At 41.4% G+C, this 72,089-nt stretch overlaps 1 protein-coding gene and 1 long non-coding RNA gene across 4 annotated transcripts; both read left to right on the top strand.

The window, feature by feature from the left end:
• The first annotated feature begins 29,137 nt into the window (after nt 1–29,137).
• On the top strand, nt 29,138–37,507 carry LOC6504554 (zyxin). Of its 3 annotated transcripts, none has more exons than XM_044718012.1 (7): nt 29,138–29,443; nt 34,098–34,530; nt 34,644–34,792; nt 36,373–36,646; nt 36,702–37,050; nt 37,107–37,227; nt 37,309–37,507. In XM_044718012.1, exons 1-7 carry the CDS (start codon nt 29,264–29,266, stop codon nt 37,324–37,326), a joined length of 1,524 nt encoding a protein of 507 aa, XP_044573947.1. In that variant the 5' UTR covers nt 29,138–29,263; the 3' UTR covers nt 37,327–37,507. The 3 variants fall into 3 exon arrangements, with proteins under 3 accessions (XP_044573947.1, XP_044573946.1, XP_032312053.1); XM_044718011.1 differs by having other exon boundaries at nt 29,139–29,443; nt 34,098–34,470; nt 37,330–37,507; XM_032456162.2 differs by having other exon boundaries at nt 29,139–29,443; nt 37,330–37,507.
• A 1,658-nt stretch (nt 37,508–39,165) lies between these two features.
• Nucleotides 39,166–40,246, top strand: LOC116656533. Its single transcript, XR_004311454.2, has 2 exons — nt 39,166–39,787; nt 39,854–40,246. It is a non-coding gene; the product is annotated as an uncharacterized LOC116656533 (long non-coding RNA).
• Nucleotides 40,247–72,089: the final 31,843 nt, after the last annotated feature.

Raw genomic sequence — 72,089 nt, 5'->3', positions numbered from 1 at the left:
GAGAGACCGCCATCATGGAGCGGATCTCAAACGGTACCATGTTCGCAGAACTGTATCACGAGGATTAATCACGCATCGCCATTTTGCGCTACCGGCACTACGGTTTCAGCGCATGGTTTCGGGCTACACAATGAAGTGGCCGGCGGAACATCGGTACGAGCGGCTTCTCCTGGAGACGGTGCTTGGGCGACGAGTATTGGAGTAAATGCACGCTGGGCGCCACGAAAACTTCCCGAACTGCCTACGTTCAGAGGGAAGCCAGACGACTGGCCCATTTTCTATTGCGCGTTTACGGAAACGACGCAAGCGTATGGTTGTACGGACTTGGAGAACAACCAAAGGCTACTGAAGGCGGTAAAGGACGTCGCGAGTGAGACGGTGAAGTCGTTGTTGATTCACCCCAGCAATGCGAATGCAGCGGTGGAGCAGCTGCGTTTCATATACGGCCGACCGGAGCAACTAATACGCAGCTAGCTCAACAGCATTCGAGATGTGCCTGCAATTACGGAGCACAATCTAGGAAAGCTCGTCGCATTCGCCACACATGTCAGCAACCTCAAGGCTTTCCTACAGTCAGCGAAGGCAGAGCAGCACCTGGGTAACCCTATGCTGATGGAAGACCTTGTGGCCAAGCTCCCAATAAGCAAACGAGTGGACTGGGCAAGGCACGATGCAACTATTCAGCCCTATCCGATTATTGTGGACGTTAGTTCGTGGTTGACGGAACTAGCCAAAGTGGTCTGCGTGGTGGCGGACATTGATAGAAAGGAGCCAAGGCGTCGATTGCTTCATGCCAGCATCGACCGAGAGCGGGACGAGCAACAGGAAAGCTGCCGCAGGAATTGTCCAATATGTGAAGGCCTTGGACAACATGCAGTTCGGGACTGCCAACGATTTATTGGAGCCACACCTACAAAGAGGTGGAGACTCGCAAGAAGACATCGCCTATGCTTCATGTGCTTGCAAAGCGGGCATATGACTAGATCCTGCGCTGCGTCAGGAGAGTGCCCCGTGAATGGATGCAGGAGGAAGCACCACCGTCTTCTTCATGAGGCAAACAATGAAGGCTTCAGGAGACCGCCACAGCGAGGCTGCAATTGGAGAAGCTACAACCGGCAGGCAGTCGGACCGAGGGAAGGCGTCCGAGTAAATGAAGGAGCAGCCTCATCCGTGGATGCTTCTGCTACGCCGGAGAGAAATTGGAGCTGTGTCGACGAGGACCGAGAACGACTTCTGTTCCGTGTCATCAGCTGAATGTTCAATGGTTCGGAGGCAGGGCCACAAGAGAGCCTACTAACGTGGTACGTCTGCACATTAGTGGAGCAGGCAAGTCCTCCTCCTACGTTTATGTCATTTCGAACTTGAGTCTGCCGATGCAGAGCCTGCACAGAAGGGACGTTAGGAGCGTGAACAAGGACGCTCGATTACCAATGAAGCCCTACGAAAATTCAGTGCCGAAGCTGCTTATTGGATTGGACCATGGGCATCTAGGACTGCCATTGAGAACGAGACGGTTTGCCAGCGAGGGACCGTACGCGGCCGCAACCGAATTAGGATGGGTTGTTTTTGGGCCTGTAGAAGGACGACGAGACACGCCATCCCCGAGGTCTTGTCTGCTAGCCACGTCGTTGGATGATAACGTGGAACGGATCGTCGAGGACTACTTCGAGATCGAGAACTTCGAGAGACGACGTGAGGGCCCAGAAGATCTTGGAGGATACTACGGTGCGAGTTGGCCGCCGATACCAGACGGGGTTATTGTGGAAAACGGATAACTTTGTGCTGCCACGTAGTTATGATATGGATACAATAGATTGATCAACATCGAGAAGAAAATAAAGCGAGATGGGCAGTTCGCACAAGAATATTCACGGATTATCAATGATTATGTCGACAAGGGTTACGCTCGGCATCTGGAACGACAGGAGATCGCTACGGGAAGCGATAGAACATGGTACTTGCCACATTTTGGAGTGGAGAATCCCAACAAGCCAGGGAAGATCCGATTAGTATTCGACGCAGCGGCACGAGTTGGAGGAGTATCGCTGAAATCTGCGCTGAGCAAGGGGCCGCAACACAGTAAGGCCTTGGCATCTATCCTCTTCCATTTTAGGGAAGGTGCCGTCGGAGTCTGCAGCGACATTAAAGAGATGTTTCACCAGGTGCTGATCCGACCCGAAGATAGATGTGCGCAACGATTTCTGTGGAGAGATGGGAATGACCAACGGGACTCCGACGTCTACGAGATGTGCGTGATGACCTTTGGAGCTGCATGCTCACCGAGTGCGGCGCATCATGTGAAGACAGTCAATGCCAAGCGATTCCTGGATTCGGATCCCAGAGCAGTCAAACCCATCGTGGACTACCACTACGTGGATGACTATGTGGAGAGTGAAGAAGATACATGCAGAAGGCGGTTTTGAGCTTGCAAGTTTTCGTCCAGTTCGCCTACAGTGGAGAGGATGCTTGGACCCAGTGATCACGCCCAGAGTATTGGATGGGGTGAGGCCGAGCAAAAGATTTTGGGAATGCGGTGGCAGTCAGCCACGGACGACTTTAGGTTTCGAGTGAAGTACCACAAAGTCGCCCCCGTCGTGTCCGATGGGAAGAGAATTGCCACAAAAAGGGAATTCTTGAGTATGGTCATGTCAACGTTCGACCCCTTGGGATTTTCTGTGTTGCCTAATGATAACAGCGAAGTTGTTGTTGCGAGAGGTCTAGAAAAGGAAGGTCTCATAGGATGAACCACTACCGGCTGAAATGTACAACGCCTTTCTGGATTGGCGTAAAGAGATGGAGAAAGTGGAACGTTTTCGGAGCCCACGTCACTACTTTGGATCCGGGCTGGTGAAGACTGTCGAGATGCACGTATTTGTGGATGCGAGTCAGTCGGCATTCGCATCAGTGGTCTACTGGAGGATCACGTACGAGGACGGCGATGTGCAAGTGAGGTTCGTGTGCGCAAAGACGAAGTGTGCACCGATGCGAACGATGACGATTCCACGGTTGGAGCTGCAGGCAGCAGTTCTAGGAACGAGGTTGATAGACACAGTCAGACAGGACCATAGTGTGGCCATTGCAAAGACTGTGCTATGAACGGATTCGAAGACAATGCTGTGTTGGATTGGCAGCACACACAGGCGCTACAAGCAGTTCGTAGGGAACAGAGTAGCCAAGATTCTGGAGTCAACGAAGGTGGCCCAATGGAGATAGCTACCATCCGCCGACAACGTGGCAGATGAGGCAACTCGGGCGCAACGCAGCGTGGACCTAAGCGAGGAGTCACGCTGGTTAAGAGGACCGGCATTCCTGAGGAGACCAGCGGACAGCTGGCCAGGAACTGCACCCACCGACGAAGCGGATGCAGAAGACGAAGAGAAGATACCGAGTGAGTTCGTGCTTGTTGGCGCGAGCGACCCGTTTATATCGCTGGAGAGATTCCCAAGCTACAGGCGATTGCTGAGGACTACGGCCTGGGTCCTAAGGTTCATACGTCGATGCCGTGGACAACGAGATGAGCTGGAGAACTACGGCATCAATGTAGCTGAGTGTGAAGCAGCTGAGGACTTGTTATTCCGTAGAGCACAACGTGAGGCGTTTCCCGATGAGATGCAGGCCGCAGAGAAGGGCTTGGAAGGAACATATGTGGACTGGCGCCATACCTAGATGGCAATGGAGTCCTGCGAGCGTATGGCAGGATCGATGCGGCGCTATGTATACCGTACAGCGCCAGGAGGCCAGTGATCCTCTCCCACCGGTATGGTCTCACGGAGATGATTGTACGCGACGCCCATGTGAGGATGAAGCATCAAAACGTGGATGCTACGATGGCGGAGATCCGGTCTGGATTACGAGACTGCGGAGAGTGCTTCGTAGTGTGATCTCGGGATGCAGCGAGTGTAAGCTGCACAGAGCACGGCCGATGCCGCCGATTATGGGACGCCTGCCAGATGATCGTTGCCGTTGCTCGGCACCAAGAGAAACGGTGGGTGGCCTTTACGTGCCTGACGACCAGGGCGATTCATCTGGAACTGGCACATGACTTGTCGACTGATTCCTGCATACTTTCAATCAGGAATTTCATCTGCCGTCGAGGGCCTGTACATAGACTGCGCAGCGACCATGGCAGGAACTTCGTTGGAGCAGACAGAGAGGCCAAGAGATTTGCGGAGATCTTCGAACCCGAGAGGATCCAGTCGGAGCTGTCAAGCAAGGGAATTGAATGGATCTTCAACTGCCCAGCGAACCCGTCAGAAGGTGGAGTCTGGGACCGAATGGTGCAGTGCATGAAGAGGGTGCTACGCCACACAGTGAAGGAAGTGGCGCCGAAGGAGCACGTCCAGGAGAGTTCCCTGATAGAGGCGGAGAATGTCGTTAATTATCGTCCGCTCGATAATGCCAGTGAGTGCGGACCAGGAAGCCCCTCTTACGCCCAATGATCTCCTCAAGGGAGCAGCTTGCCCACCGGATACCCCCGGCCTGGATGGAGGCCTCGTCAAGGAAGGAGCTACGCGGAAGCAGTGGCGCGTGGCAAGGATGTTGAGGAACCGATTCTGGAAGAGGTGGGTCTTGGAGTACCTACCCACACTGACACGGAAAGAGAAGTGGTGCCGCAGAGAGAAGCCGATTCAACGAGGAGACATCGTCTTCGTTTGCGATCCAGCCGTTCCGCGTCGAGACTGGCGAAAAGGCGTCGTGGAGGAGACCTTTGCTGGAACGGATGGTGAGGTCAGACGAGCCCGCGTTAGGATCATGGATGGAGATCGGACCCGCTGGATAATGCGCCCCGCTTCAAAGTTGGCGGCTTTGGATTTGAGTGAAGAAGTTATTCACGGAGGTGGGGATGTCGCGGATCGATTATCGATATTTAGTGTTTAATTAGAATTTTGTTATTGTGTACTCATGAAGAGATTGAAGAGAAAATAATGGCGCGTGTGGTGAATTTTTCGTCGATGCCATAGAGTGTGGGAGGTTAAACTGCGGTAAGATTTTGTAATTTTATCACCCTTTCTTACTCTAACATGTAATCCCCACCAGAATAAAACATACGTTTATACGCACACACACTGGCTTGTGTTTTAGCGGCCCCATCGCCGCCGTAGGTTGAAGGCAACTCCCACCCGAGAGACGACAAGAAGAAATGACCTTCCAACCCGTTGACATCGGAGGCCCCATAGTATAGATGTATCCAAAGATAAACTATTTATGTATTACATTAAGATTTTTAAAATTGTCGATAGTCTCTTAATAAGAGAAGATCCAACAAATAAAAAATAAAAGTATGTAAAAAAAAAAAAAATCATCAAAAACAAAGAAAATTAAGCAGAAAAAAAATGTCCAATCGAAACCACCAACAAAATTTTCCTATAATGTTTGAAAGTACCCTCACCAAACTATTATTTACTGACCTCACCAAACCAAGCTTATTGATATATTCCAATTAGAAGTGGAACCCATTTCAGCACACAATTTTTACAAACAAAAGCTGAGATCAAAAGATAATACACCAGTTTATATTAAAAACTATAGAACTCCCCATAGCCAAAAAGAAGAAATAGATAAACAAGTAAAAAAACTAATATAAGATGACATAGTAGAACCCTCAGTATCAGAATACAACAGGCCATTGCTGTTAGAACCCAAAAACGTCACTTCCAGGCTCAGAGGAGATTAGTTATTGACTACATTGAAATAAATAAAATGCTACTGGTCTATAAATTCCCAATATTAGTCCCAATATTATTCCAAATATCGAAGAACAGGCCATTTCGAACACGCCAACAGCAAAAAAATCTCCATCCATAATTTCACCTGCTCTAAAACCTTTATACTTCCCTGAACCAAAGTCCAGAACAAACATAGGTTTCATCACCCACAGTTTTCGCGGTACACCTAAGAAAATAAATTGATAAAATTTTACCATATATTTAATTATGTAGGTCATGTTGCAATGCGTTGACCATCATTGTTTTTAGTACATACCATTTTTTAATGCATGTGTACTAGAGGTGGAGAACTATCGATGGCGCTATCGACACTATCGATGGTTGGCCGCTATCGAGCCGCAATCAATAGTCTCAGACCCAATGCAGACCCAATGCAATGCCATTGCAATGGCCCAACCACTATCGATGGTGCCTTCGATAGCTTGCGTCTCACATCGCTAAAATAATTTAAAAATTCGCTTGTGTAAAAATTAAAAAAATTTTGTGTAAGATTGACGGAATTTAAAAAGAACCTAATAAATTTGGATCGTTTTTTAAAAAAAGCTATGTTTAATGTATTCTACATAAGTATTTTGAGGGATAAAATGGCGAATTTAAGGAGGTTTAAGGTACACGTCGGAGGTCCGCAACGCCTACTGCGCCAAGTCCAGAAAAGCAAGACTGCGATTGCACCAGCGCAGACTCTGAAAAAGATTTTGTACCCAATAAGCAGAGTAACTCAAAAAAGGGTAAGGGGAGTAAGGAGGAAAATATTAACATACTCCTATTATACCCTTGCAGAGGGTATTATAATTTTGGTCAAAAGTGTGAAACGCAGTGAAGGAGACATCTCCGACCCTATAAAGTATATATATTCTTGATCAGGATCACCTCCTGAGTCGATATGAGCATGTCCGTCTGTCCGTCTGTCCGTTTCTACGCAAACTTGTCTCTCAGTTTTAAAGGTATCGAGTTGAAACTTTGCACACACCCTTCTTTCCTTTGCAGGCAGTATATAAGTCGGAACGGCCGGGATCGGTCGACTATATCCTATAGCTGCCATATAACTGATTGATCGGAAATGCCATAACTTTGGTGTTTTTTAAGTTAGAGGGTTGGGATTTTCCACACATGTTATATTTAACCAAAGTATCTTCTGTACAAAATTTCATAAGGATCGGCCGACTATTCCTATAGCTGTCATAGAACGATCGAAATTGGCATAACTTTGGTGTTTTTTAAGTTAGAAAGATGGGATTTGGTACAGATTCTATTTTGGGGAAAACAATCTGATCTGCCAATTTTCACAAGGATCGGCCGACTATAAACGATCCGCTATATATCTAATAAAATAAGATGGGTGGTATATCAACTTCGGCTCCGCCCGAAGTTAGCTTTCCTTTCTTGTTTTTTTATACCCTTGCAGAGGGTATTATAATTTTGGTCAAAAGTGTGCAACGCAGTGAAGGAGACCTCTCCGACCCTATAAAGTATATATGTTCTTGATCAGGATCACCTCCTGAGTCGATATGAGCATGTCCGTCTGTCCGTCGGTCCGTCTGTCTGTTTCTACGCAAACTAGTCTCTCAGTTTTAAAGCTATCGAGTTGAAACTTTGCACACATCCTTCTTTCCTTTGCAGGCAGTATATAAGTCGGAACGGCCGGGATCGGTCGACTATATCCTATAGCTGCCATATAACTGATTGATCGGAAATGCCATAACTTTGGTGTTTTTTAAGTTAGAGGGTTGGGAGTTTCTACACATGTTATATTTGACCAAAATATCTTATGTGCAAAATTTTGTAAGGATTGGCCGACTATATCCTATAGCTGTCATAGAACGATCGAAATTGGCATAACTTTGGTGTTTTTTAAGTTAGAAAGATGGGATTTGGTAGAGATTCTATTTTGGGAAAAACTATCTGTCGAACAACAAATTGTCGAATTTCATAAAGATCGGCCGACTATATCCTACAGCTGCCATATAACTGATTGCTCGGAAATGCCATAACTTGGTTTTTTTTTCAAGTTAGAAGGATGGGAGTTTCAATGGATTCCTCTTTTGGCAAAATAATTCGATTTTCCAAATTTCATAAGGATCGGCCAACTATATACGATCCGCTATATATCTAATAATATAAGATGCGTGGCGCTACCTAGCGGACTGCGACTCAACTGCAAGGGTATATAAACTTCGGTTCCGCACGAAGTTAGCTTTCCTTTCTTGTTTTTAAATCAAAACTTTTGGTTAAAATAAAAAAATTTTCTTGAAAACTTAAAAAAAAAATTTTAATGTCGGACGATATTATCGGTGACTATCGATGGCACTATCAACACTGTCGAGGGTTTGAAAAAAAAAATCGCCGGCTATCGATGGCGCCGACTATCGATAGTTCTCCACCACTAATGTGTACCAACTAAAATAAAAAAATTATAACTAGTTATTAAAAAAATATTATAACTAGCAGTTACCATATCTTTGGAGTACTCATCCAAAGTTGAAACCTCCGATTTTCTTCATTTATTTTTGTACTCATCTTTGAACCCGGACGAAATACTCTCGCGTGGTGCTCTTAACAAGGAGTTAGTTAATGATAATATGTAGTCTCATGGTGCTGCGTATCTTCTTAGACCTCAAGATCAGTGGCCACCAGCGGTGCCATCTGAGAGACCCACTGTGAAGCTCAGAGCAAGGGTTCTGCTAATCCAATCACCGACGTGACAGCTGGTTCCAATACGCTAATTCGTTTCCAGCACTACAGCGGGTATTCGCTTATGTGCATAAGTTCTCATATCGAGTTCGCCACAAGGATGTCACTGCTAACATCAAGTTTGGAACCCAATTACTATTGCGTCTAGTGCGGCGTGTGCATTTTTATGATGACACAAAGGCGCTTCAGAATGGAAGGAAGATCTCGTCATCCAGCATACTTTCCTCACCCCCTCCTTTACACGGAATATACGCGTAGCCAATCGGTGGGAGGAAATCGGTAATGGAAGCATTGTTTATATGCACCACCCGAAAGCCACAGGACATTTGGTCTGACAACGTAACCAATTTTGTTGGAGCTAAAAACAAGCTAAAGAAGCTGCTCCAACTCTTCATAAGCGATGAGCATTAAAGAGCCCCGCTAGAATTAGGCGATACAGTCCAACGAGCGGCATTTTATTCCTTCTCGATCTCCGCTTTTCGGGGGACTCTGATGCTTTGTCACATTGGTGCTGTCATGAATTCACGGATGTTTGTTGTCTCATTCAGAATATCCTGCAGACCGTGATGACCCAGCGCCAGCCCATTTTTTGACTGGTGGTCCTTCAGTCAGTTTTATCGAGCCTGATGTTACAATGCTTTCTAGGCCCGATGAAGAAGGAGTATTAAAGCCTTCTTAACCTACGCTTTGCCAATTGTTGAAGCTTTGATCAAACAAAACAAGATCATAAAGAAACATACGTTAAGAAATCCAACCGCCTCAGTTTCTGCTGCCACTTCACGTAGGTTTGGTCCACTTTTGCTGTGACGGCTGTCGTGCTGTTCAGGGCGAAATGAGGTCGATCATTAGACGGACTAAAAGTCGATTTAAAGAGCTGATTAGAGGTTTTCGCAAAATGCAATCAATGACCATGTTCGTCCGTAAAGCGTTGTGCAGCCACTACGTCGAATTCGAACTCGCGGGCATAACGGTAGGTCCCGGAGTCGTAGCCAAAGAACGTACAAAGGTTCTGACTAAATTTACCTGGATTCTGCAAGGGACTGATCGGGATGACCAGGCGCTTGCTGTGAGATACTTGAAGTCCTGGATTGGTTCTCCTCAAGTACAGATGGTAAAGGGTTTCGGCTGATTCCGTATCGACCGATCCTACTTGTGGTCCGTTTCACGGGAGCAACACTCGAAGTAGGTTGGGTAACGCGGGTTCTACTTGTGGTCCGTTTCACGGGAGCAACACAAGAAGTAGATTAGATACCGAAGGTCTTCACGTGGTCCGTTTTACAAAGGAGCCCCTCGAAGCAGATAGTTTTAAGAGAGTCCTAATTGTGGTCCGTTTTACACAGGATTACTCGAAATATGTTGGTTTTAAGTGCCGTACCTTAACACTGAGTAACGAACCGATCTACTCTATATTCGCAATTACCTTTATCTCAGAAGAACAATTCGGTCATTCTTCCCGATGATACTGCTGATTTCTGCTTCTGGCGCCGTCTAATAGTGCTGGGTTATTAGGTTGTATATTGTTTCAGGCTTATTGCTAATTATTACTAGGTGTGCCAATAGGTAAGTGGGTCTGATTATTGTGTATTGCGACATGTTGATGACCATTGATTAGATCAGATTACTAAGTGAATATAGAGTAGTAGGTCTTAGCACTAAGTGCCAACAGACCAACTCTGTGCGCTTGATTCGCAGTTTAGTAATCTTCCGCTGCCAAACGAGTCTCCAAAGCGTAAGAAATCCGCCGTTAGTGTTATGATGTGGGACAATTATGCTGCCGCTCAAATCTCTGGCTGGACCTGAGAAAAATTTGGCTTGGGAATATCTCAGTATAAATGGACAATTGCCCGATATGTCCTCTGTGGCACCGCTTCAAGTGATACCACCAGACCCATTAATAAACCGTACGGACATCCGGTACCAACTGATGCTACACTTCTGTCACTTCTGTTATTGATATCTCAGTTACATAAAAGCCAAAACTAAAGCTGACATATTATTATCTTTCAAATTTCATGTGCCTGTGCAGATGTTCAATACTATTGGTTCTCCCAGTTTTTGGCCAGAGAACATTTTCATCAAAGAACATCAGCCAAGTACGGTGAAGAAAAAAAGTACTAATCCTGGTAAGGTAAAGCTTCCACATGTTAGAGCCCCTGACTAACCTTCCACCTCGTCTTTCTCATTTAAAAAAAACTAACTTCTTTACTAACTCTTACCTATCAAAATACTAGAAGGATACGAAGCGAACTTCCCAAACTGTATTCTGATAGTTCTTCCTTTCTTAACTTGGTAAAAGCTCGAGACCTTAACCCCCCAAGTTTTTCCAAGTAGATACACCACTTTTAGACGTGATAGAACACTTCAAATGGGAGGAGGGGTACTCATTTCCGTTAACTCAAATTCATTGGTGACATAGAATTCAATTGAAAAAAAAAATTTGTCAAGTCAATCTTTATATGTTACCTGTTCTTACATACAACCTTCGTCCGAACCGCCTATATACTGACATCATTTGTCCGCTATTGGATCCGTTTTTAATCTTCTATCTTATTGTGACCAGCTGGTAGCCCTGGGTGACTTTAATAAATGTTGATAATTCACCGTAACCATAATTCACTTAAGGGTTTAATCGAAACCTACACTTCAATTGACCTTGGTTCGTTTCTTTCGTAAGGCTGACTTTCTAAAACTGAATAAATTTAATTTGAATTTTGACTGGTCCGATCTACGGGCAGGTGAATATATAAAAATATCCTTACATAAATTTGATTACGCTTTGAATATATTTTTCGACGCTTGTGTGAAATGGAATTATCCGTCCGCTTCAACTAATCCGCCTTGGAATACAAAGCACCTAGGGACTTTAAAGAACGTCATGAATAGATATTTAAATAAAAATAAATTATCCGGCTGAACAGTTAGTTATTCAATTCAGCAGTCCAGCAATTCAGCAGTCCAGCTCAGCGTTGCACTTATAATATCCAATCAGCCAACCTTATATTTTACTCATCTATGGATCAAAGTAGTGCGTTATCGGATCTTCTTAAGGTCAAGCCCATGTATTCGCCAGGCCCTGATGTAGTACCAGCCTGTGTTCTGAAGAACTGCGCCGCGGTTCTGGGCAAACCGCTCCATAAACTCTTTAATCTATCGCTTATTCCCCTGCATAAAAAAGGGTAAATTACGAAGCAGCAAATCATAGAAGTATCTCTAAATTGTCAGCAATTCCAAAGCTTTTTGAAAAACGAATCACTCCATATTTGCAACACCTGTTGCAGTTCAATAATATGTAGTTCAATATATGTAGATGTAGTTCAATAATATCTCCGTGTCAGAATGGCTTCATGAAGCACCGCTCCACCACTACCAACTTATTGGAGCTAACATCTTTTGTCATCTGGATGTCCCGGAATGGCTTACAAACAGACGTCATTTACACTGACTTTAGTAAAGCATTTGACTCTTGTAACCATTCGGTTCTTATAAGTAAACTCAGATTTTTGGGATTCCCAACTGATCTCCTTATCTGGATTTCAAGCAACTTATCTGGAAGGACCCGATGTATTTTCTTTAAAGCTGTTACCTCTCGTTTAGTCCGTGCCACATCTGGGGTGCCCCAAGGAAGCCATCTTACCCTTACTTTTTACACTGTTTATTAACAAATTGTCCCTTGCTTTTACAGATTCACTTCTACTTATGTAAGTTGATGATGTTAAGTTTTGTCTTCAGTATAAATTCACTAGCGCCCAATCTAGACTTAAATCCGATTTGGATAAATTTCAAAATTGGTGTTTAGCAAATAACCTAGGGCTTAAATGATCGACATGTAAACTCATGTCATTTTATCGATTTAGTCCTCACCAGGCTATGTACTTTCTCTATGGGAACGCCGTATAACGATTAACTCAGGTTAACGATCTCGGTGTCCTATTAGATTTAAAACTTAAATTTATCGACCGTATACATATTCACCATGGTTAATAAAGCTATGGGTGCTTGGTTTTATTACAAGATTTTCAAAAAATTTATGAAATCCTACATAATAAAAACTTTCTACACTGGAGTCCTCAATATGGAGTACCTCAAAACATTTGCAAAATTCATATTGATTTTTGAAATTGTGAGTACTTGGTGTCTCTTGCTCATAACTTTTTTGTTTTTTAAACTTTGCTTTTATTTCTTGAATCTTCTTTTTCTTGAATCTTGAATTTCTTGAATCTTTGGGATACTAACAAGAGGTGTAACAAATCGTATATTTTAAACTTAACTAACAGTCTAGTTGACTGATACAGAGTTAGACGGGCCGTCGAAAAATCGATTGCTGGGTTGGAAGGTCGTTGCGTCGCAGGCGGGATCTGCTAGAAACCCGAGTCAATCCCCGAGCGTGGAGATTTGACTCGGTCGTGATTTTATGATTCAGTGGAGGCTGCTGGCTTTCAGTTTTAGGTGTACCTTCTTGCATTCGATGTGCTTACGCCAGGTTACGCCTGTGAATACCCTATTGTAGAGGTATGATACGCAAATACATTTTAATTTTGTGCATGAGTCCATTTAGCCCAACTCGGTCGAAAGCTTGAGATACGTCTAGAAAAATAGAGCTACACAATTCTCGCTGTTCGAAGGCTGAGCGTATTTCGGTTGTTAATGAGTTCACTTGCTCGATGGTCCCGTGGTTTCTTCGGAAGCCAAATTGGTGTGTCGGGATAATTTTGCAAGCTTTCAGATGTGGTATTATGCGAGGTGGCAAGCATTTTTCAAACAATTTAGACAAACAAGATAGAAGGCTTATTGGTCTGTACGATGACGGAGTTGGGAAATATTTTATTGGGAAATAGCCAAGATTAATGATATCATTAAATAGTTTGCAGACGACCTCTATAGCGCATTTTGGAAGTTCGATCAGCATCTTTGGAGTCAGTAGGTCTCCACCGGGAGCCTTTTTTTGTTTATATAACATAACTTTTATAACTTTTCCGATTTCGTTCGGCCGCAATGAAGGTGCAGTTGACTGAGGGGTGAATGACTGGCAGGAGGAATGAATTTGAGATAGGGTTTGGCTGGAATACACTTTGAAGATGTGTAGCGAATGTTTCAGCTCGGTCTTCATCGTTGCGAGCCCAGCATCCCGAAGAGTTTCTTATCGGGGTCGTTTTGATTGGGGCGGATACTTTGTGCTTGTTGGTAAAAGATTCTGGATAAACGATCCCCAAGTGAATTGTAGAAGTCCATAAATTGTCCTTCCGAGATTGAGAAACAAGGAGGGCAGTAAGCGGACGCTATTTAAAGGCTTCCATTTCTTGACTGAATTTGTATCGATGTGGCCTGCAAGAAGTTTGTTGCAAACCTTTTGTGAAAATGGTGTTTTAAACGTTCTCTGATTAGAACTCCAGTTCCGCCGTGGGATTTTCCATCTGGATGATCTGTGCGTTAGATTGTATAGCCTCTTATATGAAATTTTTATTTTCTTGCAAGATGCGTTTCCACCAGTACCATAACGTCAATATGGTTATCGATCAAGAATCGTGACAATTCTAGTTTATGCCATGAGACACCATTGGCGTTCCACATTGATACTCGTAGAGTATGCATAGATTATTTAGACTTTTGTGCTACGAGCAGCTGTATTACCATTTTCTGGTTTTAAACAAGTGTTTGCATGGTCGTTTTCATGAATGTCATAAGCTTCATCATATTTTGATGAAGGGTAAGCATCATAGTTTCCGTTTTGCTATGTGGCTGTTCTGGGGCCTGTTGAGCGCATTGTGAGTTAGGCTGATTTAGATTTTCCATTCCAGATCGTAGAGCATCGGCATAGGAGAAGCCGTTTGTTCAAGCATTGAACACGATAAGAATTCCAAACATAGAATGTAGGAGATCGGACCCATGTGAATAAGTGATTAACAGCATGGTTTGAAAGACGATCTCCTGCAGTCTAACCAAATGTTTATGTGGTGCACTTGAGGCACTTAAGAAAGGGTCACATAGCATGTTAGCGAGCAGTCCGTTGATAAGTAGTTTTAAATAGATTTAAGATTTTCATGTATCTTTCTTGTAAGAGAAGTGTGTGAAATAAAAACAGTTTTAAAACAGAACTCATTGGAGTATCACGAATATTTACGGGGCTCCTCTTAACACCGTTGGTGGTGTTTAGGGGACCGAATGAGGACCGAATGAGCTTTGGCGAAGAAGACGTCTGGCATAGCTTTTGATGCAATGTACAAGTTAACAATAGTCAACCGGCTATTATTCACTGACTTCTTAAAGTAGACCCATTTTGAGTTATGCGTAGATGCTGATCTGGCGAATTAGAGCATCATCGCTACGAATCATACGATTGAAAGTTTTTTGCCTAGGCTAGCGGTCTTACTTGCCGATAAGCTCCAACGGCACCCGAGCTGAAGTTCAAAAGAGAATTGGTTTTTTTGCCTGAAGCGTGGACCAAGGGTACAGTAGGATAGTTTTTTAGTTAGAGATAAGCGGTCAATCGAGACGCATTAAAATAAAGAAGCATCCGACTATATTGTCTGACTTCTAATCCACGTGGGATAAGTTTCGAGTGGAAAACTTCCTGGCTATTGATCGAGACTCCGTCGAGTCTCCTCAAGCGACTATACGCAGATTGCCGCTGGCCTTCGCCACAGCACGCGTGAAAGGGGTGCAACCGGGATCCCGGTAGTCTGCATCTTTGGAAGCCTCGTCCACTACGCTGGAACCCGCAGGAATCCTAATTGGCGCCCAACTAGATCTAGGAGCCTTACTGGTTACTGAAACAATACAAGCCCGAGGTCTCAACATTGAACATAAAATTATCATCACATCAGAGTGGAACGCTCTGGGCAGCGAAGGAACGCATTTACCCTAGTAAAAAAGACAGTGGCACCCGGGAGGGATTAAACCTAAGAAAACTAAAAATAAAGCATGTAAGTGGAAGTTTTTTCAATATCGCCAAATTGAACTGAAAACTAAAAAGTGGGAATACGGCAATAACCCAAGTGTACAGCATAATAGATTGAGTTGACAGTTTCGCTTTTGATTAGTTAACTTTTGACTGACGACTTTATTGATACTCTAAGACTCTAATATCTGGAGTTGATACTCTAATGTCCGGAGCTGATTTGGACGATTTAATTGAGCGATTAAACAGACTAGTGCTAGAGAAGAAGAGGGCTGACCGTGAGCGACTAGGCGTCAGTACGATGGACCCACAACATTTACAAGCAATTATAAGTACTGCGGTCACGGCTGCACTGCAAGCACAGAAGGAAGATTTCGAAGAGAAGCTGAAACAGGCCACAGACTAACCGCACGATCCAGTAAAGATCGAAAGCGGGGTGGAGTGTAATGAGGGTCTAGATGCCGTAAAGTCTCTGCCAGATTTTCTTGATTCGGAAGAAGAATATGTCTCCTGGCGGCAAGCAGCACTGGCTGCGTATGAAACATTCTGACCCTACGACGGCAGCTCAAGGCACCACCAAGCCGTTTTAATAATTCCAAATCGTATTAAGGGAGCTGCGAACCGTGCCTTATCTTCCTTTAATACTGTTCTAAATTTTGATGCGATCATTAGCCGCCTTGATTTTATATATTCAGATAAGCGCCCTTTGCACCTTCTTGAAAGGGAGTTATCCACATTAAGACAGCGCCCAATGTCAATTGTCCAGTTCTACGAGGAGGTGGAAAAAAACTAACCCTTATTATCAATAAAACGACCATGACACATGAGCCTCAGCAGGCTTGCCTTATGAACGACACACATAGGGAAAATGCGCTGCGCGTATTCATTTCCGGCTTAAAGAAAAACCTCACAGACATTCTATTTGCAACCAAACCCAGAGATTTACCATCAGCACTTGAGTTGGCGCAGGAACTCGAGTCCAACCATGAACGGTATGCGTTCGCGTCGCAATACGCTAAGTCCGTTGAGGAAAGAAGCTTCAGGCAGCCCTATCAACAAGGGCGTGTTGGCCAGGGGTGGTCTGAATGCAATTCTGATCAACCCTGATCAACCTTCTGACATCGTCAAATCAGGTGCACGTGACCCTGTTGAAAGTATGGATGTAGATCCATCGTCTTCAAGACTGAGACAGCCTACCAACTTTCGGCATCCGACAAGCCAAGAAACGCTTCCTCAGGATTCATCTATGCCTCAGGCGTTTGGAAGTAGTCGACATCAGGGGAACTATAAGAGGGGCAGCAAAAAGCTATATTAAGGACAATATTGAAGTTCCAAAAACAGTTCCTGTGCAATCTCCCTTTAATGTAAACTCTATTCATGGCTATAAAAAAATTAAGAAAAAATGCTACCTGAATATTTTTGGAGTAAGTAGCCCATTTTTTCTTCTACCCGGACTTACTATTTTTAATGGAATAATAGGACTTGACCTACTCGCAAAGGTAGGCGCATATATTGACCTCGATAGAAAGCTTATAATTATTAATGGGGGCTCTGAGAAACTTCAGTTTCACAGGTGCGCTCAAGTTAATTTCACAGATGTCAATGTCATAATTGTCCCACCTGAGGTACAGGCGGAGTTTAGGCATATGATATCTTCAAATTTAAATGCCTTTGCTTACCCGAATAAACTTCTGCCGTTTAATACGGAAGTGGTGGCGTATATCCGGACAGAAGACAATGAACCAGTTTATACAAAAATGTATCCATTTCTCATGGAAGCTGCTGAGTTCCTAAATAGAGAGATCAGCGATATGCTCAAGAACGGTATTATTAGACCATCGAGCTCCCCCCATAACAATCCTATATGGGTTGTGGGAAAGAAGGGTACCGATATTTCAGGGTCGCCTATTTAAAGATTAGTTATTGACTTTAGAAAATTAAATTCGAAAACCATACCCGAAAAATACCCATTGCCGAGTATTTCCATGATACTTTCAAATCTAGGAAAGGCAAGTTTTTTCACAACTCCTGACCTAAAGTCTGGGTACCACCAGATTAATCTCGCAGAAGTCGATAGAGAGAAGACATCTTTTTCCGTAAACGGTGGAAAATATGAGTTTTGCCGTCTGCCATTTGGTCTGAAAAACGCATCCAGCATCTTCCAAAGGGCCATAGATGATGTACTTCGGGAAAAAATTGGACGTTTCTGCTACGTATACGTAGACGTTGTTATCGTCTTCTCAAGAACAAAAGAAGAACATGTATCTCATGTGGGCGAAGTTCTTAGAAGTCTGCACGATGCTAACAGGAGAGTGTCAAGGGAAAAGTCTCATTTTTTATGGCAAGTGTCGATTATCTTGGTTTTGTAGTCTCCAAAGAGAGTATTAGAACAAGCTTGGAAAAGGTGAGGGCCATTAAAGAATTCAAAAATCCCAGTAACGTTTATGAGCTAAGGTCTTTCTTGGGGCTTGCGAGCTATTACCGATGCTTTATCAAGGATTTCGCAACGATAGCGAGGCCCTTGACTAATATCCTTAAAGGAGAAGCTGACAAAGTTAGCAAGTTTCGGTCAAAGAATATGCCTGTTGATTTTGATGATGCCCAAGTCAATGCGTTTTGACCTTTTGACCTAACTACGGACGCTTCATCTACGGGTATAGGTGCGGTTTTGTCACAAAATAAAGAGAGAGGTGCTAAGGTTCTTTATAAGCCGGGAATGTTGTCGCGCCAGAATGTTCTTTGCAGAATGAGCCAGAGTCTGATGTCGCGACGGTACACAGCGAAGAGTCGTTAACTTATGTTATCGAAGCTAGTGAAAAACCGGTCAACTGCTACCAGAACCAGATAATTCTGGAAGAAACAGCCACCCCGAATCGCAGGACATTTATACTGTTCGGATCAAAGACACGGCACCTTATTTCGTTTAGCAGTAAGGAGAGTCCGATAGATCAGATAAAGGATGTTGTAACTCCTAACGTGGTAAATGCAATACACTGCGAGCTTCCAACTCTGGCCTATATTCAGGATAAATTGGTGAGGCTATTTCCCGCTACCAAATTATTGGATGACCCACATTGCTAAAAGGGTCGAGCAAATGGAAATAATGGTCACACAGCATAATTGGGCTCATAGAGCTGCCCAAGAAAATGTTAAGTCAGTTTTACTCGACAATTATTTTCCAAAGATGGGTAAGATAGCATCCAAAATGGTTCTGAATTGTAGGGTTTGCGAGAAGGGAAAGTTCGCAAGGCATCCAATAAAACAAGAGCTTGGAGTGACTCCAATACCCACTCGCGTGGGAGAAATTTTACATATTGATATTTTCTCAACAGCCGGGAAATATTTCCTCACGGCAGTTGACAAGTTTTCTAAGTTCTCCTTGGTGCAGCCCATTTCCTCGCGGACCATTGAAGATGTTAAGTCTCCCATTTTGCACTTGGTAAATGTTTTTCCTAGGATTAGGACCATATACTGCAATAATGTGCCTGCCTTTGCTTCTGCTACGATTCGATCTTTGCTGAAAGCACAATACGGGATAGATATGGTTAGCGCGCCTCCATTGCATACCACTTCAAACGGCCAGGTGGAAAGATTTTACAGCACTCTATCAGAGATAGCCAGTTGCTTGAAGCTACAGCGGAAGATGATATTGTCCAACTGTTTCTCCAAGCAGCCATAGAATATAATAGAACATATCACTCTGTAACGAATAAACTTCATCCGTTTAATACGGAAGTGGTGGCGTATATCCGGACAGAAGACAATGAACCAGTTTATACAAAAATGTATCCATTTCTCATGGAAGCTGCTGAGTTCCTAAATAGAGAGATCAGCGATATGCTCAAGAACGGTATTATTAGACCATCGAGCTCCCCCTATAACAATCCTATATGGGTTGTGGGAAAGAAGGGTACCGATATTTCAGGTTCGCCTATTTAAAGGTTAGTTATTGACTTTAGAAAATTAAATTCGAAAACCATACCCGACAAATACACAATGCCGAGTATTTCCATGATACTTTCAAATCTAGGAAAGGCAAGTTTTTTCACAACTCCCGTTTATGAGCTAAGTTAACGTTTACCGATGCTTTATTAAGGATTTCGCAACGATAGCGAGGCCCTTGACTAATATCCTTAAAGGAGAAGCTGGCAAAGTTAGCAAGTTTCGGTCAAAGAATATGCCTGTTGATTTTTATGATGATTTTCTTGCTTCTGAAGATGTAATTCTACACTACCCAGATTTTTCGCGGCCTTTTGACCTAACTACGGACGCTTCATCTACGGGTATAGGTGCGGTTTTGTCACAAAATAAACGATAACCATGATTTCGAGAACGCTGAAGGACAGGGATGTAAACTACGCCACAAATGAGAGGGAGCTTTTGGCGATTGTGTGGGCCTTGGACTCCCTCCGCCATTAGCTGTACGGAAAGAACGACATTACTTTCTACACTGACCATCAGCCGCTCACATTAGCAGTCTCGGATAAAAACCCGAGCTCTAAGATTAAGCGCTAGAAAGCGCGTATCAAAGAGAGCGGTGCTAAGGTTCTTTATAAGCCGGGAATGTTGTCGCGCCAGAATGTTCTTTGCAGAATGAGCCAGAGTCTGATGTCGCGACGGTACACAGCGAAGAGTCGTTAACTTATGTTATCGAAGCTAGTGAAAAACCGGTCAACTGCTACCAGAACCAGATAATTCTGGAAGAAACAGCCACCCCGAATCGCAGGACATTTATACTGTTCGGATCAAAGACACGGCACCTTATTTCGTTTAGCAGTAAGAAGAGTCCGATAGATCAGATAAAGGATGTTGTAACTCCTAACGTGGTAAATGCAATACACTGCGAGGCTTCAACTCTGGCCTATATTCAGGATAAATTGGTGAGGCTATTTCCCGCTACCAAATTATTGGGTGACCCACATTGCTAAAGGGTCGAGCAAATGGATTATTATTTTCCAAAGATGGGTAAGATAGCATCCAAAATGGTTCTGAATTGTAGGGTTTGCGAGAAGGGAAAGCTCGCAAGGCATCCAATAAAACAGGAGTGACTCCAATACCACCTCGCGTGGGAGAAATTTTACATATTGATATTTTCTCAACAGCCAGGAAATATTTCCTCACGGCAGTTGACAAGTTTTCTAAGTTCTCTTTGGTGCAGCCCATTTCCTCGCGGACCATTGAAGATGTTAAGTCTCCCATTTTGCAGTTGGTAAATGTTTTTCCTAGGATTAGGACCATATAATGCAATAATGAGCCTGCCTTTGCTTCTGCTACGATTCGATCTTTGCTGAAAGGACAATACGGGATAGATATGGTTAGCGCGCCTCCATTGCATACCACTTCAAACGGCCAGGTGGAAAGATTTCACAGCACTCTATCAGAGATAGCCAGGTGTTTAAAGCTACAGCGGAAGATAGATAATATTGTCCAACTGTTTCTCCAAGCAGCCATAGAATATAATAGAACATATCACTCTGTAACGAAGAAAAAGCCAATTGAAGCTGTCTATGCCAGCCTTGACCTTGCTCCGGATATAGTTGAAAAGCTTACGAAAGCACAGCAGGAGCAGCTAGGCAAAAATAATCCGTTTCGGCAAAATAGGGTTTTTGAGGTAGGCGATACGATCCTGGTAAAATTAAACAGACGTTTAGGAGACAAAACTACCCCACTATACGTAGAGAACGTAGTTGAAGCGGATCTGGGGACCACGGTTCTTGTAAAGGGGAGATGAATTTCTTTCTATGAATTTAAAAATTGCCCTAGCCTGATATAATAAGATAATAATAATAACTTTCTAGCATAAAACTTTTGTTTGTTTTGTTAAAGGCGATATTGAAGAGGTTTCTGCAAAGTTTATATAATGACAAAAAGGTCAAATTAATGTCCTAAAATATGTAAACTTCTACACTTTGTAATTAATTTAAAATTTAAGAAAATCAATAGTTCGTTGGTCCACGCAGCTAGCTAGTTTAGTAAAGGAGCTTCCTTTCGCAATGGCCCACCGATTGCATAATTTACCAAAGAGACGCTGGCGAAACCTGCATACCATACGTACACTTGAAACCATGGAAAAATGAGGATCGGCCTATCAACAGGCCGGGATTGGCAGCCGATAAGGAAGCATCGGACGAACTTCGAATACACGAGGGTTCAATATTTTTGTTTGCGTCACTGATATTTCTCAGTGTAACATGACACCACTCGTTATCCGGAATGCATCAAGCCCTCAAGCTGGAATGAAGAAACCTTGCTGGTCATAGATGACCTCCACACTTAAAAACGTCATTGAACCTTTAATGTTCATTTATTCACTATATATTTGCTTAAAACTAATGAAAATTAACGAAAGCGTTGCTAGCTGCGCATGAGGCTGTCGATGTTGTGAGGCACAGAAAAAGTTGTGTTTCTAGAGAAGGCCTCCAGCGATATCGATACTCTCCTAAGATATCGAGTTCGATTGTGTTATGGTAAGCACTTAGGGTTGCCACAGTACCCCCTCCTAGAGTTCATGTTAGGAAAGATACTTTGCTGGGAATCTGACTCGTCGTCCTGATCTTGATAACTTATCGGTTGGCTGGGCAGTTGGCGCTGTCGTTTTCTAATGAGTCGAGGGAGATTCGTTTTGGAAGATGTATGCCGGTTTAAGTCTGTCGATAGACACCTTGTTGTCTTTTGTATGTCCTTTGAGCGTAAAGTACTTGTCGTGCTTTGCTAGCACTTCGAACGGACCCTCGTAGTTTGCTTCTAGAGGAGTTTTGACTCGGTCCACTCTGACGAAGACGTGGGTACAATGGTTTAAGTCCGGGTGCACAAATTCCTGCGGTGTATGATGGTGCACTGGCTTAGTGGTTGGTAGCTGAGATATGGTTTTTTGAAGAGCCTCGGCGAACTCAGACTCGGTATGTTTTTGTGTGTTTGGTGTAAAAAATCCGCCAGGGACACGTAGAGCGGTGCCGTAAACCATTTCAGCTGGGCTCAACCCGATGTCGCTTTTAACTGTTGTACGTACGCCTAGGAGGATTAAGTGCAGGGAACTGCTCCAGTTAATAGGATCGGCGCATTTCAAGGCAGCTTTTAATGTTCTGTGCCAGCGTTCGATCATCCCGTTGGCTTGTGGGTGGTACGCCGTCGTGCGCATCCCTTGCAATTCTGGCGAGCTCTTGGAAAAGTGTGGACTCAAATTGTCGGCCTAAATCTGTTGTGATGTGGAGAGGGATTCCGTACAGAGCGAACCAGCCCGAAATCAGAGCGTTGGCCACCGATTGTGCTGTGATGTCGACTAAAGGGATTGCTGCGGGCCATCTTGAGAAGGGATCGATACACGTGAGGCAGTATCGGTATCCGTTCGATGATGGCAGTGGGACAACGATGTCGATATTGATGTGCTCGAAACGGGCGTCGCTGGCGGCATACTCTCCCAGTGGCGATTTTGTATGTCGTTGGATTTTAGCTTTTTGACACGGGATGCAAGAGCGTACGATTTTGGCCACATCCTTCGCCATATGGGGCCAAACATAGTGTTTGCCGACCAATTTATTCGTCGCCTTAACTCCTGGATGGCTCAGCGAATGCAGGGCTTAAACCACGGTTTGGCGTAGACATCTGGGCACGAACGGGCGTATCTGGTTATTGGCGACGTGTCAGTACAATTGTTTGTTTGAGCCTGAAAGAGATTATTTGGTTAGTGAGATGGTATTTTCTGGATCAGAATTGAGAAGCGATTGTAGTTCATCGTCGTTTTCCTGTTCTAGTGCCATCTCGTCGAAGTCGATGTGTTTGATGGCTTCGATGCGTGAGAGAAGATCAGCCACGTTGTTTTCCTCTCCTGTGATGTGCCGGATATCGGCACTGAATTGGCTGATGAAATCTAGATGGCGCGCGCGTCGCGGTGATGCTTTCTCGCTGTTTTGATTGAAAGCGTACATCAGCGGCTTGTGGTCGGTGAAAATTATGAAGTTTCTGCCCTCCAATGAGAACTTGAAGTGCAAAATGGCCTGATAGATGGCAGTCAGTTCTCTATCGTAGGTGCTGTACTTCTTTTGCGTCGGTGTGAATTTCTTGGAGAAGAAACCCAGTGGTTGCGTCTGCTCGTTGACAATCTGATGTAACACGGCACCCATGGCGTCATCGGAGGCATCGGTGGTTAGTGTTATTTGCGAGTTAGGTGCTATGTAGTTCAGCAACGTTGCGTTTGCATGCTCGTTCTTGCAGGCGTCGAATGCGTGGTCGGCTTCTGTAGACCAGAGTATCGGGGTCTTGTCGTTCTTTTTATTGCCTTGGATTAGAGTCTGGAGTATGTGTTGGTTATCAGCAGCACGTGGGATAAAAGGCCGATAGAAGTTGATCATACCCAGAAACTTTTTTAAATCTTTAGCTATAAGCGGTTTTTTAAAGTGGCGAATGGCTTCCACTTTTGCTTCGGATGGTTTCAAACCGTGCTGGCTGATGTCATGTCCCAGGAACGTGAGTTGTGATTTACCGAATTGGCACTTCTCGAAGTTCACGGTGAGGTGTGCCTTTCGAAGGCGGTCGAGGGTCGTACGGAGGTGTGTCTCGCGCTGCTCCGCGGATTCTGAAGCGATCAGAATGTCGTCGATGTATGCGAAAACAAAGTCGAGATCCTGTATTACGTTGTTTATGTGACGCTGAAAAGTTTGCGCTGCGTTGCGTAAGCCGAATGTCATGAACAAGAATTCGAATAGCCCAAAAGGCGTGATAATTGCTGTTTTGGGAATATCTTGCGGTTCGACAGGGATCTGGTGATATGGTTTTTGCAGGTCGATTTTTGAAAATATCTTTTTGCCGTGTAGGATGCTTGTTACATCCAGTATGTACGGAATAGGGTATCGATCCGGCACTGTTACGTTGTTTAGTGCTCTGTAGTCGCCGCATGGTCGCCACTCTCCGTTTGCTTTCTTTACCAGGTGTAATGGACTGGACCAGTGGCTTTTTGAGGGGCGACATATTCCTTTTTCGATGAGGTAGGAGAACTCAGTCTGTGCGGCTTTGAGTTTGTCGGGCGCTAGTCGTCGGGCGCGGGCGTGAGTAGGCGGGCCGTTGGTCGAGATGAAGTGCGTTACTTCGGACTCTGCTGGCAGCCGGTTCGAGTTGATCATTGCGAGATCGCGGTATTCGTGAAGCAACCTAGCGTATTGGTTGCTCGTGTCGTAGGATAAAATCGCGTTGATTTTACGTTGAGGCGCGTGACATGTTGATTCGTGCAGCGTAGCTCGATCGATGAGTTGCACGACAAAGTGCACGACTTTAAGTTTTCGTACTTGCCTGTGCCTGGTTGGTTAACGATGGCGTCGGCAATTCGGGCCAGTACCGGTGCTTCGATTGACGCCAGGATCGTGTTGAATTTCGTGTCGTCTGTAGTTATTCCTGCCAGAACGAATTGGGCTTCGATTTGCGACAGCCATAATTCTGGGTGCTCGGTCCAAAAGGGCGGAATTTTAACCGCCACGCGGTTAATAACTACGTCGGAACCGCGAGTAACGGTATCGTGAAAGACGTCGGCGTCGTCTTGTGTGGTGTCGTTGTTTGCCATTGTAAGCACCGGTACTTGCGTCTATATAGTGATCGCGTCGGGGTCACCACTTTAATGTTCATTTATTCACTATATATTTGCTTAAAACTAATGAAAATTAACAAAAGCGTTGCTAGCTGCGGATGAGGCTGTCGATGTTGTGAGGCACAGAAAAAGTTGTGTTTCTAGAGAAGGCCTCCAGCGATATCGATACTCTCCTAAAATATCGAGTTCGATTGTGTTATGGTAAGCACTTAGGGTTGCCACAAACCATTCTCTTGCTGGCGCAGCGGAATCTAAGACGAGACTTAATTCCTGTCAAACAAGCTCTCGCAGATATGGAAATAGCCGAAGACGTCCGTATTTTAAAAGGAGGGAGTAGTTAGCAATAGTCAACCGGCTATTATTCACTGACTTCTTAAAGTAGACCCATTTTGCCTAGGCCAGCGGTCTTACTTGCCGATAAGCTCCAACGGCACCCGAGCTGAAGTACGCAGATTGCCGCTGGCCTTCGCCAAAGCACGCGTGAAAGGGGTGCAACCGGGATCCCGGTAGTCTGCATCTTTGGAAGCCTCGTCCACTACGCTGGAACCCGCAGGAATCCTAATTTACACATTCTATGAATTTTCTTTGCGCGTTGCGGTCGCTTGACGCATGCGACTCTTCATCTCCTTGTACACCATACATCCTCTATAGTTTGCCGTATGGTTGTCTCCGCAGTTTCCACATTTCTTCGCGGTACTGTCCTTGTTTGTAGTGCAGTAAGTGGAGTTGTGGGTGTCCCCACAGACTACACAGACAGCCCGAAGTGTGCAGTATGACCAAGTGTGTCCGTACTCTAGGCAGTTAGTGCATTGCACTGCACCGTTGTGTTCAACTGTGATTCTCCGATGTTGACTTCGTTCTTCTTCAGCGACCTGCTTTCTGACTCGAGCTCGACCTTGAAGAGGGGTTGTGGCTTTTTATCTTTATTTAGAATGTTAATATCGTTCTTGGTGGCGAAGCCCTTTTCTTTAAGTTCGGTTTTGTTTTCCGCGGCGGTAACATCGGGTTCGATTCCCTTTACTACCACCTGTATGCACTTGCTGCTTTTCAGCTGCTACGTGTAGTAGTTTTTCCGAGCATTGTCCAGATATTTGGACACAATACGGAAGTGCTCTTCAGTCTTGGCTTGCACCTTTGTTTTGTGGATATTCCCTTTGATAAGCGGGGCAACATGAAATTTGTCACCGTTACCGATCAACGCCGCAATTCGTTTGACCAGAGCACTCGAGTTTTTCTCCCTGATATAGATTGGAGGGGGCTTGGGCTTTTTTTTTTTTAGTAGTAGTAGGGCAAATCTGTAACTACTGGATTTGACTGGTTCTTTATCGATCTTCTGGACGCGGTTAGTTATTATTTTATTGTCTGCCGGATTACTCTGCGGGCTGAGCTTGCGCTTAAATTGGATGTAGCGATCCATTTCAGTCTGTAATCGATAATGTCGCGGTATTTTGAGTTGCAGTGGTTGTCGTTGTGGTTGCAGAAATTGCAGCACTGCTTGTTGTTGGTGCAAAATTTGGTTCCGCCATTGTAGGGGGGGTTTTACACTACGAACTCCATGACTCGCGAGTCGGAGTGAGCAAGACCGTGCCCTTCGGCTTTCAGCGGTAAGTAGAGCCGGGTTGCTCTTAATCGCTGATTTTTCCATTTCGATATCGCGGGTTGAAAAGTAAGAGTAGAAGCCGTTTCTTTGGCTTCTACGCTCAGTCTTTTGATCGTTGCTAAATGAGCTCATTGGGTGGCACTTATTTAATTAAAACAATGCACTAGTTTCTGTTTTAGCACATCACAACTGTTAAAAAAAGCTTTTCTAATGCTTTTCATACCCTAGATTTTCTGCAACTATTATGTTCCGGAGCTCGGGCAAAGCACGTCCGCTCAGGCGAATACTGACTCACTCAAAAAGTTATATTTGAGATTGGATATTTTTAATTTTAAAATTCGGTTATTTTTTTAATATAAAATAAAATATTGCGTTTTTCCTTAGACCGAGTATACGCGTACAAATTAACATAATGACTTTTCCGCGATTGCCCCGTCCGTACCATTAAAAGTTATATAAAAATATATTGTATTGTATATTTTGGTCACTAACCATATGGTTTTATGTTTAGTGATAAAACTCAGAAACAATGGTCAGAAAATAATGACTAAAAAAATAAAGATTCTTGATTTTTATTTTTTCGCTCAGAAAATAATGATTATTTTGTGATTTTTTAAATAAAACACAAAATAGTTAAGGTCCCTGCTTAAAACAATTCGATCCCAATTTTATTAAAAAAACAAGATAGAAAATGTTGTGGCCGATAAAAGTAATCGGGTAAAGGGATTTTTTTTCTGAAAAACAAAGGAGAAGTCCCTATCGAACAGTGCGGGCGCCAAAAAATTTTAAAGTTTCAAAAAAAAAAAAAAGCAATATAAAGGAAATATATAGAGCCAACATCAAAGGAGACGGAGGCGGGAAGCGGTATCGGCAGAAATTAAAAGGTAAGAGGTCGGTCCAGGAAAGAGAGCCGTCCCAGTCGGACTTTTCGGTGCTAGGATCGTTTCGCTGGCATCCGGCAGGCATCTTTCGTTGTTTGTTCTCTCCCACCCCGAGTTGAGAGAGGAAATTTCTTCTCTCAACATAGATTTTGCTCTCAAAAAACTGGATTTTCATCTCTCAAAAATTTCATCTCGCTTGGGTCTTTGGGCGTGGGACTTTTAACATAGAAAAAATTATTTCATGAACAATTCAACGTGTATTATTTAAGTTTACCAATTTATGTTCTATAATAATTTTATTGCAGTACAAAATTTAAACAAAGCTCAATATTTAATGAAAAATGGCAGCTAATGCAAATATCTCGCGTAATGTGTGTGCTTTTATGCATAGTTTTTCACATTTTGTTGTTAATAGTGCGTCGTATTGGTTTATTATTGTGAAATGGTAAGTTTACTGCTGTGTTCATTGAATTATTCCTATTTTAAGAATTTAATACTGATAAATAAACATTATTTTATTAAACAAATATTTTTAGTTCTGGCTGTACTGTCTAATTATCTTCATTTGTATATATCTTAAATAATTTGTTTTTCTGTTTAATTTATTTTCAGCTTTTTGTTATTTTTTTTTTTATATTTTCAGTTTTATTTATAGCTTTTAAAGTTAAGTTATTTATTTAAAACAAGAAAGGAAAGCTAACTTCGGGCGGAGCCGAAGTTGTTATACCCTTGCAGTTAAGATTGTGCCATTTCCGATTGTTCAGTTATATGGCGGCTATCGGATATAGTCGGCCGATCCTAATAAAATGAAGAACAAATTGCCCAAAATGGAATCCGTAGAAAGTTCCATCATTCTAGCTTCAAAGACACAAAAGTTATGCCAATTTCGATCTATCAGTTAAATGGCAGCTAAAGGATATAGTCGGCTGATCCTTATGAAATTCGGCAAATCAAATTATTTTTCCAAAATAGAATATGTACCAAGTCTCATCTTTCTAACTTAAAAAACAACAAAGTTATGCCAATTCCGATCGTTCTATGATACCTATAGGATATAGTCGGCCGATCCCTATGAAATTATATACATAAGATATTTTGCCCAATGTGTGGAAAGTCCCAACCCCAACGACTTAAAAAAACCAAAGGTATGGCATTTCTGATCAATCAGTAATATTGGTCCTATAGGATATAATCGACCGATCCCGGCAGTTCCGACTTATATACTACCTGCAAGGAAAAAAAGGATGTGAGCAAAGTTTCAACTCGATAGCTTTAAAACTGAGAGACTAGTTTTCGTAGAAACAGACAGACGGACATGCTTATATCGACTCAGGAGGTGATCCTAATGAAGAATATATTGTATACTTCATAGGGTCGGAGATGTCTCCTTCACTGCGTTGCACACTTTTGTCCAAAATTACCCTCTGCAAGAGGTTAAAGATGCTTTTATAGAGAAGGGATTTTATTGTAAAATTCTCATATGGATCAGTGAACTATATACGAGATATTTCTAGTAATGTAATCTGCTACTTAACTGAAAGGGTATATCAAAAGGTATAAGGAATCTGCTACTTAACTGAAAGGTACTTAACTGATATAGTCGGCCGATCCTTATAAATTTGTATATTGCACCTTTAAACTTTTTTCAAATTTAAATCAATTTTTGAACAAACAACTGACAGTTGAACCGACAGTGCAACAAATAATTCGTTCACACTGGAAAGAATAAACTGTGTTTAGTGGGTTTTCATGTATTGCCGATAACATTTGGCAAATTATATTCGACATCTGGCTACACTGGTTAATTTTTATGTATTTAGACACGGGACACCTATCTTGAAATAAAGGTTGTGGATACCTAAAGCGTGGTGGTAACTTAAAACTTACAACTTTTCAATGGATACCTTAGAGCAAAGGTTTAAAAAAGTAACATTAGCCTCAACTTCCAATTGTTTTGAAAATGAAGCAATTTCTAAGGGGCTGGAAAACTTACGCCAGATTCAATTGATATCTTGCAAAAGAGGAGCGCCAACCATTCCACCGAAACCGCAAAAAAATCTAAATAAATTGCCACAGGTAAATACAAACATATTACAATTTAACCGTTTTTATAGCCTTGGAAAATATAAATATATATATATATAAATGTAAATTGTATTTGTACATTTGTATTTAAAAACATACAACATTTACAGTCAGGAATTAAATTTCACAGCGTTCTTCATGAACTCTTAGGCTTGGTTTCTTCCTTTAAGATCTAGATATTTAAATTAAACAAATTTTATTAAAATAGTATTATAAATGAATGTATCAACATTTAAGCATCCCTGACTTTTGACAAAAATACCTTATACCCTTGAAGAGGGTATTGTAATTTTGGTCAAAAGTGTGCCACGTAATAAAGGGGACGTAATAAAATATATATATTCTTGATCAGGATCACCTCCTGAGTTGATATAAGCATGTCCGTCTGTCTGTCTGTTTCTACGCATGCTAGTCTTTCAGTTTTAAAGCTATCGTCTTGAATATACTTCTTTCCTCTGTACGCAGTATATAATTGGAACTGCCGTGATCGGGCATCTATATCCTATAGCTACTGTATAACTAATAGATCGGGAATGCCATCGATGGTAACATTAGATGACAGCACGCATTTATGAATGTGACGATTTTTTTTTTGTTTGTATTTTTTAATAATAACCGTGAGCTTGTGCCAATTGGAAATTTTTGTTTAATTTATTAAACATCCCCAATGAAATCGGTCTCGCTCTATAATACCATTTTTGTACTACTTCTCACGGAAACTGGCAGATGGGTCATTATAGCATCATGAGCTCACATTATTGTAGCCTATTCACCCAGAGTTTATTCTTGTGAAAAAGTTGGATTTTTTTGTCAAATATTTCCACTTTAAAAACCTATAAAAACTTATCCAAAAAGTTTTGAAATCAGAAAAATATTGTTTGTAAAATGATATTTATTTTATTTTATTTTATTTATATTATTATTTTCTAATGAGTTTAAAGAGAGAATTGAAATTATTTAATAACCCGATGGGTTTTTATACTCTTTCAGAGGGTATTATAATTTTGGTCAAAAGTGTGCAACGCAGTAAAGGAGACACCTCCGACCCTATAAAGTATATATATTCTTGATCAGGATGACCTCCTGAGTCGAAATGAGCATGTCCGTCTATCCGTCTGTCTGTCTGTCTGTTTCTACGCAAACTAGTCTCTCAGTTTTAATGCTATCGCACACATCCTTCTTTCCTTTGCAGGCAGTATATAAGTCGGAACGACCGGGATCGGTTGACTATATCCTATAGCTGCCATATAACTGATTGATCGGAAATGCCCTAACTTGGTTGTTTTTCAAGTTAGAAGGATGGGACTTTCTATGGATTCTAATTTGGGCAAAATAATTCGATACGCCAAATTTCATAAGGATCGGCCGACTCTATGCGATCCGCTATATATCTAATAATATAAGATGCGTGTCGCCACCTAGCGGACTGCGACTCAACTGCAAGGGTATATAAACTTCGGCTACGCCCGAAGTTAGCTTTCCTTTCTTGTTTCAAGTAAAATTTGGCAAAAATTGATCTCCATGGACCACCTTAGTTTGCCAAATGCGGCAATAGGTTGTCCAAAATAAAATCCGTAGCAAGTCCGATCCATCTAGCTTTAAAAACAACAAAGTTATACTCTCCAGTACCTGCGTTTACTTGCTATGGCGCCTTTTGTTTTCAATTTTTTTCTTGTCAACGACAATTTCTAATTTTATTTAAGGTGGTAAATGGTCAAACTTTCATTTGGTAGAATACGAATTCAGAGTTGCAAAATGTTGAATGTGGAGGTATCGTTCGGCTTATATTTTATATTTGTTATGGAATACAATTAAGTGGTAACTGTTAAATTTGTTTCATATATACATACATATATGTCAACGAATGAATTAAAATCTATATATTAAGGTAGAAATAGGGTATATTTCAGTCGATTGCTTTTATGTTGTAGTTCTACAAGCGGATGGTGTTCCATACCCTTCTGATGGATGATTTTTGTGGAGTGAGAATAAACAAAAACACCTGATTTTTTGTTTCTGTGGGCATCAGTAGGGTATGCAAGAACAATCTGTTTGAAAATACCAACAGTGAAATTGGGGTTTTAAGTAAACCCGACTGAAAGATACCCTGTTCCTATCTTAGTACAATGATTTTTAATTGTTCGTAAATAGATATCGCAAGAAATTTTTACGTCCATTTTCTTTGTATGAAATGAGAAGTCTATATGTTGTATGGTTAGTGATAGTAGTCAGCATAGCAGCCAGTTTAGCTTTTAACTTTGTTTATACCTTGCAGAGATACCCTTGTTGTTTTTACACCCTAGGTACTCCTAGAGGTACCAGGGTATATTGTATGTTAATGGTTTGAGTGTATGTAACGTAGAGAACGAACCATCTCCGACCTGTTAGGGGTAGCCAAGTTATTTTTAGAGAAGTTATAGACATTTATAATCTGATTCCCAGTCCCATATTTACTTTTCGAACACTTGGATCTCTGCTTCTCTACTGGATTTGATTGTTTGAGTTGTTTATTCCAAAGTATATTCCAAAGTAATTTTTTTTTGGGCAATCTATACTGTGGTAGGTTAAATAATTTTTGGGTGGAAAAGATGAGTACAGGGTATAATATAGTTGGAAAACTCGACTATATCCCACTTGTTTGATTAATTGAGAAGTATGAGACTTTTTATGGACCCCATTTTGGAGAGACCTATTCGATTTACAAAATTGTATAAGGATTGGCCGCCTATATCCTACAGCTCCCATATAACAGAACGATCGGAAATGACAAAACCTTGGTTTTTTTGATGATGCTTATGGCTTTTTCCAACATTTGAAGCTGAGGTTGATGTACGGGGATGAGGGAATTGAGTTCCGGTGACTGTTGACCGGCCTCGAGTGTGTGTTGGTTGCTTTTCGGTTAAATGTTCCTCTGGTGGTCCTTCTGACGGGAGCAGAACACTGAGGCTATTACGTAACGAACTTGTGGACCTTTTGACAGGGAAAACACTCTAAGTAAGTTAGTTTTAAGTATTGCATTCGAAACAATATTTATTTCGGAAGAACATATCTTATATAAGATGGTTAAGTATACATATGTTTTGTCTTAAAACTAGGGTTGGAATGTCAAAGTTAGTGAAGTAAGGTCAGTATAATCCCACATACCTGCGAGTCTGCTGCCTCAGATTTCTTGGTAATGGGTTTATTTTGATTCCGCTTATTCCCCGATCAGTAGGTCTTTCTTATCGCTGACATTGCTTCTTTCGATTCTGGCATAGGTAGGTGCTATATGCTGCAGCTGGGTTATTCGATCAGAAATCAATTATTATAATTGCTTATTGCTTAACTCTGGTTCTGAAACGGTTTCTGTGCCATCTGTGTGGAGATAAATTAATAAGTCTTTGCATTAGGTATCAACAGTAGTATTATAAAAAGGATATGGAACATTTTCAAAAAACGAATTTAGTTAATTTATTTGTCTTAATCTCTTACTTTTGGTCAATTGCAGAAGAAAGATTATAAATATCCTGTCCATATACTGCTTCTGACGCATCTGTTATTGGATGCGTCTGGGCACATGTTGTTCGATGCCCTTTATGTTGTTCCTAGCCAGCGCTCATGTCGAAATGCGTAACGTGGTCAGGTTTCGCCTGTTTGTCATGTCAGAATGCTTGCCATAGGTGGCTGATTCCAGAGTGTAGAAGGTAGTCTATCTTCCATTCTTATAGCTTATGCATTCCGTTGAATTTTTACCGTTGTCACCACCGGGTGAAAGAGGCCCACCGTCTAAACAAATTTCTGCCAGTTCTGACCATACAATCCGGTTGGTAATAACTCCTGTAGGACGGCGCGTCTCCAAACCAATCTCTTTGGGGATCCCAAATGATCCTAAATGTTTCCACGGTTTGGTAAAATTGTTGGAGTCTAGATGCATTTCTTTTTCCTCTTAAGGTATATCTAGCAACATTGATTTTTTCACATCTTCTAGTGAATCTTCTAGTGAATGCCCAGTGAAACAATTATCGCTTAGCAGCCATATAATAACAAAGGTCGGCAGAATAAAATCTCCATGCATAATTTCACCTGCTTCATAACCTTTAGAAAGGTTGAACCAAAGTCAAAACAAACACAGGTTCCATCACTCACAGTTTCGCCGGTACACCTAAGGGAATAAATTGATCAAATTTTAACATGTATTGAATTATATAGACCGTCTGAACTACCTTTTCCGCGGCACAGTACCTATGTTTGTTTTGGACGTTGGTTGAGAGGAGCCTTAAGGTAATGGAGCAAGTATAATTATATGGGGAGTAAAAAAAAATGTTTTGCATATTAGATTTACACTGCCGCACTCACTCATCCATTTATTTTTGTCTTTTCATTTCACTATATTCATTATATAGTGAATATATATATTCATTATATCACTATATTCATTATATTTACCGATATAGACTCATCACCGTTATATCCGACCTAAGTAAGGTCTAACCGCGATAATACTCTGCAGAGTTATAAAAATATATTATGTTATATTGTTTGCCTTTTCACACTCTTCAGAGCTACAATCTGTTCAACAAAACAAAAAATCTACAGACAGTTAAAATCTGCAGTTCTTATAACTTATTTATATCTTTAAACCAATTTATTTTCTATACATTCTTAGGTTCCATCCAGTAGTGAGGTAACTATTTCACGAGAACCTTCATATTCGCAGCCATTGATGGGCGTGGAGAAAAATATTTGTTCTATGTCTCCTGGGAACTCTTCAAATCTGCAACGGGAGAATTTTGAAAATCCCAATAAAAGTCAAACCACTTTGGATAATCCAGCAATACTTGAGCAGCAACTTGAAGCACTAGCTTACCGAAAACTTAAAATGGAAAAAAATGGTCTCTTAGGACTTCAAATACAATCTTCACAGAAATCTAAAACCATTCCAAAGTTGTCGTCAAGTTCATTAAGAAATTCCACAATATACAGCAACACAAATTTAGAAAAATTCAAGAATGTAAAGAAAAATGTTGAACCCTATTCATGTAAGTCAATTACCACAGAATACAACACAAGACAATTTTACTTAAACATCAGTACCTCAGGTAGGTATAATTTTTTAATAGTTTTTTTTTCATTCGAATTTTAAGTATATAAACGCTGAAGCAATACAACCTATTTACTAACATATTTTAAATTTGCACAAATATATATCCAGGCTACAACAACGAAGAAGATTTACCACCTCCCCCAAGTCCGGTTAGTGCTGTGAGTTCATCATATAGTGAGCTTCGTCGGGCAAGCAATACGTTAATTAAGCCAAAAAATAGTTTGCAAGACAAGGATAATACCACGAATTTACAAAAGGTACACAAAAATGTTATTAAATTAAGGAGTTTCACTGTGCACAGCTTCAAGACCGTCGGTAACCGTCGTATATAGCCATTAAATCTATTTTATACATTTTGCATTTTGAAACTTTTAGGGCTTTTATAACAATAGTTTGTTAAAATAACAATAGTTTGATTAGAAACTTTTTCCAATTCAGTGCACTGAAAATTTTCGGAAATTTGTCTCGTTTTATTCAGTATTAATGAGACAATATTGATATGTGGCATAAATGACAGAATTTTTGTCAGAAGAAAGGAATATTCTTTTATTCTTATACTATAGGTTTACTATAGTATAAGTATACTATAGTTTTAATAGGATTAATTGACTTTTTTAGGGAAAAGCGTTTTACTTCGTTCACTTAAGCGTTCACCAATTTTCATAATTTTTTGATGACAAATGTCTCGTTCTATTCAGAATGCATGAGACAACATTTATATGTGGCATAAATGACAGAATTTTTGTAAGTTGTACCAAAAAACGGGATTCAAAATCCGAAAAAAACGAAAAAAATGCGAAAATTTCAGTTTTAGGTGTAAAAATGTTGTTCTTTATGTTTAACAAAATCAAAGATATATTTTTTTATAAAAGCTACAACATTTAACTATTGAAAAACACCGGAAATTTTGAAATCGGTTTAAAAAACGCGTTCAGGAATTTTTAAGCGCAAAAAAGTTCCGAACCATAAATCAATTTTTAACCATAATTCAAGATTTTGAGGGTATTAAAAATATTTCATACATGGTTTTGTGATATACTCGACCCAATAAAAAATTCCTACTATGTCACTTCAAAAGTTCAGAATCACTGTTGCACTGTGATATTGCCCGTAAAAATGGTAAAAAAAATTTAAAAAAAAAAGCGTTCGTTCATCCGCAAGTATCCGCAAGTCCACATCGTCGTAAAAATCGGGACCCATAAATTCACCGGTAATTCATCCGGATATTACATTTTTTTAACCTACAATTTTGCTTTCAGTTAGATATATGACAGCAAAAACAAACTCAATTTTACTCAACGCATCCCCCCTTCAGTTAATTTGCAGTTTATATTAAATAAGAATAAAGCTAACTTGCAGTTAGGTAGCAACTTATATTATTATGTATATATTGGATCCCATACAGTTGGCCGATCCTTATGAGAATTTGTAGATAAGTTACGTTGACCAAAAATAAAACAAAATGGAAAGTCCCAACTCTGTATCCTAAAAAACACCAAAGTTATGACATTTCTGATCAATTAGTTAGTCAGTTTATTCGTTCCGACTTATGTACTGCCTGCAAATAAACGAAGAATGTGTGCAAAGTTTAAAGTCGATAAATTTAAAACTGAGAGACTACTTTGCGTCCCTTGCGAGCTTTCCTTTCTTGTTAAAATTTTAATTCAAATATTGCTTTTGAATTAACACGTGTAAGTGAAGGTGTGAAAACGCATACATACCATGATCATATGAAGTTCAGGGAAAGCTTTGTATGAAACCTATTATAAACTCTTAACTTTAGACTCTAAAAACTTTACCCAATATTTGAATTCATACCTTTTTTATTACATTCCAGGCTTCTTATTATTCCTATGATTCTACATATGAGCCTATAAATCCTCGTATGTCTACTGATGCGATATCTCAAGAAAGTTTCAGTTTTTATGTACCTTATGCTACTAATACTGTTTTGAATGTACCAAATGGGGTTGGTGAGACTGCATTATTGTATACCCAGGGGTCTGGATTAACTAATGATTATGAAGAAAGCTCTGTTTATCGACAAAAATTTGACGGTGCGCCTAATATATTAAGCACCATTGATGTAACAAATGAACTTGAAAATTATGGTTCGTTAAATAATAAAAAAAATGTAAAAAATTAATTAAATATTTATATTTTTAGGTATTTGTGTAAAATGTAATTCGCGCGTATTAGGAGAAACTAGTGGTTGCACGGCAATGAGTCAAATCTTTCATGTCACTTGTTTTACATGTACAGAATGCCAAATAAACTTGCAGGGAAAACCGTTTTATGCTTTGGATGGCAAACCGTATTGTGAATATGACTATTTGCAAACGTTAGAAAAGTGTTCAGTTTGCATGAAACCCATTCTCGAAAGGATTTTAAGAGCTACTGGAAAGCCGTACCATCCACAATGCTTTACTTGCATTATTTGTGGCAAGAGTTTAGATGGGTTATTGTTTACTGTTGATGCTACTAATCAAAATTATTGCATTACGGATTTTCACAAGTAAGTCGAACAAATAATTTCTCATATGCATTTTCCTTATCTGTTTAATATTAAAGAAAATTCGCACCGCGCTGTTGTGTCTGTAAGCATCCAATAATGCCAGAGTCAGGTCAAGAAGAAACGGTTAGAGTTGTAGCCCTTGATCGTAGTTTTCATCTTGGATGCTATAAATGTGAGGTAAATATAATACAGTTTAAATCAAATTTTTTATTATAAAAAATTTTGGTTTTATAAAATTGGTAAATATATTTAAATAAGATTTATAAATTTATATAATAGGATTGCGGTCTCTTGTTATCTTCGGAAGCTGAAGGTCGCGGATGCTATCCATTGGATGATCACATCTTATGTAAAAGTTGCAACGCCCAGAGAGTTCAAGTTTTGACAAAACGCATGACATAGAATCAATAAAATCTTTTTTTTTCGTTTTTATCGCAATCATACAATCACAAACATATTTATTGTATATTTATACCCTTGCAGAGGGAATTATAATTTTGGTCAAAAATAAGCAACGAAGTGAATGAGACATAGCCGACCCTATAAAGTATATATATTCTTGATCAGGATCACCTCCTGAGTCGATATGACCATGTCGGTCTTTCCGTCTGTTTCTACGTAAACTAGTCCCGCAGTTTTGACGCTATCGAGTTGAAACTTTGCACACATCCTTCTTTTGTTTGCAGGCAGTATATAAGTCGGAACGGTGGGATCGGGCGACTATATCCTAAAGCTGCCATAAAACTGATCGGAAATGCCATAACTTTGGTGTTTTCCAGTTAGAGGGTATTTTCACATATGTTATATTTGGCCAAGATAAGATATTTAAGATATCTACAAAATTTCATAAGGATCGGCCGACAATATCCTATAGCTGCCATAGAGAGATCAGAATTGGCATAAATTTGGTGTTATTTAAGTTAGAAAGATAAAACTTGGTACAGATCCCATTTTGGGCAAAGTATTCCGATATATATAGCCTATAGCTGCCATATAACTAAACGGTCAGGATTGGTTTAACTTTGTGGATTTGGAAGCTAGAATGATGAAACTTTCTACGGATTCCATTTTGGGCAACTTAATCCGATCTGCAAAATTTCATAAGGATTGGCCGATATATCTTGTAACTGATCGATCGGAAACGGCACAACCTTGCTATTTTTAAAGATGCTTGGGATTGTTTTAAACATTTTTATTACAAAATTGATTTAATGGTGAAATTCCCATAAGGATCGGCCAACTATATACGATCCGATATATACATATATAATTATATAAGCTGCTGCATAAAAGCATGGGTATATCAACTTCGGCTCCGCCCGAAGTTAGCTTTGCTTTCTTGTTAAAGAGTAAAATATAATAGGTGTATTTCATTATTTAAACTTCTAGTATTTAAATTATTTACCCGCATTAATCGCTCTTATTAATTGAAGATATAATAAAATGCGAAAAACCATGTATAAATATTAATGTTTTTTTATTTATATACCGATAATTGTTACTTCAATAAATAATAAATAAAAATATCAGCGTTTTTTTACCGATATAAAATATCAGCGTTCAAGATCACCATCTGCTTCGATATAAGCATGTCCGTGTGTAGCTCAGTTTTAATTATTCAATTTCTACTTTTCCACACACAATTCTTTCCTTTCATTTGCATATTAGTCACAACTGCCCGTTTTAACTTAGAACAGCTAACATATAACTCGATCGGATATATCATAATTTTATTGATTTTAAAGATAGATTAGGACTTTTTATACCCTTGCAGAGGGTATTATATTTTTTTCATCTCCGACCTTATAATATTCTTGATCAGGATCACCTCCTAAGTCGATATAAGCATGTCCGTCTGTCTGTCGGTTTCTACGCAAACTAGTCTCTCAGTTTTAGAGCTATCGAGTTGAAACTTGGCACACATCCTTCTTTTTCTTGCATGTAGTACATAAGTCGCAACGGCCGGGATCGGTTGACTATATCCTATAGCTGCCATATAACTGATTGATCGGAAATGCCATAATTTCGGTGTTTTTTAAGTTAGAGGGTTGGGGCTTTCCACATGTTATATTTGACCAAAATATTTGACCGGCCGACTATATCCTATAGATGTCATAGAAAGATCAAAATTGGCATAACTGCTGTTTTTTAAGATAGAAAGATGGGACGTGGTACAGATTCTATTTTGGGCAAAATAATCTTATTTGCCAAATTTGATTGTGTTTTTGTTGCCGTCGCTATGAACTGTTCGGGATATAAGATCCCGGTTAGCTAAAAATAGATCAATTCAATAAGCAGCTGTTGCTAAATATATTACAATTATTTTAAGCCGTTGTGTTTGTAGCTGCTGGCTCTACATCCTCCCCTCATTGAAGGGCCTACAATAGAAGGGCATAGAATAGAAGTCCTGGTGGGCAGCAGTATACCTACTTGGTGGAATCCGTCCCATCCATGAATCGTGAAAGGTGAAAAAGGCACACAACCTTGACCCGGCCTTGCTCCCCCAATAGGCCAATGCTGGAGTCAAATTTTTGGGATAAGCAAATAATGAACAGAACACTGACTTTTCTCTTTTTTTGTCCTGCATTTGGTAACACACGAAGCAGGTGACACCCTTGGTAGGCCACCGCGTCCAGAAACCACCCTGCCAAATCGCTGATTCTGGGAAATGGGAAGGCAAGAACCGTACTGGATTTGGCCAACTGCCAGAAGGTTTCGACCTGGCTAGCTTCAATCAGTAAGTTTACTGGCTGTCGTAACTTTAAAAACAATTATCCAGCGCAGCTGCGTTATGAAATTTCAGGCTTCAGGAAAGTTTCTGGCTGTGTGGAGATTAAATCTGCCACACGCCAAAAAAGGTGGCAGGAGGGGGCAGGCAAGCCACCACGGCTCCGCACACGGAAAAAGGAGAAATATGAGACGACGTGGAACGTTCCGGGCGGGCCAGAGCGGCTGTGCTAGGAAGATGTGGGAAAGAGCGGCCCACGGTGGCGGCTGTGTTTAGAAAATGCAGAAGCGAAGACTAGTTTTTGGACTAATGCCAGAATCTTTAATTCATTCGAACCAAATATTGAAACGGATTTATCCCTTTTAATGAATACTGGAATCAGGAAACACTTAATTGTAAATTCAAAAATGTGATTCGTGATTTACATTTTTTTTCTCTTCACTTGATGTATTAAAAGATATTTGATAATTTTGTTGCACTTATTATAAAATAATAGTTAACCTCATTTCGAAAAGCTTTTGGGAGGGGGAAGGTAACTTAAATATACGTATCTTGGATGCTTATAATGAAATTTTGACACTGTAACTCCAACGAGAGTATTTTTGCGCATCATCGGCATAGAAGCCATACTAAGCCATACTGGGAGCTATATACAGTCTTCCGATGTAGCCAATTTTTTCAACTATATATACAAAATATTTTTGTTACATATTTTGGAGAAAATTTCATAACGATATCTCAATGGGAAATCTTCAGGTATGCCATCCAATACGCTAGGAGCACTCCAGGCGTATTCCTGATCCTGAAGAAGATCGAGAGTTGTGTTATCCTTTAATGATTCCAGAAACTTCATTTAATCTTTAGGACTGGCTTGGGATCCTTCCACTAATCAGCTGCTGCTTTCTTTTTTTGAGCGTGTGTCCACGTAGTTTCCAGGTCCCCAGGGGCTGAGAGCCGATTCCTATGTGCGAAGATGTTAACGGTGCCGAGGTTAGAGTTGGCTGGAGCTGTCTTGTTGGCGAGAATGATGGCAGCGTTGCTCAGTCTAGGCGCTTACAAAGGAAAGTATTTTTGTTGGTGCGACTTGTCAGTTGTGTTTGACGTTTTCGTTCCCAACTGCATGTCAACTATTTAAAATCTGACTCATTCCATGGAGTGGCGTTATGTTCCTACGTCGCCAAATACAGCTGACATCTTATATCGTGCAGTCCTTCCTGCTCGGATCCAGTTAATGGAGTCAGGGGAGGCCCTTATAAAGAAACAGGAGGACTGGCCTGCGACGATAGTAATCGAAGTCAGTTCGTAGTATTAGACTACAAGGTGGGTTCCAAAGTAATCAGGACTTTAAAAAAAAGACAGAACAAATACAGTTTTTTGCACGGTCCTAAAGCATGTCGAACGAGAGTTTTAGCTCGTTGCTCTGTATGGCCGCCAGCATGCCGGTGAAAGACTTTTGTATGGCCTCTACGTCTGCATAACGCTTTCCTATCATCGGCAAATACATTTTTCCGAAAAGGTAGAAGTCGCATGGTGCCATATCAGGTGAATACGGGGAGTGATTGATGCTTTAATTGTGATTTTTGGTCAAAAAGTCGGTCACAAGCGTCGTTGATGAGACGGCGCATTATCATGCAAAAAACGCCAACTTCCATCTTCGCGATATTCGGGCCGAACACGTCGAATACGGCGCATCAAACGCTTCAAAACTCCAAGGTAGAATACCGCATTAACGTTTTGGCCGGGTGGAACAAATTCTTTGTGGACAATACCCTTGGAATCATAAAAACAAATCAGCATTGTCTTCTCTTTTGACTTCTTCAAGCGCGATTTTTTGGGTTTCGGCTCGTCCGGCGCCTTCCATTCAGCACGCTGGCTTTTTGTTTCGGAATCATATTGAAAACACCTCGTTTCGTCACCAGTCACAATTCTGTAAAGAAAGTCTGTGTGTTTATTTGCATCTTTAATGATGTCCTTCGAATGTTGAATTCTGAACCATTTTTGGAAGACAGTCAATTTGTGCGGAACACCTTTTGTTCAATTCTATTTCCATGAATTTCAATGATGATTTTGACTGATTTTTTATGAAATCACGCACAGTTTCGATGGAACTTTCGGTGATCACGGATTTTGGTTGGCCCACATGTTTATCGTCATTTATGTCCTCACGACCACTTTAAAAACGTTGAAATCACTGGTGCACTCTGCTACTTAAAGTTTTACCAATTTTAAAACAAAATTTAAAGTTGGCTCTTTGTTTGAAGCTCATTTTCGCACCGATGACAAAAACATACTGACACTTAAAACGCAATAACCTCACTTCCAATAGATTAAAAGTTATGCAATTTTTACTGGAAGTCGACAAGGGGTAGCAGATTCTAACGCACCAGTTGACATATAAATGCCGCCACTAGAGGGCGCTAGATTCAAAAAGCCCTATTTACTTTGGAACGCACCTTGTATTAAGGGGAGAAAGACTTCTCGAACGAGAACGAAGGCCGTTCATTTAGAGCTGGGATCTGTATACCGTCGCCTGTATGCATGCCTTGAGGAGATTAATTTCTATCAGGAAGAAGTCTGGACAGATCTGGTCCAACAACGCGACGAATTTCGTTGGAGCCAAATATCAATACAGCGTTTTCTTAGCGACGAGCATCTGAAAGCAGTCCTGGATTTTTGCCTTCCAGAGCCCTTTGAATGGAAGTTCATCCCTTCCCGTTTCCCCCACTTCGGCGACTTATGGAAAGCTTCTGTTAAGACGGCAAAGTATCATTTTTGCAGGATCGTAGGGTCGGCAGTACCAAATGCCGACGAGCTGAAGACTCATGTTTAAAATATTGCTGCGGTGGGTAATTCGAGGCCGTTAATCCCTCTCTATGAGAACCCCGCTGATATGGATTTCCTGACTCGTAGTCATTTTTTGCACGGAGGTCCTCCTTCTAGTTTCAGCGAGCCAGACCTGACAAAATTCAACATCCACAGGTTGGATGTCTGGCAACGCGTCGTCTTTCTTCAGCAATGTTCCTTTTAGGGTACCGTTTTTATATCTCTCCGTCCGCTCCCGTTCCCTCTTTATGTCTCTTTTCGCGTCGTCTGTTCCTGTGCGTTCGATCGGCCACAAGCATCTGCCGTCATCCGCTAGCGTTGTCTCGCTCTCTCGCTGTACCTTTCGGACGCAGGATCAAGCGTTGAGCCTCCTCAGACTATTATTTACATATATTAGATAAATATCTAATAAATGAACGTAAAAATTAAAACATGTTGGCCAAGCAGATCGCATAGCTACAATGACTTCAAACTTCCAGAAACTTTAAACTCCCACATGTCATTCGCCAAAACAATTCTGGAGGTCGGCTGCTGGGCTTATGTTTCGTTTCTGATCCGAATGGAATTACTTTTTCCAGAACTTTGCCCCTTTCTAACCCTGAGGATCCATATCATCCCACTCTTAAGGTTTTAATCGAAAAAAATAGCTTAATTGACCTTAAGTCTACACTTAAATTTCATAAAATTTGACTTTATGAAATTAAATAAGTTAATTTTGGAATTTGATTGGTCCAATCTACAGGAATGTACCTAAACACTAAGCGCACACATGTATCTGTTAAAGATAAATGTTTCAAATTCAAAAATACACGCCAAGTAAGAGGGCGCTTATAATATAATATCATATAGATAACTTTTAAATTCATATCGATTGTATCGAATCAAAACTAAACATATAACCTAAAGAGCTGTCGAAGAGAGTTAATAAACACGAGGTTGTTTTTCAACCAATATGATTTATTTACTGGCCTAAATAACTAAAGAAGGAAAAGTTATAATAGGTTATGTTCCCAGAAACGTTCTGTTCAGTTTAAAGTAAAAGAAAAAAGGTCATTTTGCTCGATTACGATGGATTTGGCGAAGCACGTTACGAAGCTCTCAGGCGCGACCGATTGGCCGATTTGGAAAAGAAAAATAAGGGACCTGATAGATTATCACGATGGTGCTCTCGACGCGTTGGACGGAAAGATCGTCAAACCGGATCCATTGCCAGAAGGTGCCTCAACAGCAGACGAAAAGAAGCACAAGGAGAAGAGCGACTTTTTTGATTACCATGATTACCACTGCGGTCACGGACTCGGTGTACCAGAAGATCATGGACAAGGAGACAGCACAGGATACGTGGGAAGCCCTGAAAAATCAGTTTGAAGCAACAGCGAAGGACCAGGTATTCAGCATATGTAACGAGTTTTTCGCTTTCTCTTGGAATCCAGGTAACGATGTATCAACCCACATGGCAAAATTGCGTAGTCTATGGAACGATTTAAATCAAGCTTTAAAGGCCAAAAATGAAACTGAGCTGCCAGATTTAATACTTGTTTGTAAAACGCTACATATTTTGCCAAAATCCTTTGAAACGTTCCGTCAAAGTTGGATGCTCTTGGCAAAAGCAGAAGGAAAGACTTTCGACGAATTAACTAATCAAATTGTCATGTTTGGGATAAATTTTAAAACAAAAGAAAATGACGAAAAGGAAAGTCAGGAGGCTTTTTCTACCACAGCAAAAAAGGAGCATCATCAGGATTCAGGAGCATCTCGAGCAGGAGCAGGTCGGAGATTCGACACCTGCCGCTATTGCAAGAAAAAGGGGCACTGGGTGAGGAACTGCATAAAATGGAAGAAGGATGGACGTCCGAAGCCGAGCTACCAGAATGGTGAACAAGGAAATTGTGCAGAACCAACGGTAACTTTCGTCTCAGTCCACAATGACGTGTTTGCAGCAGAGGCAAACTCAGAGGTCGACTGGTGGACAGACAACGGTGCAACAAAACACGTCGTGAAGACTGCGAAGTATTTCGAGCATTTTGAGAAGTTTAAGAATCCGAGTTGGATCAGAGCAGCTGGAAATGAAACCTTGTCAGCTTTGGGCCAGGGCACAATCAAAGTCAAAACGATTGTCAATGGAAAAATTCTTTTTCTTTCTTTGAAAAATGTATGGTTTGTTCCCAATATAACGAAGAATCTGTTTTCAGTTTTGGCTGCCCAAGACAATAATCCAAGTAGTCGTTTCGAGTCGTCAGCAACCGAGTGCACCCGCAAAATAAACGACAAGATTGTCCTCGTTGGAGCCAGAGAAGTTGGAGGAACACTACAGAGCAGCGATCGAGCCCATACTTCCAGGACGAAACGTCGATGTCAACGTCGCAACTTCAGGAACTTTAATTCTCCAACTCTACCACGAGAGATGGGGACATCAGGACAAGAACCACATCAAGGACATGCTCAAAAAAAAAATGGGCATTCAAGTCAAGCTTGAGAGTAGCTTTTGCGAGCCTTGCACCTTTGGAAAGGCGCATCTATTGCCATTTGGAACGAGGAAACCAGCGACGAAGCCAGGAGAATTCATGTCAGGCGATGTTTGCGGCCCATTTGAGGATTCTTTCCAGAAGAAGAGGTATTTGGTAGTTTTTAAGGATCATTTCACCAGGTTTCGATATGGGTACATCGTCAAGCAGAAATCAGAGGTCAAGGACGTGCTACGACACATGGTTTCTCATGCCAAGCAACAAGGGCACACAATTCGAGAATTCCTGAGCGACAATGGAGGAGAATTCGACTGTGCAGGAGTGAGAGAAACTCTTCAGGAAGCTGGTATAACTTTTCGACTCACCGCTCCGTATACTCCAGAACAAAACGGTGGTGTCGAGCGAGAGAATCGAACGATAGTCGAAATGGCGAGAACTTTCAAGTATTCTAATCCAGAAATAAAATTTCCAGAAGCAATTTGGGCCGAGTTGGTCAGCACAGCAGTCTACGTTATCAATAGGATGGGCAAATCTTCGTTGAAGGGTCTGAGCCCTTACCAACTTTGGCTGGGCAAGAAACCAAGAATCAAACTGTTGCCGCCGTAACAGAATTTTGATTTAAATTTGAATTGTATAGAATAAGCACACATATGTAAACTTATCGATAGGTTTAGTAACGGCCAAAAGAAGGCAAAGCGTCGGCCATCGCTATTAGAAAGAACAAGAGAAATACGGTGAAGTTAACGTGTGGATAAAACACGAAGTTTTTTAGCGCGCTTTTCACATTTTTTGTGCGTGCCACATGGATTAATAAAGATTATTATTAAGAAATTGTGTGTTTGCTAAAGGAACGTGGGAGCCATACGTCCCGGAGACAACACAAACATCTTCGAATCGTAGGATCGACGTGCTATGTACACATTCCATGCCAAAAAAGGAAGAAGATGGACGAAAAAGCTGAAAAGGGGTACCTGGTGGGTTACGACGGCGATGAGAGGTATCGTATTTACTTACCAGAGAAGCACAAAGTAGTCGTGTCGAGGGATGTAAAATTTCAAGAGAAATTCAGCAACTGTGAACCAGGCGTCAACCTACCTTTCCAAGATTTTGGATCCAAGGACGTCGTAGAAGACAAGGAAGAAGAAGACGCGAATTTGCACCAGAGCGAGGACGAAGACACACTCCAGGAGCAAGACTTGAGTGAAGACACAGCCGAAACAGGAAGCGAAGACAATTACGAAACCGGAGTAGAAACAAGCTTTGACGAAGAAAACAACAAGAGAAAAATGCAATCAATGCGGTTGAGGGATCGTTCGAAGTTGAAGAGACCGGAGCATATGGATGACTACGTAGCAGCAGCCGAGAATTTTGTGCTGGAGAGTCCAGATTCCTTCCATGAAGCCATCAACAGCAACGTCGAGTGGAAGAAGGCAATGGACAGGGAAATTGATTCCTTACATCAGAATGAAACTTGGAACATGACAAGACTCCCCAGAGGATCGAAAGCACTTCCGTGCAAGTGGGTCTATCGAGTCAAAACCCACCCCGACGGAAGTATCGACAAAGCTCGCATGGTCATCAAAGGATTCGCCCAAAGACGAGGAATTGATTACGACCAAACTTTTAGCTCAGTCGCAAGAATGGAAACAATCCGCTCAGTGTTGAGCGTTGCAGCCAAAAATGATATGTTTTTGTTCCAGTTTGACGTCTCAACAGCTTTTCTTTGCGGTGAATTGGACGACAAGGAAATTTACATGCAACAACCTGAGGGATACGAGCAAGGACAGGGGCTTGTTTGCAGATTGAAGAAGAGTCTCTACGGGCAAGGCCGAGATGTTGGCAAGAACGCTTCGGAGGTTTCCTGCGGAAACACAATTTCAAAGTCACCGAGGCAAATCCATGTATCTACGTCAGGGAAAGAAATTGCAAAAAGATTCTACTCGTAGTTTAGATGACGGACTCGCCGCAGCAACAGACACGCAAGATTTGGAAGATTTTTTGGACGAGTTAAAATCAGAGTTCAAAATTGTCTCAAGCAAGGCTGAGTGCTTCTTGGGACTCGAAATCAAGAAACAAGAAAATGGACTAAAAATTAGTCAACAAGGATATGCCACAAGGATTTTGGAGCGATTCAGATTCTCGGATTGCAAAGCTGTTTCAACCCCACTTCTCAAGACTTTGGAAATTACGACAACAGGGAAAGAATCAGAGACGTCTGCGTTCCCTTATCGCCAAGCCATCGGAGCCCTCATGTACCTCATGCTTGGAACTAGGCCAGACTTGGCTTTCAGCATCGGATTTCTTTCAAGAACGCTTGAAAATCCTACAAAAGAAAATATTGCACAAGTTAAGAGGGTTTTCCGTTACATTTCCGGAACAATCAACGTTGGGATAGTCTATCGGAAACAGAAGAAAGGAATCCTCGAATGCTACAGCGATGCTGACTTTGGTGGCTGCACGAAGACTGGGAGATCTACATCAGGGATCATCATCATGTTTGCCTCAGGAGCAATTTCATGGAAAAGTCAAAGGCAGGCCATGGTGGCCATTTCTACTACAGAGGCTGAGATCGTAGCAGCCAATGAAGCTGCAAAAGAAATAATTTGACTTAAAAGATTGTTTCAGGAAATCGACGGATTGGACCGAGTCCCGATTCTCCAGGTCGATAATACTGCTGCCATGAGACTGGCCCAAAACCCCGAATTCCACCGCAGGTGTAAGCACATAGCCAACAAGCATTTCTTCATCAGGAAAAGAATTGCTGAGGGAGAATTTGGAATCGAACAAATCCCGACTGAAGAACAACTCGCAGATATGATGACAAATCCGATCCTCAATACTCGTCTCCGGATTCTTTGCAACAATCTTATCTTCTGAAGGAGAAAAACACCATTTATTTTGCTTTATATAGAGTCATAAAATGTTCAAGTCTGTCAATTGAATTGTTATTTTTGAATTCTCACAAGGGAAAGTGTTAAAGATAAATGTTTCAAATTCAAAAATACCCGCCAAGTAAGAGGGCGCTTATAATATAATATCATATCGATAACTTTTAAATTCATATCGATTGTATCGAATCAAAAATAAACATATAACCTAAAGAGCTGTCGAAGAGAGTTAATAAACACGAGGTTGTTTTTCAATAAATATGGTTTATTTACTGGCCTAAATAACTAAAGAAGGAAAAGTTATAATAGTATCCTGCATAAAAAAGCGAAAATTACGACGCTGAAAATTATAGAACCCTCTCTAAATTGTCAGCATTTCCAAAGCTTTTTGAAAAACGTATCACTCCACATTTGCAACAACTATGTAGTTCAATAATATCTCCGTATTAGCTTGGCTTCATGGATTTCCGCTCCACCACTACCAACTTGTTTGAGCTAACATCTTTTTTCATCCGGAGTTCCGGAGGAATTTCAAAATTGGTGCTTAGCAAATAATCTAAAGCTTAATAGATCGATATGTAAAGTCATTTTTTATCGATCTAGTCTTCACCAGGCTATGAACTTTCTCTATGGGAACGCCTTAGAACGATTAACTCAGGTTAACGATCTTGGTGTCCAATTAGATTTGAATCTTAAATTTACCGACCGATATACACTGATCAACAATGCCTTTGTTTCTAATGTCGAAGTAATCCAAAAGCGGCTACAGATACATTCTAAATAAATTTAGTTCGGTTGTAAAATCCGTAAAGTGAAGAACAATCGTACAGTAATAAAGGAAAATAAAATTATTATTCTAATAGTAAATTATAAAGTGTTTTATTTTAGTGAAAACACATAAATCTAATACAAATATATATTATGGTTAACAAAGCAATGGGTGTACTTGGTTTTTTTAAAAGATGGACTAAATTTTATATACATCATTGGTCCGTCCGATTCTTTATGGATCGTGTGTCTGGAGTCCTCAATAAGGAGTACACCGAGATCATATAGAATCTGTACAATATAACTTTCCTACTTTCGCCCTTAGGGGACTTAATTGGGATGCAAATCTTCACCTCCCCTTTTATCATAGTAGACTTTTATTAATCAACTTACCATAATTAACAAACCGTAGAACGATGCTGGGTGTCGTTTTTATATAATCTTATTTATGGTAACGTGGTCTAGACTAGACATTTTCGTCCTTCACTCCTCAGTAGTTCGAAATATGCCCAACACGATCCGTTCAGGGTCTTATGTTCGGACTACAATGTTCTGTACCACATCTTGTCACTTTGCTCCACTAACAATCTCAAATCCCTTATACTTAACGCCTTATGTGTGGAACACTCTTCCTCGTTATATCTTACTCCTACTCTTATCTTTTGTTTTTTTTTTTTTTGATATTAAGTACTTGGCCGTCCCGTAAAGACGGGTAAACGCCAACGCCTATGTGTGAAGTTAAGAACTTCGAGAAACTTGTTAAAAAATTGTAGACAAATTATTTATACCAACATTTTATATTAAGAAAAGAAAAAAAATAATTTGGAAAATAAATAGAAAATAATAATTGTTTTTTGCTACTCTTAGGCTACTCTTATCTTAAACTATCTCTTTTCTATCCCCGCGATTCGAGCCGTACGTTACGCGGCAGCGTCCCTCGGTCGGTTGGACGGGAGGTGGGCTGTACGTATGCAGTGGGAACCGCGCGAAATCGGTAATTTTACTAGATTACAATAGTGTTGGCATTTCGATCCTTTAAGCCTTAGGTTATTTTCTAAACACCAATTTTAAGATTTATCCAAGTCGGATTGAAGTCTAGATTGGGCGCAAGTGAATTTATACTAAAGGCAAAGCTTAACATCATCAGATTACATAAGTATAAGTGAATCAGTTAAAGCAAGGGGAAGTTGTTAATAAACATTGTAAAAAGTAAGGGTAAGATGGCTTCCTTGGGGCACCCCAGATGTGGCACGGACTAAACGAGAGGTAATATCTTTAAAGAAAAGATTAGGTCCTTCCAGATAAGTAGCTCTTAATCCAGATAAGGAGATCAGTTGGGAATCCCAAAAGACTGATGTTGGGCTAAGCAGCCACCAGATAGGCCAATTACAATATTGATAATTTATTTATCTGGAGGGGCATTTAATCTTCTCTTTTGTCTCCCAGATTCGCATGCACTTTGTTGTCAATTGTAGCGCATGCCTTTTGGCAGCTTTGGAAGAGCTTCTGCGCCTGTTCTTCTATTTGTTATATTTTTGGAGTTGTTATTGACGGGCCGCTATTTTGTTTTATTTCGCGGGATCATTAGCTCTCAATAAATTGAATATAAAAACAAGAAGGGAAAGCTAACTTCGGGCGGAGCCGAAGTTGATATACCCTTGCAGTTCAGTCGCAGTCCACTAGGTGGCGCCATGCATCTTATATTATTAGATATATAGAAGATCGTATATGGTCGGCCGATCCTTATGAAATTTGGCAAATCAGATTATTTTGTCCAAAATAGAATCTGTACCAAGTCCCATCTTTCTAACTTAAAAAACACCAAAGTTATGCCAATTCCGATCGTTGTATGAAAGCTATAGGATATAGTCGGCCGATCCTTATGAAATTTTGTACATAAGATATTTTGGTCGAATATAACATGTGTGGAAAGTCCCAACCCTGTAACTTAAAAAACACCAAAGTTATGGCATTTCTGATCAATCAGTTATATGGCAGCTATAGGATATAGTCGACCGATCCCGGCCATTCCGACTTATGTACTACCTGCAAGGAAAAGAAGGATGTGTGGAAAGTTTCAACTCGATAGCTCTAAAACTGAGAGACTAGTTTGCGTAGAAACCGACAGACAGACGGACAGACGGACATGCTCATATCGACTCAGGAGGTGATCCTGATCAAGAATATATATACTTTATAGGGTCGGAGATGTCTCCTTCACTGCGTTGCACACTTTTGACCAAAATTATAATACCCTCTGCAAGGGTATAATTGAACCTCTTCTTATTAATTCGGCCGCTATCAAAACGCTGATAGCTCAACATTTTGGTGACCCCGACGAGATCGCGCCCGAATTTTAAAACAAAATTTAATGTTGGCTCTTTGTTTGAAGCTCATTTTCGCACCGATGACAAAAACATACTGACCCTTAAAACGCAATAACCTCACTTCCAATAGATTAAATGTTATGCAATTTTTACTGGAAGTCGATAACGGATCGCAGATTCTAACGCACTAGTTGACATATAAATGCCGCCACTAGAATGCGCTAGATTCAAAAAGCCCTATTTACTTTGGAACGCACCTTGTATTAAGGGGAGAAAGACTTCTCGAACGAGAACGAAGGCCGTTCATTTAGAGCTGGGATCTGTATACCGTCGCCTGTATGCATGCCTTGAGGAGATTAATTTCTATCAGGAAGAAGTCTGGACAGATCTGGTCCAATAACGCGACCAATTTCGTTGGAGCCAAATATCAATACAGCGTTTTCTTAGCGACGAGCATCTGAAAGCAGTCCTGGATTTTTGCCTTCCAGAGCCCTTTGAATGGAAGTTCATCCCTTCCCGTTTCCCCCACTTCGGCGACTTATGGAAAGCTTCTGTTAAGACGGCAAAGTATCATTTTTGCAGGATCGTAGGGTCGGCAGTACCAAATGCCGACGAGCTGAAGACTCATGTTTAAAATATTGCTGCGGTGGGTAATTCGAGGCCGTTAATCCCTCTCTATGAGAACCCCGCTGATATGGATTTCCTGACTCGTAGTCATTTTTTGCACGGAGGTCCTCCTTCTAGTTTCAGCGAGCCAGACCTGACAAAATTCAACATCCACAGGTTGGATGTCTGGCAACGCGTCGTCTTTCTTCAGCAATGTTCCTTTTAGGGTACCGTTTTTATATCTCTCCGTCCGCTCCCGTTCCCTCTTTATGTCTCTTTTCGCGTCGTCTGTTCCTGTGCGTTCGATCGGCCACAAGCATCTGCCGTCATCCGCTAGCGTTGTCTCGCTCTCTCGCTGTACCTTTCGGACGCAGGATCAAGCGTTGAGCCTCCTCAGACTATTATTTACATATATTAGATAAATATCTAATAAATGAACGTAAAAATTAAAACATGTTGGCCAAGCAGATCGCATAGCTACAATGACTTCAAACTTCCAGAAACTTTAAACTCCCACATGTCATTCGCCAAAACAATTCTGGAGGTCGGCTGCTGGGCTTATGTTTCGTTTCTGATCCGAATGGAATTACTTTTTCCAGAACTTTGCCCCTTTCTAACCCTGAGGATCCATATCATCCCACTCTTGAGGTTTTAATCGAAAAAATAGCTTAATTGACCTTAAGTCTACACTTAAATTTCATAAAATTTGACTTTATGAAATTAAATAAGTTAATTTTGGAATTTGATAGGTCCAATCTACAGGAATGTACCTAAACACTAAGCGCACACATGTATCTTGCATAAAAAAGGGAAAATTACGACGTTGAAAATTATAGAAGCCTCTCTAAATTGTCAGCCTTTCCAAAGCTTTTTGAAAAACGTATCACTCCACATTTGCAACAACTATGTAGTTCAATAATATCTCCGTATTAGCTTGGCTTCATGGATTTCCGCTCCACCACTACCAACTTGTTTGAGCTAACATCTTTTGCCATCCGGAGTTCCGGAGGAATTTCAAAATTGGTGCTTAGCAAATAATCGAAAGCTTATTTTCGAATTATCGATGTAGTCTTCACCAGGCTATGAACTTTCTCTATGGGAACGCCTTAGAACGATTAACTCAGGTTAACGACCGATATACCGATATACACTGATCAACAATGCCTTTGTTTCTAATGTCGAAATAATCCAAAAGCGGCTACAGATACATTCTAAATAAATTTAGTTCGGTTGTAAAATCCGTAAAGTGAAGAACAATCGTACAGTAATAAAGGAAAATAAAATTATTATTCTAATAGTAAATTATAAAGTGTTTTATTTTAGTGATTGAGTTATAAAACACATAAATCTAATACAAATGTATATTATGGTTAACAAAGCAATGGGTGTACTTGGTTTTTTTAAAAGATGGACTAAATTTTATATACATCATTGGTCCGTCCGATTCTTTAGTATGGATCGTGTGTCTGGAGTCCTCAATACGGAGTACACCGAGATCATATAGAATCTGAACAATAAAACTTTCTGACTTTCGCCCTTAGGGGACTTAATTGGGATGCAAATCTTCACCTCCCCTTTTATCATAGTAGACTTTTATTAATCAACTTACCATCATTAACAAACCGTAGAACGATGCTGGGTGTCATGTTTTTATATAATCTTATTTATGGTAACGTGGTCTAGACTAGACATTTTCGTCCTTCACTCCTCAGTAGTTCGAAATATGCCCAACACGATCCGTTCAGGGTCTTATGTTCGGACTACAATGTTCTGTACCACATCTTGTCACTTTGCTCCACTAACAATCTCAAATCCCTTATACTTAACGCCTTATCGGTGGAACACTCTTCCTCGTTATATCTTACTCCTACTCTTATCTTTTGTTTTTTTTTTTTGATATTAAGTACTTGGCCGTCCCGTAAAGACGGGTAAACGCCAACGCCTATGTGTGAAGTTAAGAACTTCGAGAAACTTGTTAAAAAATTGTAGACAAATTATTTATACCAACATTTTATATTAAGACAAAAAAATAATTTGGAAAATAAATAGAAAATAGTAATTGTTTTTTGAGTTAGCCTGTTAGCTGTGTGGCGCACAGGCTACTCTTATCGTAAACTATCTCTTTTCTATCCCCGCGATTCAAGCCGTACGTTACGCGGTAGCGTCCCTCGGTCGGTTGGACGGGAGGTGGGCTGTACGTATGCAGTGGGAACCGCTCGAAATCGGTAATTTTACTTGATAACAATAGTGTTGACATTTCGATCCCTTAAGCTTTAGGTTATTTTCTAAACACCAATTTTAAGATTTATCCAAGTCGGATTGAAGTCTAGATTAGGCGCTAGTGAATTTATACTACAGGCAAAGCTTAACATCATCAGCTTACATAAGTATAAGTGGATAAGTTAAAGCAAGGGGAAGTTGTTAATAAACATTGTAAAAAGTAAGGGTAAGATGGCTTCCTTGGGGCATCCCAGATGTGGCGCGGACTAAACGAGAGGTAACATCTTTAAAGAAAACATGTTGGGTCCTTCCTGATAAGTAGCCCGAAATCCAGATAAGGAGATCAGTTGGGAATCCCAAATGACTGATGTTGGGCTAAGCAGCCACCAGATAGGCCAATTAGAATATTGATAATTTATTTATCTGCAGCGGCATTTAATCTTCTCTTTTGTCTCCCAGATTCGCATGCACTTTTTTGTCATTTGTAGCGCATGCCTTTTGGGAGCTTTGGAAGCTCTGGAAGCTGTTCTTCCTTTTATACCCTTGCAGAGTGTATTATAATTTTGTGCATTTTGTCAAAAGTGTGCAACGCAGTGAAGGAGACATCTCCGACCCTATAAAGTATGTATAATCTTGATCAGGATCACCTCCTGAGTCGATATGAGCATGTCCGTCTGTCCGTCTATCCGTTTCTACGCAAACTAGTCTCTCAGTTTTAAAGCTATCGAGTTGAAACTTTGCACACATCCTTCTTTCCTTTGCAAGCAGTATATAAGTCGGAACGGGATTCGGTCGACTATATCCTATAGCTGCCATATAACTGATTGATCGGAAATGCCATAACTTTGGTGTTTTTTAAGTCCTGGATTGTTGCCTTCCAGAGCCCTTTGAATGGAAGTTCATCCCTTCCCGTTTCCCCCACTTCGGCGACGTATGGAAAGCTTTTGTTAAGACGGCAAAGTATCATTTTTGCGGGATCGTTGGCTCGGCAGTACCAAAGGCCGACGAGCTGAAGACTCATGTTTAAAATATTGCTGCGGAGGGTAATTCGTGGCCGTTAGTCCCTCTCCTGAGAACCCCGCTGATATGGATTTCCTGACTCGTAGTCATTTTTTGCACGGAGGTCCTCCTTCTAGTTTCAGCGAGCCAGACCTGACAAAACTCAACATCCACCGGTTGAGTATGCCTGGCAACGCGTCGTTTTTCTTCAGCAATGTTCCTTTTAGGGTACCGTTTTTATATCTTTCCGTCCGCTCCCGTTCCCTCTTTATGTCTCTTTTCGCGTCGTCTGTTCCTGTGCGTTCGATCGGCCACAAGCATCTGCCGTCATCCGCTAGCGTTGTCTCGCTCTCTCGCTGTACCTTTCGGACGCAGGATCAAGCATTGAGCCTCCTCAGACTATTATTTACATATATTAGATAAATATCTAATAAATGAACGTAAAAATTAAAACATGTTGGCCAAGCAGATTGCATAGCTACAATGACTTCAAACTTCCAGAAACTTTAAACTCCCACATGTCATTCGCCAAAACAATTCTGGAGGTCGGCTGCTGGGCTTATGTTTCGTTTCTGATCCGAATGGAATTACTTTTTCCAGAACTTTGCCCCTTTCTAACCCTGAGGATCCATATCATCCCACACTTGAGGTTTTAATCGAAAAAAATAGCTTAATTGACCTTAAGTCTACACTTAAATTTCATAAAATTTGACTTTATGAAATTAAATAAGTTAATTTTGGAATTTGATTGGTCCAATCTACAGGAATGTACCTAAACACTAAGCGCACACATGTATCTTGCATAAAAAAGGGAAAATTACGACGCTGAAAATTATAGAAGCCTCTCTAAATTGTCAGCCTTTCCAAAGCTTGTTGAAAAACGTATCACTCCACATTTGCAACAACTATGTAGTTCAATAATATCTCCGTATTAGCTTGGCTTCATGGATTTCCGCTCCACCACTACCAACTTGTTTGAGCTAACATCTTTTGCCATCCGGAGTTCCGGAGGAATTTCAAAATTGGTGCTTAGCAAATAATCTAAAGCTTAATAGATCGATATGTAAACTCATGTCATTTTATCGATGTAGTCTTCACCAGGCTATGAACTTTCTCTATTTGAACGCCTTAGAACGATTAACTCAGGTTAACGATCTTGGTGTCCTATTAGATTTGAATCTTAAATTTACCGACCGATATACCGATATACACTGATCAACAATGACTTTGTTTCTAATGTCGAAGTAATCCAAAAGCAGCTACAGATACATTCTAAATAAATTTAGTTCGGTTGCAAAATCCGTAAAGTGAAGAACAATCGTACAGTACTAAAGGAAAATAAAATTATTAATAGTATATTAATAGAATAATTAATAGTAAATTATAAAGTTTTTTATTTTAGTGATTGAGTTATAAAACACACAAATCTAATACAAATATATATTATGGTTAACAAAGCAATGGGTGTACTTGGTTTTTTTAAAAAGATGGACTAAATTTTATATACACCATTGGTCCGTCCGATTCTTTAGTATGGATCGTGTGTCTGGAGTCCTCAATACGGAGTACACCGAGATCACATAGAATATGTACAATAAAACTTTCTGACTTTCGCCCTTAGGGGACTTAATTGGGATGCAAATCTTCACCTCCCCTTTTATCATAGTAGACTTTTATTAATCAACTTACCATCATTAACAAACCGTAGAACGATGCTGGGTGTCATGTTTTTATATAATCTTATTTATGGTAACGTGGTCTAGACTAGACATTTTCGTCCTTCACTCCTCAGTAGTTCGAAATATGCCCAACACGATCCGTTCAGGGTCTTATGTTCGGACTACAATGTTCTGTACCACATCTTGTCACTTTGCTCCACTAACAATCTCAAATCCCTTATACTTAACGCCTTATGTGTGGAACACTCTTCCTCGTTATATCTTACTCCTACTCTTATCTTTTGTTTTTTTTTTTTTTGATATTAAGTACTTGGCCGTCCCGTAAAGACGGGTAAACGCCAACGCCTATGTGTGAAGTTAAGAACTTCGAGAAACTTGTTAAAAAATTGTAGACAAATTATTTATACCAACATTTTATATTAAGACAAAAAAATAATTTGGAAAATAAATAGAAAATAATAATTGTTTTTTGAGTTAGCCTGTTAGCTGCGTGGCGCACAGGCTACTCTTATCTTAAACTATCTCTTTTCTATCCCCGCGATTCAAGCCGTACGTTACGCGGCAGCGTCCCTCGGTCGGTTGGACGGGAGGTGGGCTGTACGTATGCAGTGGGAACCGCGCGAAATCGGTAATTTTACTAGATAACAATAGTGTTGGCATTTCGATCCTTTAAGCTTTAGGTTATTTTCTAAACACCAATTTTAAGATTTATCCAAGTCGGATTGAAGTCTAGATTAGGCGCTAGTGAATTTATACTACAGGCAAAGCTTAACATCATCAGCTTACATAAGTATAAGTGGATAAGTTAAAGCAAGGGGAAGTTGTTAATAAACATTGTAAAAAGTAAGGGTAAGATGGCTTCCTTGGGGCATCCCAGATGTGGCGCGGACTAAACGAGAGGTAACATCTTTAAAGAAAACATGTTGGGTCCTTCCTGATAAGTAGCTCGAAATCCAGATAAGGAGATCAGTTGGGAATCCCAAAAGACTGATGTTGGGCTAAGCAGCCACCAGATAGGCCAATTAGAATATTGATAATTTATGCCTTGCCTTTTGGGAGCTTTGGAAGCTTTGGAAGCTGTTCTTCTTTTTATACCCTTGCAGAGTGTATTATAATTTTGTGCATTTTGTCAAAAGTGTGCAACGCAGTGAAGGAGACATCTCCGACCCTATAAAGTATATATAATCTTGATTAGGATCACCTCCTGAGTCGATATGAGCATTACCGTCTGTCCGTCTATCCGTTTCTACGCAAACTAGTCTCTCAGTTTTAAAGCTATCGAGTTGAAACTTTGCACACATCCTTCTTTCCTTTGCAAGTAGTATATAAGTCGGAACGGGATTCGGCCGACTATATCCTATAGCTGCCATATAACTGATTGATCGGAAATACCATAACTTTGGTGTTTTTTAAGTTAGAGGGTTGGGTCCACACATGTTATATTTGACCAAAAAATCTTATGTACAAAATTTCATAAGGATCGGCTGACTATATCCTATAGCTGTCATAGAACGATCGAAATTGGCATAACTTTGGTGTTTTTTAAGTTAGAAAGATGGGATTCGGTACAGATTCTATTTTGGGAAAAACAATCTGTCGAACAACAATTTGTCGAATTTCATAAGGATCGGCCGACTATATCCTATAGCTGCCATATAACTGATTGCTCGGAAATGCCATAACTTGGTTGTTTTTCAAGTTAGAAGGATGGGAGTTTCAATGGATTCCTCTTTTGGCAAAATAATTCGATTTTCCAAATTTCATAAGGATCGGCCAACTATATACGATCCGCTATATATCTAATAATATAAGATGCGTGGCGCTACCTAGCGGACTGCGATTCAACTGCAAGGGTATATAAATTTCGGCTCTGCACGAAGTTAGCTTTCCTTTCTGGTTATGTTATATTTTTGGAGTTGTTATTTTGTTTTATTGCGCGGGATCATTAGCTCTCAATAAATTGAATATAAACATTTAACCTCTTCTTATTAATTCGGCCGCTATCAAAACGCTGATAGCTCAACATTTTGGTGACCCCGACGTGATCGCGCCCGAAATTTAAAACAAAATTTAAAGTTGGCTCTTTGTTCGAAGCTCATTTTCGCACTGATGACAAAAACATATTGACACTTGAAACGCAATAACCTAACTTCCAATAGATTAAATGTTATGCAATTTTTACTGGAAGTCGATAACGGATCGCAGATTCTAACGCACTAGTTGACATATAAATGCCGCCACTAGAATGCGCTAGATTCAAAAAGCCCTATTTACTTTGGAACGCACCTTGTATTAAGGGGAGAAAGACTTCTCGAACGAGAACGAAGGCCGTTCATTTAGAGCTGGGATCTGTATACCGTCGCCTGTATGCATGCCTTGAGGAGATTAATTTCTATCAGGAAGAAGTCTCGACAGATCTGGTCCAACAACGCGACCAATTTCGTTGGAGCCAAATATCAATTCAGCGTTTTCTTAGCGACGAGCATCTGAAAGCAGTCCTGGATTTTTGCCTTCCAGAGCCCTTTGAATGGAAGTTCATCCCTTCCCGTTTCCCCCACTTTGGCGACTTATGGGAAGCTTCTGTTAAGACGGCAAAGTATCATTTTTGCAGGATCGTAGGATCGGCAGTACCAAATGCCGACGAGCTGAAGACTCATGTTTAAAATATTGCTGCGGTGGGTAATTCGAGGCCGTTAGTCCCTCTCCTGAGAACCCCGGTGATATGGATTTCCTGACTCGTAGTCATTTTTTGCACGGAGGTCCTCCTTCTAGTTTCAGCGAGCCAGACCTGACAAAACTCAACATCCACCGGTTGGATGCCTGGCAACAAGTCGTCTTTCTTCAGCAATGTGTCTGGTCCAAATGGAGTGAAGAGAATTTGACACTGTTGCAGCAACAATCTTGTTAATGACTTCGTGCTGGTGAAGTACGAAAACTTGTCACAAATAAAGTGGGCCCTGGCGAGAGTGACAGAAATGATCGTGGGGCAGCCAACCAATTATGTTATCTGCCCCTTTAAGATGCGGTTGAAAGCTCATCTTCCAGCGTGGGGAGGATGTCGTGTCAAGCAGCCGCCGGAAAATCTGGCCGAAAATAATTTATTGACCTCAGAAACACCCGTGACGTCACTCGTTTCCACCTCCTTTTAGGGTACCGTTTTTATATCTCAACGTCTGCTCGCGCTCGCTCTTTATGTCTCTTTTCGCGTCGTCTGTTCCTGTGCGTTCGATCGGCCACATGCTTCTGCCGTCATCCGCTAGCGGTGTCTCGCTCTCTCGCGGTATCTTTCGGACGCAGGATCAATCGTTGAACCTCCTCTATAATTTACATATATTAGATAAATATATAATAAATTAACGTTAAAATTAAAATATGTTGGCTGTCGGGTCAGGCAGCAGCCACTGCATAAATTCAATATAAATGTAACATATATATATAAATGAAATAATTATAGTTTAGCATATAATCATTTTTCTCATCGCTGTTATTAGTCGCAAGCTGACTCTTCTCGGCCGCTCGGCTTTATTTTATCTTTCTCATTAAGTTAACGAGCTTTCGCCCGTCCTATGCTAAAAAGCGGGCCGACTTGTACTTTCTATCTCAGTGCCTACGCATTCTAAATCGGAGCTTTCTGGCACTCCATTTCATATGCGAATAAATAAACATTTTACGTTCCACTTCCATACGTTCCACTTGAAAGTGCATTCGACTCACACAAGCGTTCATATATATATACATTCCACAACTCTGTGTACTGTTCTGAGCGCACAGTGGGATAAATCGTGTTCGCTGCGCTCAAATATAATTAAATATAATATAGTGGCGATGAACTCCAGCGGTGCCGTCACAGGAGAACCAACTCCATCTCGGAGCGCGATTTTAAAATGCAAGGCAAAGGGTATCCTCCAGGATTTGAAGAGGATCCAAGGCGCCCTGCAGCCAATGTCAAAGATGGAGGATGCTATGCTTCATGTGCATCACGGCCAGTTGGCAATCCATGTACGAGGATTTTAAGGCCATCGACGGGGAGCTTGAAGAGTTAGATATTGCTGAAATAAGCAGCGACTTGCGATGGACAGTGTCTGAGCTTGTAGCTACGATGCATGCCGAAATCGAGCACGAGACGTCGTTGCGCTCTGCTCGAATGGCTGCCCATTCCACCCTTGCCAGCGGAGTTTCCAGTGTCCAGGGGGAACCAGCGCTCAGTCGGAGTTTTCAAGCCTTGCCTCCTCTTCCTCTACCTACGTTCAGCGGAGGATATTCAGAGTGGGCTGAGTTTCATTCGGTCTTTTCGACGATCGTAGGCTGCAATCCTTATATAAATAAGGTGGAAAAGTTTCAGAGGTTGCGATCTTGTCTTCGAGACTCCGCTTTAGAGGCAGTCCGTTCCTTGGAAATCTCCGAAAGGAATTATGATGTCGCAGTGCAGCTTTTGGAGAATCGATTTAATAACCGTCGGTTGATATTTCAGGCTCATGTGAACGAGATTCTGGGCCTCAATCTATTGGAAGGTGACTCAGTGGCAGCGGTTCGAGGGCTGTCCGATAAGTTCAATGCCCATATGCGAGCTTTAAAAACTTTGGGGACGACAGTTCAGATCGCCGGCTGCATCATTGTCCAGGTACTTCTTCAAAGGTTGGATCCAGCTACTCAGGCCAAGTGGGAGGAAGGTCAAAATGCCTCGAACTCGGATCTCATCCCTACTTGGGAGTCGATGGCAGAGTTTTTGGAACAGCGTTGCAGGACTTTAGAGGCTATGGATGTGGCCTTGGCCGCTTACGCGCCGGGCACTCAGGTGGGAAGACGTAGAGTCGCAAATAACAGTAGAGCATCCTTTATTATTAATAATTCACCTGCCTTTGCTTGTATATTATGCGGTGGGTGGTCCCATGTAGTTTTTGCATGCCCAAGATTTTTGTTGCCCCCTGAGAGCCGCCTTGGCGAGGCTAGGCGACTAGGTCTATGTCGGAAATGTCTCCAAACTGGCCATCACCTGCGTGAGTGCCTCGCTGATAATTGTCGCTGTTGTGGGAGGAGGCATCACAGTCTGTTGCATTTTTTGGAGTTACAGTCTTCCAGCAGCCAGCCTTCTGCAGTGCCGTCTACATCAGCCGCAGCCGAGTGCGCGGAGCACCATCCACGGCTAATGCACTAGTTGCCCAGGGTCGCAGCGGTGAGATAGCATTACTGGCCACAGCGAACATTCTCATTCGGAGTCGTTCTGGGGTTTTTGTTCCATGCCGGGCTCTTTTGGATTCTGGATCGCTGGTGCATCCAGAAGCTGCAGCTTCGCAGACGCAAATCATACGTGGCAGTGTCTGGCATCGGCGACACTGGCTTCGCGACAGACGGATTCTCTGTTGATGTGCTCCTACGATCCTATTGCTCTGAATATTCGGCCCTCGTCAGCGCTGTAATCGCCACCAACATCACGGACCTTCAGCCTAGTTTTAGCTTGGATGTCTCCAGCTGAAATATTCCGTCAAACCTCACTTTGGCTAATCCCCAGTTCTTTCGACCGCAGCGGATCGATTTACTTATCGGAGCCAGTCTATTCTATGATCTGCTGTGTGTTGGTCAAATCCAATTCCCAGATTGGCTGGCCTACCGGTGCTGCAGAAAACCCGGCTTGGATGGGTTGTGTGTGGCGGTGGTTCACATCTGGAGAGAAAGTCGTTCGTAGCCACAGCCCGCAAGGACGTTGTGAAGAGCTCAAGCCAACTGGATGAGCTCTTAGAGTGTCTGCTGGGGATCGAAGACTGATTGTGAAGTGGACGAAAGAGGAATTGGATTGCGAGACGCATTTCGTGCAGAATTCTGCACGGCTCGAGTCAGGCGCCTACTCGGTGAAGCTGCCGTTGAAGGTCAGCTCTGAGTTGCTAGGTGAATCGTACTCACGAGCCGTGCAGCGATTTCTCCCCCTCGAAAGGAAGCTTTGCCGTCAGCCTCAATTAAAGGATCAGTATGCTGCGTTCATAAAGGAGTATTTAGATTTGGGGCATATGTCTCCAGTCCCGCCTTCTGACTGAATTTTTGTGAAGTGCTCTCTGACGTACCGGAAGAGGATCGAGAGTCGTTCCTAAGGTTTGATGAAGGCAGCAACTTTACGAAGACTCTTGGCCTAGCTTGGGATCCTTCTACTGATCGCTTGCTATTTTGGTTTGAAGGGCTTCAGTCACCCTCAAAGTCCACTAGGCGCATCATCCTCTCCTCAATCGCCCGGCTTTATGATCCGATAGGGCTTGTTGGACCTATCATTACGAAGGCGAAGATCTTTCTTCAGAAGCTATGCCGTGAGAAGTTGTCCTGGGATGAAAGTCTACCTCAAGCTCTTCACTCCGATTGGGACATGATTTGCTCCAGCTTCGCCATGGCGCAGCGTGCTGAATTCCCTAGATGGTCACTATCATCACAGTCTGAAGTGGAGATTCATGGATTTTGTGACGCCAGCATCGAGGCTTATGGTGCTTGCATTTATGTCGTATCGAAGGGTACAAGGTCAGAAAGTCATTTACTCTGCTCAAAGTCCCGAGTCGCTCCTCTAAAAACAGTTACGGTACCGAAACTGGAGTTATCTGGAGCAGAGTTGCTGGCTCGGCTTATGTCGGAAGTAGCTCAGTTGAAGGTCTACGATGGGAGGTATTTCTGCTGGTGCGATTCTGCTGTGGCGCTGTCCTGGATTCGGGAGGAGCCCGCTCGTTTTAATGTTTTCGTCGCCAATCGAGTTTCAACAATCCAGGAATTGACCAGCACGATAGAATGGCGTTATGTTCCTACGTCTTTGAACCCGACATCCTCTCGCGTGGTGCTCTTCCCAAGGAGTTAGTTACTGACAACCTGTGGTCCCATAGTCCTGCGTTTCTTCTTGAACTTCAAGACCAGTGGCCAGCAGCGGTGCTATCTGAAAAACCCACTCTGGAGCTAAGGGCAAGGGTTCTGCTAATCAAATCCCCGTACGTTGACGTGACAGCTGGTTTCAAGTACGCCAACTCTTTTCCAGCACTGCAGCGTGTGTTCGCTTATGTGCACAAGTTCTCACAGCGAGTCCGTCACAAGGGTGTCACTGCTAGCGATATCAAGGCTGGAACCCACCTACTATTGCGTTTGGTGCAGCGTGTGTATTTTTGGGATGACATAAAGGCGCTTCAGAATGTGAAGGAAATTTCGTTAGCCAGCATACTTGCCACATCCTCTCCCTTTTTAGACAAGTTTGGCCTGTTGCGAGTGGACGGTCGTTTAAGAAATTCTATATCGGGCTATAATTGTTGATTTCCATGAGCGCAATCTACACACGGGGCCTCGTGCTCTGCTGGCTATTATTCGATCCCAATACTGGCCGATCGGGGGGAGGAAAACGGTGACGAAGGCATTGCACAAGTGTATCCGATGCTTCCGCACCAAGCCTCGGTTGCTGGAGCACATTATGGCTGATCTCCCGGAGCAAAGAGTCAGCGGTTGCCAGGTCTTCGGAGTGACTGGTGTGGATTTTTGCGGCCCATTTTACTATAAGCCAGAAGTTCGCAATAAAGCTCCCGTAAAATGTTACGTGAGTGTTTTCATTTGCTTTGCTACTAAAGCCGTGCACTTAGAGCTTGTAAAGGATCTATCCACATCTGCGTTTTTACATGCTTTAAAACGGTTTATATGCACATTTGGTCTGACAATGCGACCAATTTTGTTGGAGCTAAAAACGAGCTAAAGGAGCTGCTCCAACTCTTCATAAGCGATGAGCATCAACGAGCTCTTCTGGAGTTTTGCGCGATTGAGTCCATCGAGTGGCATTTTATTCCTCCTCGATCTCCGCATTTTTGTGGACTCTGGGAAGCGGCTGTCAATACCGCAAAGCATAATTTTTACCGGGCCGTTGGGTCTTCAGTTCTTGGATTTGACGAGCTGCGAACTCTGCTTTGTCACATTGGTGCTGTCATAAACTCACGGCCTTTATTGTCTCTTTCAGAGGATCCTGCAGACCTTGATGTTCTAACGCCATTCCATTTTTTAACTGGTGGCCCGTCAGTCAGCTTTATCGAGCCTGATGTCACAAAGCTGAATTTCAACCGTATGGACAGCTGGCAGCGTGTGTCTTTCCTGCCCGATGGAAGGAGGAGTATTTAAGCCTTCTTCAGCAGCGCTCCAAATGGCGTGCGTCCGGCCCTGCCTTGGCGATTAACGATGTGGTGCTAGTCAAGGACGAGAACCTACCCCCCATGAAGTGGCCGTTGGCTAGAATTCTGGATCTAGCCCCTGGTCGGGATGGAGTGCCTCGAGTGGCGGTGGTTAGAACCGCTTCTGGGACTACCAAGCGCGGAGTGACCAGTTATAGTTTAGCATATAATCATTTTTCTCATCGCTGTTATTAGTCGCAAGCCGACTCTTCTCGGCTGCTCGGCTTAATTTTATCTTTCTCGTTAAGTTAACGAGCTTTCGCCCGTCCTATGCTAAAAAGCGGGCCCACTTGTACTCTCTATCTCAGTGTATACGCATTCTAAATCGGAGCTTTCTGGCACTCCATTTCATATGCGAATAAATAAACATTTTATAACGTTTTGAAACAGATAATTCCCTTTTTTGTTATTTTGGATAAAAGGAAAAAAGTCATTGAAAAGGCTCAATGACCAAACATTGGCCAAGCAGATCGCATAGCTACAGTGACTTCAAACTTCTAGCAACTTCAAACTCCCATATGTCATTCGCCAAAACAATTCTTGATGTCGGCTGCTGGACTTATGTTTCGTTTCTGATCCTGATGGAATTACTCTTTCCAGAACTTTTCTCCTTTCTAACCCTGAGGATCCATATCATCCCACTCTTGAGGTTTTAATCGAAAAAAATTGACCTTAAGTCTACACTTAAATCTCATAAAGTTCGTTTCTTCCGTAAAGCTGACTTTATGAAATTAAATAAGTTAATTTTGGAATTTGATTGGTCCAATCTACAGGAATGTACCTAAACACTAAGCGCAAACATGTATCCTGCAAAAAAAAGGGAAAATTCGACGCTGAAAATTATAGAAGCCTCTTTAAATTGTCAGCATTTCCAAAGCTTTTTGAAAAACGTATCACTCCACATTTGCAACAACTATGTAGTTCAAGAATATCTCCGTATTAGCTTGGCTTCATGGATTGCCATTCCACCACTACCAACTTGTTTGAGCTAACATCTTTTGTCATCCGGAGTTCCGGAGGAATTTCAAAATTGGTGCTTAGCAAATAACCTAAAGCTTAATAGATCGATATGTAAACTCATGTCATTTTATCGATCTAGTCCTCACCAGGCTATGAACTTTCTCTATTGGAACGCCTTAGAACGATTAACTCAGGTTAAGGATCTGAGTGTCCTATTAGATTTGAATTTTAAATTTACCGACCGATATACCGATATACATTGATTAACAATGCCTTTATGACCCGTACATAACTAAAACTTTATATACATCATTGGTCCGTCCGATTCTTTAGTATGGATCTTGTGTCTGGAGTCCTCAATATGGATTACACCGAGATCACATAGAATCTGTACAATAAAACTTTCTGACTTTCGCCCTTAGGGGACTTAATTGGGATGCAAAATTTCACCTCCCCCTTTATAATAGTAGACTTTTATTAATCAACTTACCATCAATAACAAACCGTAGAACGATGCTGGGTGTCATGTTTTTATATAATCTTATTTATGGTAACGTGGTCTAGACTAGACATTTCCGTCCTCTACTCCTCAGCCATTGTAGTTCGAAATATGCCCAACACTACAATGTTGGGCAATGGACTACAATGTTCTCTTATACTTAACGCCTTATCTGTACAACACTCTTCCTCGTTATATCTTACTTCTACTTTTATCTTAAACTGTCTCAGATCTATCCCCGCGATTCAAGCCGTACGTTACTCGGCAGCGTCCCTCGGTCGGTTGGACGGGAGGTGGGCTGTACGTATGCAGTGGGAACCGCGCGAAATGGGTAATTTTACTAGATAACAATAGTGTTCACATTTCGATCCTTTAAGCTTTAGGTTATTTTCTAAACACCAATTTTAAGATTTATCGAAGTCGGATTGAAGTCTAGATTGGGCGCTAGTGAATTTATACTAAAGACAAAGCTTAACATCATCATCTTACATAAGTATCAGTGGATCAGTTAAAGCAAGGGGAAGTTGTTAATAAACAGTGTAAAAAGTAAGGGTAAGATGGCTTCCTTGGGGCATCTCAGATGTGGTGCGGACTAAACGAGAGGTAACATCTTTAAAGAAAACATGTTGGGTCCTTCCTGATAAGTAGCTCGAAATCCAGATAAGGAGATCAGTGGGGAATCCCAAAAGACTGATGTTGTAAATTATTTATCTGCAGCGGCATTTAATCTTCCCTTTTGTCTCCCAGATTCGCATATCATTTGTAGCGCATGCCTTTTGGGAGCTTTGGAAGCTGTTCTTCTTTCTATACCCTTGCAGAGTGTATTATAATTTTGTGCATTTTGTCAAAAGTGTGCAACGCAGTGAAGGAGACATCTCCGACCCTATAAAGTATATATCATCTTGATCGGGATCACCTCCTGAGTCGATATGAGCATGTCCGTCTGTCCGTTTCTACGCAAACTAGTCTCTCAGTTTTAAAGCTATCGAGTAGAAACTTTGCACACATCCATATTTCCTTTGCAAGCATTATATAAGTCGGAACGGCCGGGATCGGTCGACTATATCCTATAGCTGCCATATTACTGATTGATCGGAAATGCCATAACTTTGGTGTTTTTTATGTAAGAGGGTTGGTATGTAAAACTACAAACTTGTACAAAAATGTACAAAACTTCATAAGGATCGGCCTACTATATCTTATAGCTGTCATACAACGATCGAAATTGGCATAACTTTGGTGTTTTTTAAGTTAGAAAGATGGGATTTGGTACAGATTCTATTTTGGGAAAAATCTGATTTGTCGAATTTCATAAGGATCGGCCGACTATATCCTATAGCTGCCATATAACTGATTTATCGGAAATGCGTGGCGCTACCTAGCGGAATGCGACTCAACTGCAAGGGTATATAAACTTCGGCTCTGCACGAAGTTAGCTTTCCTTTCTTGTTATACCCTTGCAGAGGGTATTATAATTTTGGTCAAAAGTGTGCAACGCAGTGAAGGAGACATCTCCGACCCTATAAAGTATATATATTCTTGATCAGGATCACCTCCTGAGTCGATATGAGCATGTCCATCTGTCCGTCTGTCCGTCTGTCCGTCGGTCCGTCTGTCCGTCTGTCCGTCTGTCTGTTTCTACGCAAACTAGTCTCTCAGTTTTAAAGCTATCGAGTTGAAACTTTGCACACACCCTTCTTTCCTTTGCAGGCAGTATATAAGTCGGAACGGCCGGGATCGGTCGACTATATCCTATAGCTGCCATATAACTGATTGATCGGAAATGCCATAACTTTGGGGTTTTTTAAGTTAGAGGGTTGGGAGTTTATACACATGTTATATTTGACCAAAATATCTTATGTACAAAATTTCGTAAGGATCGGCCGACTATATCCTATAGCTGTCATAGAACGATCGAAATTGGCATAACTTTGGTGTTTTTTAAGTTAGAAAGATGGGATTTGGTACAGATTCTATTTTGGGGAAAACAATCTGATCTGCCAATTTTCATAAGGATCGGCCGACTATAAACGATCCGCTATATATCTAATAAAATAAGATGGGTGGCGCCACCTAGCGGGCTGCGACTGAACTGCAAGGGTATATCAACTTCGGCTCCGCCCGAAGTTAGCTTTCCTTTCTTGTTATGTTATATTTTTGGAGTTGTTATTTTGTTTTATTGCGCGGGATCATTAGCTCTCAATAAATTGAATACAAAAATTTAACCTCGTCTTATTAATTTGGCCGCTATCAAAACGCTGATAGCTCAACATTTTGGTGACCCCGACGTGATCGCGCCCGAAATTTAAAACAAAATTTAAAGTTTGCTCTTTGTTCGAAGCTCATTTTCGCACCGATGACAAAAACATACTGACACTTAAAACGCAATAACCTCACTTCCAATAGATTAAATGTTATGCAATTTTTACTGGAAGTCGATAACGGATCGCAGATTCTAACGCACTAGTTGACATATAAATGCCGCCACTAGAATGCGCTAGATTCAAAAAGCCCTATTTACTTTGGAACGCACATTGTATTAAGGGGAGAAAGACTTCTCGAACGAGAACGAAGGCCGTTCATTTAGAGCTGGGATCTGTATACCGTCGCATGTATGCATGCCTTCAGGAGATTAATTTCTATCAGGAAGAAGTCGCGACAGATCTGGTCCAACAACGCGACCAATTTCGTTGGAGCCAAATATCAATTGAGCGTTATTAAAAATGGAGTTCATCCCTTCCCGTTTCCCCCACTTTCATCTAGTTTCAGCGAGCCAGACCTGACAAAACTCAACATCCACCGGTTGAATGCCTGGCAACGCGTCGTCTTTCTTCAGCAATGTTCCTGGTCCAGATGGAGTGAAGAGTATTTGACCCTGTTGCAGCAACGATCTTGATAATGACATCGGTCATCGGCTGGATCACCAATAAAGTGTCACCTGTCGAGAGTGACAGAAATGATCGTCGGGCAGTCAACCAATTATGTTTTCTGCCCCTTCAAGATGCGGTTGAAAGCTCATCTTCCAGCGTGGGAAGGATGTCGTGTCAAGCAGCCGCCGGAAAATCTGGCCGAAAATAATTTATTGACCTCAGAAAAACCACTCGTCACTCGGTTTTACTGCCTTTTAGGGGACCGTTTTTATATCTCTCCGTCCGCTCGCGCTCGCTCTTTATGTCTCTTTTAGCGTCGTCTGTTTCTGTGCGTTCGTTCGGCCACATGCATCTGCCGTCATCCGCTAACGTTGTTTCGGACGCAGGATCAAACGTTGAGCTTCCTCAGACTATTATTATATAAATATCTAATATATTAGATAAATATCTAATAAATTAACGTTAAAATTCAAACATGTTGGCCAAGCAGATCGCATAGCTACAGTGACTTCAAACTTCTAGCAACTTCAAACTCCCACATGTCATTCGCCAAAACAATTCTTGAGGTCGGTTGCTGGACTTATGTTTCGTTTTTGATCCTGATGGAATTACTCTTTCCAGAACTTTGCCCCTTTCTAACCCTTTCTAATTCCACTCTTGAGGTTTTAAAAAAAAAAAATTAGCTTAATTGATCTTAAGTCTACACTTAAATCTCATAAAGTTCCATAAAGTTCGTTTCTTCCGTAAAGCTGACTTTATGAAATTAAATACGCTAATTTTGGAATTTAATTCGTCCAATCTACAGGAATCTACGTAAATACTAAGCGCAAACATGTATGTACAAAAAGGGAAAATTACGACGCTGAAAATTATAGAAGCCTCTTTAAATTGTCAGCATTTCCCAAGCTTTTTGAAAAACGTATCACTCCTCATTTGCAACAATTATGTAGTTCAATAATATCTCCGTATTAGCTTGGCTTCATGGATTGCCGCTCCCCCACTACCAACTTTCTCTCTTTATCTTAAAGCGGACGGACGTGTTTTTTTTGTGCGCACTACGTTTTTGTAAAACTTGCAATAAGCTTTCTATAAACAATCGGTGTTTATTTCTTTACTGATATAAAAACAAATTACAATTTTTTAGATCCGTATCGCTTCGCGTGTGCAGTGATATATTTGGAGGTAAAATAATTATTTATTTAATTTACTTTCCAAACATAGCCCTGCTCTGCTTCTTCATCTCCTACGATGTTGTTGCTATTCTTTTGCTTCTACTCTCGCTCAATAGAGATTCTTATCTCTATTTCTTTAAATCTTACTAACTTGCACTAACTGCTCTCTTTAATCTCCTCTTCTCTTTTCCTTGGTACAGTGGTTCAAGGTTCCTCATTAATAAAGTCAAATAATATTTTTAAATTAATTATTAATTTTTTTAATAATTTTTAATAAATTAATTATTTAATTTTAAATAATTTTTAATAAATTAATTATTTAAATTTTTAATAATTATGGATTTTAAATTGGTCTGTGCATTAAAGTCTTGCAATAAGACAATCTCGTCTTCCCAGCCTACCATCCATTGCTGGCTCTGTGAAAACGTTTTACACGCTAAATGTGCCGGGTTCACGGCCTCAGTTTCGGATGCAATCTCGCGTAGGTCTGGTCTCCACTTTTGCTGTGATGGTTGTCGTGCTGTTCAGGACGAAATGAGGTCGTTCATGAGGCAGACTAAAAGCGGTTTCAAGGAGTTGATTAGTGGTTTTCGAAAAATCAATGACCAACTCTGTGCGCTTGATACACAGTTTAGTAGCCTTCAACTACTAAATGAGTCTCCAAAGCGTAAGAAATCCGCTTTTAGTGATGTTCTCGGGTCGAATAATCTTCAGCCTGCTCAGCCGACAACTATGCAGCCGTTTATATCTCTGGCCACCCCAAGGGCCGGACCTGAGAAAAATTCGGCTTCCGAATGTCTCGCAATCAATGAGCAATTGTCCGATATGTCCTCTGTGGCATCGCTTCAAGTGATCCCAGACCCAATAATTGAAACTCCTGTAACAGTCACCAAACAGGGTAATAAACCGTCCGGACCCCCGGTACGCACTGATGCCGTAGTATTAGTTACGGCGGCACCAAAACCCTTGCAGGTGATCCCACCATCGAAACACATTTTTGTTTCCCGGCTTGCCCCTGATACTTCGGAGATTGATATCTCGGCTTACATCAAAGCCAAAGCAAAAGCCGACATAAAGGTGGTGGATATTACAAAATTCAAATATTCTTACACCAGGCACACGTCATCTTTCAAAATACGTGTGCCCTTGCAGATGTTCAAGACGATCTGTTCCGCCAGCTTTTGGCCAGAGAACATTTTCGTCCAAGAACATCAACCAAGTACGGTGAAAAAAAAGATAACCAAACCTGTGGGTGTGAAACTCCCACATGTTAAGGCCACTGATCAACCTTCCACCTCATCTTCCTCAATCTCAAAAAACTAATGTCTTCATTAACACTTACCTATCAGAATACAAGAGGGTTACGTAGTAAACTTCCCAAACTGTATTCTGATAGTTCTTTTTTTTGCATCCCACATTATAGTATTTACAGAAACTTGGTTAAAGCCGGAGATCTTAAGCTCCGAAGTTTTTCCTAGTAGGTACACCACTTTTAGATGTGATAGAACTTTGCGAAGGGGAGGAGGAGTGCTAATTTCTGTAGACTCCAAATTCGCTTCTGAAGAGGTAAAATCACAAGAGTTTGGTAACATTGAATTTCTTTGCATCAAAATCACTTTGTCCGATCAATCTTTGTATGTTACCTGTTCGTACATACCACCTTCGTCCGAACCGCCAACATACTGGCAACATTTGTCCGCTATTCGTTTGGTTTTCGATCGTCTGTCTGATGGTGACCAGCTGATAGCTCTGGGTGACTTTAATATCCCAGAACTTATGTGGTCAAATGTTGATAATTCACCGTCTTTACAGCTTAACTCCCACCATGACTTCCCTGAGGGCATGTTCGACATGTCACTCGGGCAAATTA

The sequence above is a fragment of the Drosophila ananassae genome, assembly GCF_017639315.1.
Source record: "Drosophila ananassae strain 14024-0371.13 chromosome 4 unlocalized genomic scaffold, ASM1763931v2 tig00000256, whole genome shotgun sequence".
NCBI classification, from domain to species: Eukaryota; Metazoa; Arthropoda; class Insecta; order Diptera; family Drosophilidae; genus Drosophila; species Drosophila ananassae.
Note: the sequence above shows the minus strand (reverse complement) of the source record. Positions and strands in the feature narration are given on the sequence as shown.

What these genes read in the sequence shown, in the direction of transcription:
- LOC6504554 (XM_032456162.2), top strand. Translation starts at nt 29,264, where the DNA reads ATGGATACCTTAGAGCAAAGGTTTAAAAAAGTAACATTAGCCTCAACT. An exon ending in TGCATTACGGATTTTCACAA is followed by an intron (nt 37,051 to 37,106) that starts GTAAGTCGAACA and finishes TTAATATTAAAG; the next exon opens with AAAATTCGCACCGCGCTGTT. An exon ending in TTGGATGCTATAAATGTGAG is followed by an intron (nt 37,228 to 37,329) that starts GTAAATATAATA and finishes TTTATATAATAG; the next exon opens with GATTGCGGTCTCTTGTTATC.